This window comes from Phocoena phocoena, chromosome 16 (genome assembly GCF_963924675.1).
Source record: "Phocoena phocoena chromosome 16, mPhoPho1.1, whole genome shotgun sequence".
NCBI classification, from domain to species: Eukaryota; Metazoa; Chordata; class Mammalia; order Artiodactyla; family Phocoenidae; genus Phocoena; species Phocoena phocoena.
In genome coordinates, this window is record NC_089234.1 from 52,980,236 (window position 1) to 53,052,324 (window position 72,089).

Sequence of the window (72,089 nt, forward strand, 5' to 3'; positions counted from 1 at the left end):
GATTTACAAAATAAGTTCCATAAATAATAAGATATTAATTACACGTACATTAAATTTTAATTAACTTAAGAATATATGTATAACATTGAATTTTCCTATCTATCAGTATAGTTATTTTCAAATTTTCCCCATAGAGGTCATTTTATAGATATTAAAAGGTCTTTTGTTGGGTCCTATAATAACAGACACCCTAAGGGATCAAATTTTCCATTATATTGAATTGGTTATCACATACCTATGCATATATGAATTAACAATGAAATGTAGTTGGAACTACATAGGTACTCATATCATTCAGTTTATCTTTCCAGAATACTTTTACTATGTCATTTATTCATATAAAATTTAGATATCACCATATCATAAGGAAATAATATATTCAGGAATGAAATTTCAGTTTTTTTCTGCAGGAGACAAATAGTTTAAGCAAGAATATTCTTCAGAAACTCTCCAAACACTGTTTTGATGGACCTAAACAGAGATGATACAAATAACACCTCTATCAAAAACTCATGTTAATATTTTTTAGATCTAGAAATGTAATCTAGTTGCCATGTATCTTGCCTAGTTTGGGTTATTCAGCAGGAGAGAGAAAAAGTCTCCCCATGGGTAATAAGGTATTAAATTTGTAGGGAGCTTTGTTGTCTAATGAAAAACATCTGTCTATTTAGAAACAGGCAGAACGCTCAAATAAATTTTTCATTTTTCATAAAAAGTGTCTGTTACCTGGCTGCAATATTAGTATGAATTCCTGGAAAATAAAAAGCTTTCATTCATTCATATATTTAAATCATATGGGTGACTAAAGATTAGCAGAATCACAGAAGCCACTCCATTACTATGTTATATTGCAATTATAATTAACAAATTATCCTTGTTTCTTATCTGCATGTATTTTGTTAAAGTATGTATCGCTTCTTTGTTCTATTAGAAGATTTTAATTACCAGAGAAAACCCAAAAGTCCTCATTTATTTCTCAAACACAGGAAACTAAAACAAAGAATTTTCTTAAAAATGTGGCATATATATTTTCCCTCAAATATTCTTTAAACTTATAGAAGGAAGGTAGTGTTCAGAAACGCCTTATGCAAAATGGCCAGCATGCCATAGATTTAAATCTATGTATATGATGAAATAGATAATGGGATGAACATGATGATGAATTGAAATTATAGAGAATGATAGACCATAAAGTTCTAGATTACAGAACTAAGACTTTAAGTGTCCATTGGTTCATTTGAAAATACTTCATTTTTAGATGAATTAACTATACCATTTTAACTCCATTTGGAGGTTCAGTATAGTATAGGCATTCAAAATTAGGAACCACTATGGAAATTAAATATTTTACAGTTCTGTACACTATCTATAAAGAATTATTTGCTTTTTTGAAAAAAATACTTTTATCATGGATAATTCCAAATACACAGAAATAAAAAATAATACAGTGAGAGCACATGTACTTACCACTGTGCCTCATATATGATCAATTTATGGTCAATTTGTTTAATTTATGGCCCTCCAGAATCAAAACACTAGCTCATATTATCCTCTTGTTTTGGCATGGGGATATAATTCACAAATCATAAACTTTACCCTTTTAAAATGAACAGTTAAGTCATTTTTAGTATACTCATTAGATTGATACAACTGTCACCCCAGAAAGAAATCCTAAAGTCATTAGTGGCAACTCCCAATTCCTCCCTCCCAGTAACCCCTGCAGCCACAAATCTATTTTTGCTTCTATGAATTTACCTATTCTGAATGTTATAAAAATAGAATCATGTGACATATGACCCTTTGTGTCTGACTATATCACTTAGTACATTGTTTTCAAAGTTCATCCACATTAAACCATGTATCAGTACTTCATTCTTTCTCATAGTTGAATAATATTCAATTGTGTGGATATTTCACATTTTGTTTAACCATTCAACTGATGGACATTTGGATTGTTTCCTTTTGTTGGTTATGTGAATAATGCTGCTATGAACATTTGTATATAGGGTTTTGGATGAATGTTTTCAGTTCTCTTGAGTATATTCCTAGAAGTGGAATTGTTAGATCTTGTGATAGCTCTATGTTTACATTTTTAAGGAACAATTTTTCCATTTAATGGTTTTATACTGTTGGCAAAAACTAATTTGCTATAGACGTATGGCTCTTTTTCTGGACTGTCAATTCTGTTGCTTTGATCTATATGTCTGTATGGGTTTTGCTCTTTATTCTATTAATATAGTATATTGCATTGCTTGATTTTCATTTGTAGGACCAACCTTGCCTTTCTGGGTTAAGCCTCGTTCTGTCATGGTATGATTTTTATTATATGTTGTTGGATTCAGTTTGCTAGTATTTTGTTGAGGATATTTTAGTCTCTATTCATAAGAGATATTGGTCTATAGTTTTCTTTCCTCATAATGTCTTTGTCTGCTTTTTTATTACCAAAAGGCTGGCCTCATAGAATGAGTTGGAAAGTGTTTCCTCCTCTTCTCTTCTTTGAAAAAATTTGTGAGAGATTGGTGTTATTTTGTAAAATAGTCCTGGGCTTTTCTTTCTGTGATTTTTAAAAATTACTAATTCAACTTCTTTACTTGTTATTAGTCTATTCAGTTTTTTTTTCTTTTAATTTGTGGGTTTTTTGTTTGTGTCTTTTTAGGAATTTTTCTGGTTATCTAATTTGTTAGCATACATGTTTTCATAGTATTCCTTCATAATCCTTTTTTATTTCTGTAAGTTTGGTAGTAATAGCCTCTTTTTCATTCTTGGCTTTAGTAATTTGACTCTTCCTTCCTTTTTCTTGGTCAGTTTAGCTAAAGGTTTGTTTATTTTATTGATTGTTTTTGAATAATCAACTTTTTTGTTGTTGATATTCTCTATTTTTCTATTTTCTAATTTACTGCTGCTCTAATATATTTTATTTCCATCATTTATCTTTGGGTTTTGTTTGCTCTTCTTTTCCTAGGATTTTAGGTTATTTTGAGCCTTTTCTTCTTTTGTTTTTAAAAAAAGAGTTCACTGTTGTAAATTTCCCTCTAAGAATGACTTTAGGTTGTGTTTAGTTTTTTTTGGTTGGTTTTCTTTTTTCATTAGTCATCTCATCTAATTTGCCTAGTGATTTATTCTTTGATTCATTGTTTATTTAGGAGTATGTTCTTTAATGTCTACATAGTTGTGAATTTTCCAAATTTCCTTCTGTTGTTGATTTCTAATGTCATTCTACTATGGTTGGAAAACATACTTTGCATAATTTTACGCCTTTAAAATTTACTGAGGCTTGTTTTATGGCCTAGCATATGGTCCATCCTGGAGAACATTCCTTGCAGTGTGGTTGGATGGTGGGCTCTATAGGTCAGGTTGGCTTACAGTGTTGTTCAAGTCATCTGTTTCCTTTTGGATCTTCTGCCTAGTTGTTCTAAATACTATGGAATTTTGAATATTGGAATCTCCAACACATATTGTAGAAAAATTGAATTCTCCCTTCAATTCTGTCACTGTTTGCTTCATGTATTTGAGGGTTCTGTTTTTCTGGATCATCATGAAGCAAATTCTAAACAGTATATAATTTTAGCTGTAAATTTCTTAGTAGTATACCTAAATGCTAAGAACCTTTTTAACTTAACAATAATACCATTATCTTGACTGTTGAAATTGACAATATTTTAAAAAAATAATTGTTTATTCAGAGTTCAAATTGTCTAATTTATTTTTATTTTCATTCTATATTTTCTTTTATTTCTCTACTCCCTTTTAAAGATGCATATATCTACCTAACCACCAAGGTATGGAACATTCCCACCACCCAGATGGGTTCCCTCATTCCCACTAATAAAATATTGGGTTAGCCAAAAGGTTTGTTCGGGTTTTTCCATAGCATTGTATGGAAAAACCCAAATGGACTTTTTGGCTAACCCAGTATCATATATTCATGTATAACTACTGTTCTGATCTCTATCACCACCTCATAAGCTTTGGCTATTTTTGAATATCAGATGACTGGAATCATATAGCTTTACTCTTTTGGGCTGGGTTTCCTTTGCTCAACATTTTTTCTTGGTGTTTTATCCATGCTATTGCATGCAGTAGTAGTTCACTCTTTATCATTGCTCTATTGATTTCCATTGCCTAACTATAAAACTATTTAATCTATTCTAATGTTTATAGACATTTAGATTGTTTCACATAGCACTCGGTAATAGGGTATACATAGAGGATAATCTCAAACATTTCCAAAGTGTCTACATTAATTTCTACTCTGGACATCAGTGTATAAGTGTTGCATTTAATAACCCACATTCTTGCCAATACTAGGTGTTGTTGCTATTTTAAGGACAGTAGGTCTTAAATTATGACTGCAGTGGTTTCTCTCTAATGCCTTTAAAGAGGTGTTGTGGTTTTTTTTTCCAGTTTTTGACAGGAACATTACTCCTACATAAGTATACACAATGCTTTTATACAGTTTATTTAAATTACAACCCAATAATCTCTATACATTGCAATTGATTGATTTGTCTCTTAAAGCTCTTTTAATCTACAGGTTTCCACTCTATGTTTCTTCTTCCCTAGCTATTATTTATTGAGAGAAAAAGTTCATTTGTCTTGCAGATTTTCTAACAGCCTGTATTTTACTGATTTATCCCCATGATGTCATTCATCATTTTTTCTTTCTGTTATTTGCAATAAATAGATGTATCAAGATTTACATAGCTCTGATTTGATTTTTTTTTGGCAAAAATACTTTATAGGTAGAGTTACAATTTTCCAAAAAGAACATATCATCAAGTTGTCACATTTTTTATGATGTTAGTGTCTGTTAGTGATTATTGCCCTGATCTTTTATTTCAGTAGGTATTGAAAATGGTGCTGTTCTTTTTCATTGTTCTGTCTTCATTTATTAACAGAATATTTCTTTAAGGATAAGTTTTTCTTCATCTTGCTAGTTACCATGAAGCACAATAAGGATAATAAGGAGATATAAGTTAAACACTTGATATTTTCCCTTTATTTACCAGTTTTCTGACTGATAAGTTGAATACCTAATATCCTCCAAATATGACTGTGGGTTTATTATTTTTGTACTTTTACGGTAACCTTACGGATTTTGGTACAAATGTTTCGATTTACAGCAGTCTTTGAGAACATTCTTGCTGTGTGGTAAGACAAAATATTTCAGGCTCATCTTGTACATTTCTTGTCTCAGACTTGGATAGGCTTTCTGTGCAAGAAGCTTTGGTTCCTTTTAGAAAAGAATGGTGTTTAGAGTTTTCAATATGGGCTCTAAGGTTGTTCTTTGCTACTGGAATAATCATTATGTATAGGTTCTTTCTGGAAACAGTGCTAGAAAACAGAACTTTTAAGGATTAAATTTAATGTGTTAACGATACTTCTAAGTTGAATTCAGATACAGAATTTTAGTGTAGCTTCACAAATATTATTTCTTCTCTCCCTTTTTAAATGCTGAAAATTCTGCTTCTCAAGGGCACCAACATAATTAGTCATTTATTTTGTGCCATAATACGCTCACAACAGTATCAGAATAACAATATTTTCGGTAACACCTTGAAAAGTATCCATATTGTAAATAGTTTCGAATATTTTGCATGTTTTTCTTTTTGATCTTTTATTTTAGAATACACTTCACTAAGGTTACGCAGCAAACTTCAGAGATATAATGTCCTTTAAAGTGCTTATGCTTTCAACTAGATCACTGGTTCATTTGTTTTGTCTTTATTTTGGATTTTAGGGGTTGCTTTATAAAAGTAATTGTGTTAAATAGTTATGAAAAATATTTATATGGTTCCAAAATGCAGTTCTTCTCTTTTACATGGTATATGTCAGTACAAGTTCTGCTTATCATTTTTGTCTAATTATAATCTTCCTCATTTTATTGGAAGAAAAATTCTAATAAGTCGTTTATTCATTAAGTATATATTGATATAAGAGTATTAGAATTAATAGGTGAAGATTAGAGCTTAAGGAGAAATGAGTGATTAGGTTCCTGATGTATGTAAGGAGATATATCAGGCTGTTTCCCCTACTTTCTCTCTTTTTATTCCCATAGAAACATTCTGATTATTTTATTTTAACATACTATTACTAAAGAATAAATTGAGGATAGAGTAGTTTAAGTAGTCCTAAAAATTCATGTAGTAGTGGGTATAAGATCCACATTTAAAGGCAGATATAATCTCAACCCTATCAAATTAAATAAATTAATATTTGTATAATTTCTTACAGAATTATGACTTTTATAATTATGAACTTTTCTCGTGTTTTACAACAGTGTTGACTCTAAATCCTAATCTTTCTGTGTTACTTATATTTTATGTTTGTTTTCTACCTCCTTACTGACTAGTAGCATATTGGGTTGGATCTAAATTCTTATATATACAATGGGACAAAAAGCTGAGCAGAATGAGGGATTGACTTATTTTTATATGTAAAGGCAGAGTGATATATTTTATTTAGTAGGTATTCAGAAAATATTTCAGTATTCGTTTTTTTGAATATTCTAAATTGTTAAAGTTGCCAAGGTACACATGCTTTCATATGTTCCACTCTAAATTCTCTTAGTTTCTCTTCTATACACTTTAAGTAACATCACAGTTTTTTTGATTTCCATTAACAAGCACATTTCATTACAGGTGCAGTTTTCCTTTAAAAATTAGTAATGTCCTAATGATATTGAGAGCAGAAACACACAACAGATAAGATGGTTCAGTAAGGTATGTGCATTTGTTCTATCTATTGAGATTGCAGAAAGAACGTGCATTGGAAGCTGCTAATGTCAATTAGCTAAATCTAAAGGATGGCTGATATCTGTTCTAACAGAGAATCATCCCAAGACCGTGATTTAACAGCATAGAAAGCATGTGGATTTTTACCAGCTCCAAAACATGGTGCAGCAATTTTACAGTCTTATCTTTGTTCTCACAGTGAGATTGTGTTGTTTAGCAATTGGTGGAAATACTCACGTTCTGGCAGTCCCACGGTCCCTTGTTTGGATAAAATGAATTCCACCTTAGCTAAAATGTTTTCTGAAATCATCACACAGAGTTAAGGATGGGTTTTTTTCACCTTTATCAATCCTGAGCACAAAACAGGTGGATACTGAACGGAAGATACTGAAAGAGATGAATGGTTTTTTAAAACCCCAATTTTCATATACAAAAAAGTATTCTCATTATTTTCAATATAAAACAACTAAAAAAGGAAAAGAATATCTTAACTTGAAACAATCAGACAGAATGGTTGAAAAGACATCCCAGGCTCTGCCTCTGATATGTGAGGCCAGGCCATCAAGACCAGGTCCAAATCAGCCCCTTGTGGCCCTTTGCTTTGTCTTTGCAGGAGACAGGTTCTCCTAACATCTGAAGCCATTGAAGTGAATCAGCAGCTTTGGACAAATTTTGCAAGATCTTTGGGACACAATTCAGGAAGATTAGCATCTCCCCAGCCCTCTCATTATAGTGGCCATAGTGGATAGCATACCCTAACACTCTATGAAAAGAGACCTCACCAGACCTCTCTCTGCAGGATGCACACAGGCCCTAGGGAATCTGCATAACTTAGTGAAGCGTGGATAGATATGTTTCAGTTATCGTCAAATATTTGGGGAGTTTAACTGAAACATAAATTGATGCTTAACTGAGGCACATTTGCTGTACACAGAACTTTATTGGGGGAGCAGTGGTTACTTCCATTACATTCAATAGAACCATCACAATTACTTTCTGAAATACGTATTCTTATTCTTTTTTTAAAAAACAAATGCATTAAATAACTTCCCCATGTTCTCATGGTTAGTTAAGTGGCAGGAACAGAACTTGAATAAAGTCTCTGTGTTTCTTGGCCCAAACTCTTTTCCATGTCATTTCATCACCTCCACTTACAGTGATTCTGTACTGAGGTATGTAATCTGAGTTGATAAACATGAGGAATCAAAAGGACAGTGACACTTTCACCTAAATAAAACAAAAAGCCACCGCTAAAAGGGGAAATTATAAAGGAAGAAGAGAAGAAGGGCCTTTGAATAAAAGCCTAAAAATGTGATTAGACCTCAGAAGTTAGTGAATAACTTCTATTATGTTGTCATTATACTCCTTGTTACACATAAATGTCAAAAAGAATTATGGTTCATTATAGTCATAATACCTTGTAAAATAATCAAAATGCTTCCGACACCCATTATCTCATGTTTACTTTTCAGTAATTCTGCAGAATAGTCACTATTATTATTATTATCTTGTCTTTATAAATGAAGAGACCAGTGCTCAGATAGGTGAAGTGATTTACTCATGTACGGTGAGCAAGTAGCAAAGTCAAGATTGCAGCTCAGGTCTTCTGAATCCAAATAAAGTTTACACTTTACTTTCCTAAGTCTCCTCCTATAATAAAAGAGATTCTCTCAAGAGTGGAGACTAATATTTCCCAGGTCATAGAATTCAGTACAAGACAATAGGCAAACACTCCCAGCCCATTTTGCAGAAGTACTAAAGAGCTCATGCTGTGGGAGAACCATTGGTTGCCCAAGTCCTGATAAGAATAAAGAATTTAGGATTGAAAACTAACTTTTAAACGTGCTGGCAGTAAATTACATTGGAAATGTTTAGGTTAACTTAACTTTATATTTTGAACCAGTTTTTTTTGTTTTAATTTTCTTTAGTGATAGAATAACCTATATGACAGCAAAGCTTTAAAATAATAAATCAAGTTATAAAGATTGTGATGTTTTCTAATCTGACTACAGTCCTTACAGTATAGAGTTTGACATGTTAAATCATTAAAAATATATAGGTGGCTCACTTTCCATATGCTTATACATCTTTTAAATTAAAAGTCTCTGCTTTTATAAAGGATACTATCAGGAGGAGTATAGAACTGGGCATCTTGATATTCAAATGAATCTAATAAGATTTAAACTTTGCGCTTTTTAAGATGCTGTATTGGGTTTAAAAGTGAGAAAAGATAGATAATACAAAACACACTTAAAGTTACAACTATCTTAAAAAAATTTGGTAACAGTCACTATGAGGATAATTCACTGTTTTTCCTTATCCGTTGTTTTAGTTTTTAACCTAAATCATAATTACATAAAAGAAAGAATTAAGAAATCTCTTGGAAAAAAAGCAGTGTATCCAAAACTTATATGGTACTATAAAAATATTCATTATTGATCTCTTAAAAACTGTTACAATGATGTGAAGCTAAGTGCAAGACCACTGCATGCTCAAAAGGCTCATTGTTTTCCTTGAGAGATGATGGTCAAGATGGTAATAACATGAACTTGGCCAAGACATTTTTGAATGAAACCTAATCATCTCAGATGGAAGTTCTTTTTTTAACTAAGCTTTTATAATAAAGCATTTTAAGTATATACATGAGGTTGCAAGGAAATGTAATAACAGCAATTAAAAGATTCCATTTAGAATGACAGAAGAAAAACTTTGTGAAATCTATTAATTATAAATTCTAGTCATGCTGTGAGGAAAAGCAGAAGGGAAGTCACAGTTCTTCTCAAATACGACTTTTTTCCTCCTGCAATAGTTGCTTTATTAAAAAAAATTTTTTTTTATTAAACCTAGACAAAAAACATATTGCTTGTTAAAATATTGGGTTGTAATTTATGATATTAGATCTAACAAATGACATGTGAAACTGCAGATGTGGACAGCAATTTCTGAAAAAGCAATTTAAATGGATGATTAAATGTCATTACTGGCAGTAGTTCAGAAATAATTCTACACTTCTGCTGCTGAGAGAGTGCACTGCTCTTGAGGAATTAAATATGAATGTTTGAATTATTTTGGTTAAACTAGAAATGTAAATTCTAACTTCACAAGCCAGTGTCTTTATTTAAGCCTGTATACATTTGTAGTTTTATGGATTTCCAAATGATCATCAAACAAACTTGTAACATTGATTTCTTGAGGAGCAATGATATAACCCACCATTGAAATTTTTAGTGCCAGTGACATTAGATATCAATAAAAGTGGTTCTTGATGCAAGTTTGCTGGCTTGTACACAACTTGACCATTTCTTAAGCATTAAGATGCTATTATTGAGAAATAAAAATTGGTAGTTTTAAAATTACCTCTGAGATATAGCTGACATCAGCCTAAGTTTATGGTGCTATCTCCCCAACAAGCATTTAGCTTAATTTTTACTGTCAGTGTTTTTCAGAAAATACAATGCATGTTTCAACAGACATATAATAAGTGTTTTTCCTACAAATGTATACTTTGGTCAGTATAACTCATTGGACATTGTATGGTTAAAAATCCAAAATGAAAGCCTTGTTAATGTCTCAGAAATTAACACACTTGTCTGTGCCTCAGAAATTTATTTCTTTATTTAAAACTTCAACTTCAAATATATCTCTAATAAGACAGGACATTGTTAATATATGTCTAATATAATTCTGTTGCCTTAATAATCCATTCTTCTACTTAAAAAAAAAGTTATTCTCAGATGTCTATCAAATAAACTCATATTGCCCTCACTAGAAATGTTAGAGTAGGAAACTCCAAATCTTCATCTCTCCACTAGAGCAGTGATTAAGTTGGCAAAAACTGTCAGGATCACCTTCTTTGGAGCTCTAGAATTTATATCTTACTCTAATATTGGCAGAGAAAAAAAGGATGGTTAGAACATAGGTAAAAAATTAATCAGAAATAAGTACATACTGATGGAATAAATGATTTTATTTTAATCAGTAATTTTCAAGTTCCTTTCCGCTGTTAAATGGTTTAAAACATCAGAAAAACAACTAAAGAAATTAGAAAATCAAGTGACAATTATATACTTGCTAGAGATATTAGCCAACATTTTTGTGGATAAAGGCAGAGAAAATATCATCTTCACATATTTGTGTCATAACATGCACATCCCTCAAAGGTAAAATTTAGAAAAACAAGATATCTTTTTGATATTCCAAAAAAAATAACTTTCTGAAAACTTAACGATGAAAATGGGGATTATTGTGGTTTGGGGTGAAAGAGCTAGGGTGCAAGACAATTTTTTAGATACGTAAATAAACATGAGACCAGTGAGAATGAACAGTTAATGCTATCCGAAGGATTAAAAGTATAGGAAGGAGCTATATAAATATCTTAGGAGTAAAATACATTGAAGACAAGGAGGCAAGAAATTAATAATTTTTTTTTTTTTTTTTTTTTTTTTTGCGGTATGCGGGCCTCTCACTGTTGTGGCCTCTCCCGTTGCGGAGCACAGGCTCCGGACGCGCAGGCCAAGCGGCCATTGCTCACGGGCCTAGCCACTCCGCGGCATGTGGGGTCTTCCCAGACCGGGGCACAAACCCGCGTCCCCTGCATCGGCAGGCGGACTCTCAACCACTGCGCCACCAGGGAAGCCCAATAATTATTTTTAAATGCTAACATATTGAATTCATTTAAAACCCTGACTTTAATAAGAAAAAAAGGCAAGAACATTTTGCACAATTAGGTAGTAATGGGAAATCTGTAAAATTTATAAAATGTAACAAAGTGAATATTTTTTTAAATGAGCATTAAAAACCATTAGGTTTAGATAAAGTTATTTTAATGTGTTGAGGAAATTATCTCACTAATTTGACAAAAAGAATTTATTTTGAAATGGCAAAGTAAGGTAGAACAAGGAATGCAATTAGGAAAAATACAGGCAGTTCAGTTCTTTCATCAGAAGTGCTAGGCTAGTCTAGTCTGCAAATTATTTCTATACACCCTATCAAAATAAATATTTTAAAATAAACTGAAATATTAAAGTGGCAAAAGATACTGATCATCATACAGTGACTAGAATTTATAAGTTAAAGTTGGAAGCGATCAATTGTCCTGTCTCACTAATCAGGTCCTCTTACTCCCGTCCTATCCTCTTTCTAGTATACTGTACAGAATTTCCATTTTCAATAGATAGTGCCCTCACATGTCATGGAGATGCCCCTAGGATCTTCTGTCTATAAATAAGAACATGCTGTATCTCCACAGCAGCCAGAGAAATTGTTTTATTTATTTTTTTAAAGTCCTCTGTTCAAAACTCTATGAAGATTTCTCTTAGAATAAAATTTAAAGTCCCGATTATGAATTATTTTAAGCTACCGTTTCAGCATCTTCTCTAACTATCCCTGTACATGGTTAGTAGGGCCATTCATCAGTACAGTAGAGGAACAATGTTTCCTGTGTTTTGGACTGTACTATTGCATCTGTGAAGGTGGAGTCACAGAGCTACTGTTGGAGAAACAATATGCTTACTATATAATTGCACAAATATTTTTGATGTCCATCCACGTTGTAACATGTAGAGGAATTTCATTCCTCTTTATTGCTGAATAATATTATATTACATTATTTTATTATCCATTCATCAGTTGATGGACATTAATGTTTCTACTTTGGGGCTATTATGAATAACGCTGCTGTGAACATTTGTGTACAAGTTTTTGGAGCACATTTTTTTCATTTCTTGTTAGTACATACCTAGGAGTGGAATTGATGGGTCATATAGTTAGTAACTCTATGTTTAACAAGTTTAGGAACTGCCAAACTATCTTCCAAAGTGGCTGCACAAGCTTACATTCCCACCAACAATGAATAAGAGTTCCAATTTATCCACATCCTCACCAATACTTATTTTTATCTCATTTTGATTGTAGCCATCCTACTAGATGTGAAGTGGTATGTCCTGCTTTTAATTTGTATTGCCTAATGACTAATGATGCTGAGTATCTTTTTATACACTTGCTGGCCATTTGTTTACCTTCTTTCGATATTTATATCCTTTCCCATTTTGCTTGGAATTTTGTTTGAGAGTTAAGGAGTCTTTATATTTTCTGGTTGCCAGACCCTTAACAGACATGATTTTCAAATATTTTTTCCCATTCTGCAGGTTGTCTTTTCACTTTCTTGAATGTATTGTTTGCATTACAGATTTTAAAATTTTGATGGAATCCAGTTTATCTATTTTCTCTTTTGTTGCTTATAGTTTTGGTGTTGTATCTAAGAAACCATTGCCTAACCCAAGGTCATGAAGATTTACTGCTGTTTTATTCTAAGTTTTATAGTTTTACTTCTTACATTTAAAGCCTATGATTCATTTTGAGTTAATTCTTTTTTTATATATAAATTTATTTATTTATTTTTATTTTTGTCTGTGTTGGGTCTTTGTTGCTGCTCGTGGGCTTTTCTCTAGTTGTGGTGAGTGGGGGCTACTCTTCATTGTGGTGTGCGGGCTTCTCATTGGGTGGCTTCTTTGTTGCAGAGCACGGGCTCTAAGCCCGTGGGCTTCAGTAGTTGTGCCAGGCTGGCTTCAGTAGTTGTGGCTCGTGGGCTTTAGAGTGCAGGCTCAGTAGTTGTGGTGCACGGGCTTAGTTGCTCCACAGCATGTGGGATCTTCCCAGACCAGGGCTCGAACTCATGTCCCCCGCATTGGCAGGCAGACTCTCAAGCACTGCACCACCAGGGAAGCCCTGAGTTAATTCTTCAATATGGTATAAGGAAAAGATCCAACATCATTCTTGTGCATGTGATTATCTAGTTGTCTCAATACCATTTGCTCAAAAGACTATTTATTCTTTCTCCATTGAATTGTCTTGGCACCTCTGTCAAAAACCAATTAACTAAGAATATATGGGTTTATTTCTCGATTTTAAATTCTGTGTCATTTGCTGTATGTCAGTTTTATTTCATTGGTCTATATGTCTATCCTTTTGAAAAAAAACTCATTGCTTTTTATCTTTGTTATTTTCTGTCATCTATTTCTAGAAAATCCATTCCATTTGCCTATTAAATCACAATTATTTAATTGTGCATATACATTATAATATCTGAAAGAATTATGCTCCCTACTTGCATTGTTTCCTAAAAATTTCAATGTTTTTATTTCATGTAGATACAAATCATTTCATTGAATTATAATTTTTTAATTGTTGAATTTCCAAAGAAATATTTCCCATAAATCAATTGAAAAAGAACTAAACATTCTGATGGCTCTCATGACATTCAGGCACACTATACACATATTCTCATTGTGACATTATTTATTCATCTATCACCAAAAGATATACTGTGCTATATATAAATAAATGTTTAACAATTATTTAATGTTCTGTCCTTTTATTGATTTCATTATGAGCTTTATATTTTTCATCCTCTTCATTTCTGTCTTATCTTTAACTTAGTGTCTTTCGTTCTCATACAATTTCAAATCTGTTGAGTTTGTCTGCAGCGTAGGCCTCTGAACTGCCATCACTCCCACTGTGTAACTGCTTCTGCTTTTTTTCTTTGTACCTAGCTAGTCCTATATGTCTCATCTTTTGTGTTCGGGACATTTGGGTAGTGCCCCAAAAGGCTGAAGAAGCTTGTTGCTCATACCATTCATCCTTTTCCAGTGATAAAAACTCTTTCTAGCTGGGAAGTTCCTTCTTGGTGCTGAACAGTGCCCTCTTGGAGAGCAAGATGATGCAGGCAAATGAAGCTGTCTTCCTTCTCTCCTTGTGCAGTGCTCTCAGGCTTTTCGTTCGTCTGTGTTGCTGAAACTTCCTAAGTGGCCTCTACAAGTCTTCCAGAGCTGTTTTTGTTTTTGAATAGCTGTCTCATTATTGATCTTTGTTGGGGGACATGGAGGCTGGATTTTCCTATGTCACCATTTTGGTCTTCTCGCATTCTCATATATTCTAATTCTCTCTTTGTCATACCCACTTGGTAAAGCTTCACACCTCGACCTACACTATGCCTGTGTTCTTGAAAATGAATGGTCCTAGAGTAAAACATATAACCATGCTGAGTGGACTCTAAATTTATGATGTGGGTCCTTAATGACGCTGGGGAATTAGATCACAACTTCTTAGCTGATTCAGTCTCCGCGCTCAACTCTTTTGCATTTTCCCCCTTCTCCTCAATCTTCATATCTCTTCTTCTGGTGTAGTCACTCATAGCTAAAGAAGGTACCTCTTCTGTTAGGAAAATGTAAACAATCAGAACATATTTCCACAGCTACCTAAGACCAGATCTGCCTATCAGCATATGTACCTATATAGTTACAATTTCTTCTTGTTTCTCATGCCCAGTGAAATACTTATCATCTTATCTTATTCTCTCTCCTCTCCAAGAATTTTTGTTTAATAAGTTTTTGAGAGCCTTTTCTACAAAGTCAGTTTTCCCACTCTATTGAATCACTAACCTTATTGGTCATTCACATCAGCTGACACATAATATTTTTTAAATGCACCCTCCTTACCCCTTAATAAGAAGTTTCTTTCCTAAATGTAAAGTTAACTAAATTTGGACATTATATTTTGAGCAATAGTTGGTGAGAAAGAAACGTTAAAGGTATTATTTAAAGGGATAGTAAAATTCCCACGAAGTGAAAGAAAGCTGAACTAGAGGGACACTATTTAAAGCTTTTGCTATGATCCTATTTTTAGCCCCCACTTCAATTATGCCTTAGAAACATGTATTACAGTAATAACAGTAAACAAATTGAAGTTTTATTATGGGTTTAAGTCCATACAAAAAAACATTGCTTCCCAAATGATAAGAAACTTACCCTCTTGACTAATATTTCCTGAAAGCTTATTATAAAATTCATCTTTTATTCTTTAATTACATTGATTTTCTTTTCTTCCATTGCCTAAGGATTTCCAATCTTGACAAAAGTTTGTGGCCGAAAGCTTTCCTTACAACATAGTATAACAGAAAGAGCAGAGAAATGCAAAACTACTAGGCTAGCAAATATTTCAAATATTTACAACTTTGCATGTGAGTAAATAAAAGAGGATTTTCTCTATGTTTAATACTTACATGAAACAAAGTCTCAATTGATTAGCTTTTTCAGAGCCAGTTCATTCCTTTGTGTATCATTTAATCTGTATCCAGTGTTAATTACTAACAGATACGTGGTAGTATCCGTAAAGAATCCCACTCTCTCCTATGAGCAGGCATTAGCATTCAGATATTTTTAGGAATTTTAAAAAATTGGTGTAACAAACCCTATTAAAAGGTCAGAATTAATCAGTCTCCTTCATAATTCCCTTATACAAAACATAAAGATATATTTTTCTTTCCAGCTCAATGGTTACTGACCATTAGAATTCCAAATATATGACACTTATTTAAATATAACTTATTGCTAGACAGGACATCTAGCAAACTCCTCAGTGGGAGATTGAATAGATAAAAAATAAAATCTAAGAGAAGAAGAAAATATCTGGCATCAAAAGCGGCTCAGTAGGATACAAATAAGTAAAACACGGGGATGAAATGAATTGGAAGTGAATCTATTTGCATTAGGGATTGAACATGTTGTGTGCTCAGTAGGAAAGTTTGAAACACTTCACTGAACAATAGAAAAATAAGTTGAATATTTTAGCAATGTCTCAGTATTCCCCAAATGAGCTTTTTATTGTACATCACGTTTCAGCCATTTTCCTTCCAAAAGTAATGGTCTTTTAATACATCTTTTAAAAAAAAAATCTATGTTTTGTCCTTAACTGCAGTCAAAATTTCCAGTATGAATGAATTTTTCTCTGAGCAACCACTTCCTTTTAATGGTTTCTAAGGTTTTTTTTTTTTAGTTGATGCGGTGTTGGTAGTTTTGACTTAACTTAATTTTACCTTCCCTGGCTCTAATACAATCTATTCCTTTCAAAGTGCCTTCAAATGGGAAATTTGTGATGTGGAACAAGTTCATGATCCTTGAAGAAGATCTAACTGTGTCCTGATCCTTATCAAAGTTAATTGCGTGATAAGAAAGCACCGCTTTTTGTATTTGTTTGCTTCTTTGTTTGTTTTGGCTAACAATCTTTATACATACCCATCTGTATTAATATGAAGGGCTGCCATAACAAAATACCACAGACTGGGAGGCTTAAACAACAGAAATTCGTTTCCTCACAGTACTGGAGACTAGACGTCCAAGATCAAGGTGTTGGCAGGGTCGGTTTCTCCTGAGTCCTTTCTCTTTGGCTTATAGATATTCTCCTTCTCACTGTGTCCTCACGTGGCCTTTTCTCTGTGGGTATGCATCCCTGATACCTCTTCTTGTGTGTCCTAATTCCTTTTCTTATATGTATACCAGTCAGATTGGATTACGGCCTGCTCACATATCCTCCTTTAACTTTAATTACCTCTCCGAATGTAGTTACATTCTTTTTTTTTCCCTTCCTCCCTTCCTCCCTCCCTCCCTTCCTTCTTTCCTTCCTCTGTGTTGGGTCTTTGTTGCTGCACGTGGGCTTTTCTTTAGTTGCAGCAAGCGGGGGCTACTCTTCGTTGCAGTGCGTGGGCTTCTCATTGTGGTGGCTTCTCTTGTTGCAGAACACAGGCTCTAGGCACGTGGGCTTCAGTAGTTGTGGCACGTGGGCTCAGCAGTTGTGGCTCGTGGGCTCTAGAGCGCAGGCTCAGTAGTTGTGTCACACGGGCTTAGTTGCTCTGCGGCATGTGGGATCTTCCCGGACCAGGGCTCGAACCCGTGTCCCCTACATTGGCAAGCGGATCCTTAACCACTGTGCCACCAGAGAAGTCCCTATAGTTACATTCTAAGGTGCTAGGGGTTAAGGTTTTAAGATGTGAATATGGGGAGGACACAATTTAGCCCATAACACCATCTAGAATGAATTTATTGCACCGTGTAAATATTCAAATGAGAGAAGTACAGAAATCGTCCTAGAAAATAATTTAGACCATTATTTAATATATTATTCTATAAGGTTCTGCATGAGATCCAGCAAGAGTGGATGCCAGTACCTTATGATTGTGGCTACATACTCAAAATTTGACATAAAAAATTTCAGAAATATTTCCTTGGCAAATTTAACCTTGAATGATTTTGTAGAGAGATGTGACAAAGAGGTTGGTTATCTGTTATAAGACATAATATATTATCAGTACAGATGTGTAAATAAAAAAGGGACTTTGCATAAGGAAAGAGATAAACATTAAACAGACTGTAGCATGAAAAAGCTTCTAGGATTTAGCATTCCATGTAAACCTCATCTCTTGCCATGATCCCCATTTTGCTATTTAGAAAATTCAGTATATTGCTGCAGGTAATATACTTTTTTCAACATCCAGGGTAAGTCTTATCCAATTAGATGCTCATTTGGCCTTTTCTATCTCAACTCAGCTCAAGCAACCACACTAGTTTGAAGCATTTCCATAGTTTAGACTACCGGGTAGAACTAACCATTCTCTTTTGCCTGTACTGTATTTGGTATATACGTTTGTATATAAGTATGAATATATACCATGAAATAAATATAGAGAATCTGTTGACATTTTACATACAGAAACATATGTAATTCTTATTCCATAGTCAGTCTCATCTAATTCTTTTATTTTTGATAAAGCACAGACACTAAAATCAAATTAAGAAAATACCGTAAACTATAATGAAATATATATAATCTGCAAAAATACTAAATCACTGTGCTGTACACCTAAAACTAACACAATAGTGTAAATCAACTATACTTCTGTAAAAAAAAGAAAATACGAAAATTTGCTGGATTTGTAGAACTTTACCAACAATTGTATACTCCATCCTAGTGTCAAAGAGGGCATAGTAAGTGCAGAGACCCTTTCAAAGATTGGGGCTTACTCAGCCCTTGTTTTTGTTTAATAGAGTGACTTGTATATAAGTCCATATAATGTTCTTCTTAAATAAAAAATAATGTGCTCATTATTTCTCCATTTCCCACATGCTCCCTTCCCATTGATATGCATATGCATTTACATCTTTATTTATGTTCATGCCAACATATAAACTCACAAATTTTCTTTTTGCACACCTAACCCATATTTCCACCCATCTTTTATCAGCAGTAAGACTGCTGTATTTATCTTCAACTACCTGATTTATTTGTTTCTCAAAAAGTTCAAAACTCAAATGGGAAAAACAGAGTATTCTTTATTGTGCCACTGAAAAGTAAGGGCTAACTTACTCATATTTATTGGTAACAACAAGTCTTAGGGTCACCCCAGTGATTCCCACTGATTCCTTACAAGCTGGCCTCTGAAAAACTCTGTAGAAACCAGGTACAGCTGAGAGTTTAAGACAGACCAACTTATGGTAGAAATCTGAAGTGGCTGTTCAGCTGAACTGGTGCTCCTTCAACCAAGAATATTGAGGTAGCAGACCTGGGCTGCATACTGGGGTTCTGCCATATTATACAACTGCAGCTGTATAATCTCAGGTTTGATGTCAGTTTCTTGATTTAGCCAGATGTTTGCTGACATGATGACACAACGCTGGAGCCAAGGCCCAGCTACACCTTTTCGATGGACCCACAAAGTTTTGACCCTAGACCTTGGTCACACCATGGGAGAGGCTTGTACTCTCTCAATCACTCCTAGTATGCCTTTTGTCTCTGTGAATCCCACCCGCCCACCCTTCACATTTACCAGAAGGCCTAGTGTGTGTGTGCGCCTTGTTTGGTCATTCATTTTTTTTCTTTTTACCTTTTGACCCCCACAAATTAATTTTTCATTAGATCATAGCATAACCATTACACAACAACTTACATTTCTCGTGTCCCTCTCTCCAGGTCAATTGATATAAACAGTGGGAACCATTGGGGTTTTTCACAAATATTCCAGCTGTCTCCTTTAGCTTATGGTATTATTCAACTTTTTCACCTGCTGCAAGATAATCATGACCGTAAGACTTGCTGTTACCAATAGAATATGAGCAAAGCAAATTTGCATGTCACCTCTCCAAAGATGATTTAAGAGACAGTGGCTAAGAGAGTGAAGTTCACTTCATTCTCTCTTTCCTTTTGCACAGAAAGAGTCTATATTCTGGATGGTCACTGATACTCTTCTGCTGACATAGATGGACGTACATGGGAGCATTGTTATTTTTAAAACAATGAGATTTGGGGCATGTTACTGCAGTATAGCCAGACTATTCTGAGCCAATACAAATGAAAATGCAAAATAAAAGAAATGCAGAAATCTTTTATTTTAAAAAGTGCAGAATATGAATTTATAAAAATATATGTATTCACTTTTCAATTGATGAACGTTGGATTATTTTTTTTTAAATCCCCGTATACATATGTAGTAAAAATGAGTGGTTTTATTTGTATAGAATAGTATCCTTAAGTAAAATTTCTGAGTCAAATGGAATGGTTGAAGTATTCACTTTGCTGGAGCAATTCTCAATAGGAATGTAAATAGATCATGGGCAAGGTAGAAAGACTGGAGTAATAACAATCACAAAACAATATGCTAACATATGAACAATTATTAAGGATAATTTATTGTTCTAAGTACTTTATATGTTTGATAATTTAATCTTATTAGGTAGGTGCCATTGCAGTTCCATTTTACAGGTGACTTAACTAAAGAACAAATTAATTTGTATGCCAAGGGTCACATGGCTAGTAAAGAGTAGAGCTAGTAATTGGAGACAGCTAGTAATCTAAATGAAGTAAGCAAAATGAAAAAATAAATTACGACTGCATGGAAAATATCATAAATTATTGCTGATAATATGGCCATGAAAATTAATATGGTTGCCAAATTAAGAATTTATAAAATGAATGGGCATGCTAGTAAAGAAGAAAATACTTGAAATTGTGACTGGCGCACTAACAATAAAAGTTATGGAGTAAATATTTAACCTTTTGAAGTGTATGTGGCTAATGTCTCTCTGCAAACAAGAAGAAAAACAGTGCTTCTTCATTTCTAACTTCAAGATTACTGCAAAGCCTAGCAACATAGAACATTTTTCCTCTACCTAAATGTACAGAAGGAAACGTGTATATCAAATCAGTTTATTAGCTGAGTATCTGCAAGCCGCTTTTGCAGAGTGAGAAAAATAATTGATTTGAACCAAATTTGTTGTCATAAAAGTTCCAGAGATGTATAAAATGCATCCCACTTTTATGACATTTAAAAATCAATCAATTCAAAACATTTTATCATAAATGACTTAAGAATAAATTTTAAACAGTTTCATAAGAAAAATATACTGTTTTGTTAATGTAAGTGGTGTGTATAGTATACTGAAATCCAGAGAGAAAATACATAATCTATTTCAACCTAAAAAAAATCTATAGTAGCTAGACCAAGAATAAACAAAATGATGGCCATGAATACTTCTAGCATATAGAAGACTCACAATTTATTGGTAGGTTCTCAAATATATATTGTATTGCAGAAGCAAATCCTGTTAGTGTCTCTCAGTAAGTTCTATTAGCTAATGAATAAATTGCAAAGCAAAATAATTTTAAATATGTTTTGATACAGTTCTAGGCTAAAAAATTGGGGGGAAAGAGCAAAATACTGAATTGAATGAATATCTGCATAGGAAACCACACACATAAACAAATATTCCATTAAAAATGAATTCAGGGCTTCCCTGGTGGCGCAGTGGTTGAGAGTCTGCCTGCCGATGCAGGGGACACGGGTTCGTGCCCCGGTCCGGGAAGATCCCACATGCGTGGCCGCTGAGCCTGCGCGTCTGGAGCCTGTGCTCCGCAATGGGAGAGGCCACAACAGTGAGAGGCCTGCGTACCGTAAAAAAAAAATAAAAATGAATTCAACAAGGCATAAAAATAGAGTTCTGAATAAAATATGTAAATTAGGAAAACAGAAGTTTCTAATTTCCAATTTCAATGTGTGTGTGGGGGGCGCTTCCTAGCTTACTTCCCAGGGATTTAGGTTTGCATTTAGAGACTGTAGCAGCTCCTTAGAGCAGTGCAGTTAGCCCCCTTGTCCAAAGTAGCAGTTCCTTTTTCATTGCCTCCTTAAGCAAAATTTTTAGAATGGCTTGTATGTCTGGGTGGTTAAATTTCTAGTTTCCATTTCAGTCTCCTGTTTCTCCCTGACCATTTTACCCTTTGGGTGTATACTGGATTAAGTCCTCGTGGTCTTCCTGCTACTGTTCATAAGTGGCACTTTGATTCAAGGGCATCCGATGCAAAAAATATTTTTTTCCCTTTTCCCATGTCATAAGATTTTGAGCCACTTGTCTCCACATGTGTGTGCTCTGATAGTCCATCATGCCTAGGGATGGAGAGTGACAGGGACAAGGTAAGCAACAGCATAGAAACTACCAGCCCCAATAACACTTTTTTTGAGGTACCAAATCAAATCCCATATCAAATCGCCCAGCCTGGCTCCATGTACCACTCAGGGCTTTCAGTCAATCTGTGGGCAGTCTTCTGCTGCTACACTAAGTCAGGCAACAAGAAATTAGAATTTCAGGTTACAGGAGACAGTGATGTCTTCTCCCCAGGCTGCCTCCACCTTTTGGAAAATCTAATCAGTAATCCAAGAGCCGTCTAATGGCCAAAAAAAGGAAAGGCACTGCTCTGACATCAGTTTGTAAACCTGAAAATTAAAGGAGAAAGAAAATAAATTACCCAGCATTATATATCTGGAGACTACAGTATGCTTAAAATGCAGGCATGTCAGCTGTGCAGTGTATTCTTGGTTACCTAACCACCTTTATAGTTTGATCCTTATATTACTGCCTCATACCAGTCAGTTCTACAGTGGACGTTATAAATAATATTTAAATGCAAGCAGTACACAAGCCCATATACACTAAAAATTAAGTCTGCTACAAAAATTGCCAATGAACTGAAAGTTAATTCAGTAATGGGTGTTACTCCCTGTTGAAGGCATTTAAGACCAGAATATTTAAACAAAGAAGGAGATATAGACTTGCTCCTGAGAAACCATACAAAAATGAAAGGTTCCTACTGTTAAGTCTTAAATTTGTTTCATCATTTTGTTCAACAGTTCTCTCCCCTGGAAAATGATTTCTAGAGCTTCTTAATCTTTTTTCTTTTATAATAATTTATTATTCAACTAGTAGAAGTTTACCTTCATAAAGTAGAAGGAAATTTGGATAGTATGAAGTGTAATATCTAGCAATGACCACTGTTAACATTTTAGAATGCATGCCTTTAGTCTCTTTCTTATGGAAATATGTATAGATACGTGTACATATCCAGATGTTTACAGGTGTTCATTTCATATAAACAGTGTCATAATTTTCTAGTTAAAAATATACTATAAAAGTATTTCCATGTCAAAAACAGACTTACAGATTCATTTTTAGGAGCTGAACATTCCATGATAGTATTTAGACTGTGTTCCATTAAAACAAATGTTAAAATATTCATAAACGTGTTCCCTTTTTTCAACATCAGTGTTATATCCCATATGGTATGCTGGTCTAAATTCTTAGAAGTGTAAATTATTGACTCAAAGGAAATATGCCTTTAAAATTGCCATCAACAATGTGCCAACATTAACTGTACCAGTAGTATAAAGAGAAACACCCAGAAATGCTGTGCATGTTACAGACGCACTAGCCATTTATGAGAGAAGTCTGGATTTATTTGTATGCTACATAAATTACATAATCTTTCCTTTTAATGTTGAGAAATTGTTTTTGGACTTCTTGTTTTTGATCTTTTAATGAAAGGATTTTGTGGGAGGAGTGCTAATTGCCAAGAGTATCCCTGGGTTCAGGAAAGTTCTGAGTCAGAGAAGAAATTGCATTCCCCAAGTAAGTGGTACTGTGTAGATATACACTCCAGGTGTCCACAAGAGGAAGAGACTTTAAAGGGACTGTAATAGTTCACTTCTCCCATTTGTCTTAAAAACCAGTGTAATCAGTCTTCATGAAGAATGTTGATTTTTATGGTAACACACTAGAAAAGAATACGGAAAATGTTGTTCATTTAAAACAGATCGGGGCTAAATAAAATCTCTCAAGTACTTGCGCCTCTGATTTGAGCTTAGCCTGTCCCTTAACTATTGCCGTGTTACTGATATATATCAAACTTCTTCACATCTAAAAGATAGATAGATTTGTATCTTCTCTAATTTAGCTAGCAAATTTATGGATATCCTGACTTATTGATATGAAATGGGATTGGGATTAGAGTATTCCATCTGGTAGGACTCTCAGTAAAACTGCATTTGGAACCAGACGTCTGTCATATATAGCAATGGAAATTTATATGCTGCATCATTACAGATGAGATTCCACAAATATCCTTTCCTGTATTACAGAGAAGGTATGCTCTGACTATGGAGAATTTTGACTTTTGTTACTGACTTTTAAATGGGCATATGCATGTGATAGGGATTATTGTATGAATCTCCAAGCAAAGCACAGCACCAGTTGTCACTCTAAGTGCAGTAAGTCAGTGTATTCTATTGTTTTTTCAGGCAAAACATCAGGTAAAAACTAATTCTACATAGATCACCGTTACATACAAACTTGCAGATGTCAAAGTACTGCATATTTTCATAAATTCTATAAAATAGAGAAGAAACGAAAGGCTCTTTGAAAGTCTCTCAGCTGGGTTGGGGTTTCTGGAACCACTTAAAATACATTTTATAGTGTATTTATCACATTTCAATAAGTTGTGCTCAAATCTGTAATTTCCGTTTTACAGCCATCACATTACCCAACTCAAAGGAGTGTTCATGTAGTAGTGTGATTGAATGGCAAGGGTTAGCCATTGGCCTGAGGTGAACGTGTCCTCTGCATTGTGCTCAAATGACTGATTACCTTATAGTTTTCTATATTCTCTTAATCAAACTATTCACATTGGTCGAATAAAAATATCCCATGACCCATGATTTTGTTTATTGCCTTTATACCTAGTGGAGTTTGGGCTTTAAATTCAAACAAAACAGAGATTGAAATAAGAATCTCAGACTTAAATCATAATAATCATCTTCAGTTCACGAAAAAAGATATTGCTGGCTCCCCAGTAGCCATTCTTAGACACCTTCTTAGTCATTAGCTTCCTCTTTTCCCAAATGTTATCCATTTTCGTGACTTTTATGATGTCATTCTTTGGCGTTTTACCACAAACGCTTGTATCCCTAAATATTGGAGGGTTTTTTTTTCCTGTTATTTTTTAACTCTACATAAATGAAATATTAAAGTTTGTGGTAGTTGGTGACTGCTTCATGTAACAGTATGACTGTTGCATGTAGCCATATTAATTTGTATTAATTAATTTCATTACTGTATAGAATTCCATTGTATAAATACACCACTGTATGTTTATACAGTATATTGATAATTATTCTTTGGGGTTGCTTGGTTCTTATCTGTTACAAATAATGATACTGTAAACATTCTTGCACATTTCTCTTGGTATTCGTGTATATACATTTCAGGGATACATACTAGTGAGTGGAATTGTTCCTCATAGGATAGACCATTATCTACTTAGCTTTAAGTAGTTAACAAAGTTTCAGACTGCTTCACCATCGTACATTCTCCAAGCAGTGAATGTGAGCTGTAGGGGATCCACATCAGGTGATCATAAGCAGTTGGTACTAGTGACCATTCAATTTTAGTCCTTCTGATAGGTGAGCAGTGGTGTATCATTAAATTATGAATTTGTACTTCCCTAATTACTAATGAAGTAAACACTTCTCACATGTTCCATATCTTCTTTTGTGGAGAGCATGTTCAATTCTCTTGCACATTTGTCTATTGTTTATTTCTCTATTATTTGAATAAGTTCTTCATGTATTTCTGACACGAGGCTCTTTACAGTTATGTGTATTGCAATGATGGTATTCCAACTCCTGCCTTTACTCCACATCTACCAGTTTGCACTAAGTATCTTATAAGCAAGAGTCCTCTCTTATCCCTTATTTGTTTATTTCTTGCTTACTGGGTGACTCACTTAAGTATTTATCAATTATTGTTTCTCATGGCTATTTTCCCCCAAAGGTCTATAATATATTACTCTTATTAATTATTTTGGCTGTAAGATTGCTTCATATATGGCTAATGGTAGCCCCTGTGTTCTTGTGACATGCTCAATAGCTTCCTCTCTCCCTGTTTCTTCCCCCCACCCCACCCCCACACACTCACATTTACAAACACTTCCTTACCTTCTGGGTTGACAAGATCATCAGGCTAATCTTATCCCTACACTGTCACATGTAAGATGTTTTATAATGATAATTATAATTTCATTCATTATTGAATAACTATTATGATATTCTACTTCTTGCCTCAATTTTGGTAAGTTCTACCTTTTGGCGTTAACACTAATTATATTAGCACATAGAATTTTAGTAGTAGTATATCTTTCTTATGAATTTACATTTCAAAGCTATAAAGTGACCTGCTTTATCTATAGGAATATTTTTCACCTTAAGTTTATTTTTCTGATTTTAATACATCTAAACTATTTTCTTTTGCTCCATGTTTGTATGGCATATTTTTCCATATTATTTGTTTTAACTTTCTGGTTTTTGTGTTTTATATATTCTTTTTAAAGAAGAAGATGTTATATTTCATTGGCTCTGGCTTTTTAATTCAGCCTGACTCCAGTGGTTGTAAACACTCGGCTTCTGACTTAGAACATATCACAGAAAGAATAATAGAGAACAGAACACCATTCATATTGTTAGTTTATGAGGTACATGCCCTCCTTGTTCACGTAATACTTTAAAAACTAAATTTATAGTCTATTTATTCTAAGCAAATACCGTAAGTAACCAGAAGAGTTCAGGCTATGGTTATGGAGGGTTCTTTTTCATTCTGCCCTAATTTTTGTTCGTCTCAAGGTTGAAAACCTTGACTATAAAACTCTTTGACTTGGAATCAAGAGCAAAACATTTTGAGGAAGGTAACACACCCTCTTCTTTGCCCATGGAATCTAAAATAAATAGACATTTACATTAAGAGCTCTGGTGTTAGGACTGCATAATTTTATTTTAACATGGTTGATATAAAATAATTTATATCAATTTTCCCCTTTTTAATTTTTTACTCTATTAAACTTTGGAAACTTCTAGGAAAAAATAATTAACTTATTGGGAGTACCTTCTAGAGAACCAGCAAGGATGTTTATTCCTGTAGGATGAAAGCAACAACTTAAGAGTGAGCAGAAACGTAGTGGTGGAAAAAAAGTAAAGGATAAAGTAAGCCAAAGTATTTTTAATTGCATGAGCTATTTGAAGTCATTAAAATGATGTTCTCTCTCTTACTAATCTACTGATTTGGTGTTTTACTACAGGACGGAACTCAATTTTATGCATAGAGGCTAGATGAGATCATATTTAAAATTCTTCAGCCTTAACAAAGAAGTGCTTTGTTTGCTAAATGGCTGGAATGGCATTAAACAACTACCTTTAAATGAAAGGAGGCCATTCCACAGTCACAGATGAGTATTTTAACAAAGAACAAAGAATGTTCTAAAATGAATTAGGCATTGAACCAGGTAAAAGTAATACAATCAGTTTAAAGAAATGCATACTTATTTATTCAAGGGCCATAAACCAGTCAATGTCTATGAAAGCTGTTTAAGTAGAAGCAGAGTAATGCTGCAACTCTGATTGGTTGTCCAGTCTTAACTATAGGCAACATTCTAAAGGCATCTCAACATGAGCCAATGTGGTGTTATTTCATTAGTGGATAGCATTTCTTTTGCATGAAAGACATGACATGGGAATCTATTACTATGCTGTGTAAATACTATGAAGTTAATACTAATTTATAAAATATGAATGCATGATTGATTTTAAGTACAGTAACTTATTACAGTGAAAGTGGCAATTACATAGGGAGAGTATATTAGCAGGAAAAGACAGAAGCTCTAAGTATGCTGGAGAATGTAGAAAACTACCATAAGGAAAGCTGATGGAAAAAAAAAACAAATTACAGTTTATTTGAGGACATTCTCCCAAAGACTGATTGCTAAAAATTTCCTATCAGAAGCCCTGAAAGTAACAAAATATTTATAATGCAAAGGAGAGTAGATATTCTATACCAGCACCTATACCAAAATTGAGGCACAATGTGCCTGGAGAAATGGAATACAAAATAAAATAGCATGTATCAATTATACACCATCTGTTAAGTAGTTTGATAAGTATTTTAATTATATCATCCAATCTCACAAAGATTAAATATATAAGAAAGTAGTTCATATTCTATAGAATTATTGTACAGTTTTTATTCTAAAAATTATATTTTGTTGTTAAACATATATAACTGCTGAAAAGAGTCTATTCCATATATATGTGCAGCTATAATTACACATGCATTGTGATTAAATGATTGTGATCTTAAAGATGATGATGATAATAGGTATATAGATAGATTTAGTTTCTGTTTTTCCTTAACATAAAGTGGTATCTGACTTGATGTTCCCCACTCTTCCTATTCAACTATTTCACTAAAACAGATATTAAATGCAAAATAATGGGGATAAAAGCAAGAAAAGAAAAACTCAGCGACGTCAAAACCAAGAGAATATCTAATATAAGAAAATGCAAGTCATCTCCTCTAATTTTTAGTCTAATTAACTGGATTGAATAAAAGCTACTAAAAAGGCATCTCATGAGACAAACATCATGTAAGGGACTATGGAAAGATAGTAAATACTCCATCCCTTATATTAGAATTACTAATCTTCTGTCAACTAGAAATATAAGCAGAGAGTCTATCGGAAGTCAGGATTTATCTAGATGGGAAAAGATGAGAAGGTAGAGAAACACACAGCAACAGGTTTAAAGGAAATAATAGACTGTACTACAGTAAGGCATTGATAAAATAAGAATATGAAGACTGGAATATTATTGTACACAATATGGAGAAACTGGACTACAATGAGGAGCACTGTAAAAATAAAAATTTCATATTTAAGTTGATAGATACAAGAAACAATAAATTTGGCATAGATAAATCTAGTTTTTTTTTAAAATTTTACTGATGGGTGATTGACATATAAAAATTGTATATATTTAATGTATATAACTTGATGAGTTTAGAGTTATATACATTATAACTCTAACTCACACCCATGAAACCATCACCACAGTCAATGCTATAAACATATCCATACTTCCAAAAGTTTCCTCTCACCCTCCTTGGCTTTATGTGTGTGTGTGTATAAGTTAAGGACACTTAACCTAAGATCTAACTTCTTAGCTAATTTTAAAGAATACAGAGTAGTACTGTGAACTGTAGGCACTATGCTGTACAGTAGATCTCTAGGACTTATTTATCTTGCATAACTGAAACATTGTACCCTTTGACCAACACCACACCATTGCCCTCTAACCTCAGCCCTTGGTAGCTACCACTCTGCTCTGTGCATCTATGGGTTTGACTATGTTTAGATTACTTATATAAGTGGGACTATGTAGTGTTTGTTCTTCTGTGTCTGGCTTATTTAAATTAGCATGTCCTCAAGGTCCATCCATGTTGTCACAAATGTCAGGATTTCCTTTTTAAGGGCTGAATAATATTCCATTATATATAAATAATATATATGTTTTATATATATATACAGGTTATATACACACAGATATATATATATATGTAAAAAATGCCATTGGGTTTTTGATAGGTATTGCATTGAATCTGTGTATAATTTAGGTAGTATGGACATGAACTCTTCCCATTCATGGACATGGGAACAAATATGCGTTGTGGGAGTCCCAGAAGGAGCAGAAAAAGAAAAGGGGGCAGGAAACTTATTTAAGGAAATAATGGCTGAAAGCTTCCCAAATCTGGGGAGGGAAATAGACATTTAGATTCATGAAACCCAAAGGACCTCAAATAATTAGAATCTAAATTGGTCTACTCTGAGACACATTATAATTGTCACAAGTCAAACACAAAGAGAATTTTGAAAACAGCAAGAGAAAAAGGATTCACCACATACAAGAGTACACCTATAAGACCATCAGTAGGTTTCTCAGCAGAAATCTTATAGGACAGGTGAAAGTTGAATGATATGTTAAAAGTACTGAAAGAAAAATAAAATTGTTAAACAAGAACCATATACCTGGCCAAGCTGTCCTATCAAATGAAGGAGCCATAAAGACTTTCCCAGACAAACAAAAGCTCAGGGAGTTAGTTATCAGTAGGGCCTTCCTTTTTAGAAGTGGTACAGGGAGTTCTTCAAGTTGAAATTAAAGTATACTACACAGCAAAATGAATGCATATGAAAGAATCAGTCTCATTCTGATTCTTTCTAAGTAAATATATAGACAAAAACAGAAAAATGGAATACTGTAATGGTGGTGTGTTAATCGTTTTAACCCTAGTATAATAATTGAGAAACAAAGTATTAAGATAACTATAACTTTAAAAAAATCTGTTAATGAATACCCAATACAAAGGATGTAAATTGTGACATCAAGAAGATAAGTGTGGAAGAGAGAAGTAAAACTGTAGACTTTTTGTATGCGATCAAATGAATTTCATTCATTTTTATGGCCGAGTAACATTCCGTTATATATGTGTTACATATATATCACTTCCTCTTTATGCATTCATTTGTGGATGGACACAGGTTGCTTCCATATCTTGGCTATTGTAAATAGTGCTGCTATGAACATTGGGGTGCAGATATCTTTTTGAATCAGTGTTTTTGTTTTCTTTAGACATATATCCAGGAGTGAAATTGCTGGATCATCTGGTAGTTCTGTTTTTAATTTCTTGATGAACCTCCATACTGTTTTCCGTACTAGCTGCACCAATTTACATTCCCACCCACAGTGTATGAGGGTTTCTGTTTCTCCACATCCTCACTAACATTTGTTATTTGTCATCATTTTGATGATTGCCACTCTGACAGGTGTGAGGTGATAGCTCATTGTGATTTTGACTTGCATTTCTACGATGATTAGTGACGTTGAGCATCTTCTCATGTGCCTGTTGGCCATCTGTATGTCTTGTTTGAAAAATATCTATTCAGGTCTTCTGCTTATTTTCTTTTACAGGTTGTTTGTTTTTCCGATATTGAATTGTATGAACTGTTAATATATTTTGGATATTAACCCCTTATTGGTCATATCATTTGCAAATATTTTCTCCCATTCAGTAGGTTATCTTTTCATTTTGTCAGTGGTTTCCTGTCCTCTGCAAAATCTTTTAAGTTTAATTAGGTCCCATGTGTTTTTTGTTTGTTTTTTTTTGTTGGTTTTGCTTTCATTTCTTTTGCCTCAGGAGAGTAATCCAAAAAAATATTACTACAGTGTATGTCAAAGAGTGTTCTAACCATATTTTCTTCTAGCAGTTTTATGGTTTGAGGTCTTACATTTAAGTCTTTAATCCATTTTTAGTTTATTTATTTAATTTTTGAATTTTATTTTACTTATTTTTCTATACAGCAGGTTCTTATTAGTTATCCATTTTATACATATTAGTGTATATATGTCAATTCCAATCTCCCAATTCATCACACCACCACCATCCCTGCCATGTTCCCCCTTTGGCGTCCATACATTTGTTCTCTACATCTGTGTCTCTATTTCTGCTCTTCAGACTGGTTCATCTGTACCATTTTTCTAGTTTCCACATATATGCATTAATATACGATATTTGTTTTTCTCTTTCTGACTTACTTCACTCTGTATGACAGTCTCTAGATCCATCCACGTCTCTACAAATGACCCAATTTCATTCCTTTTTATGGCTGAGTAATATTCCATTGCATATATGTACCACATCTTCTTTATCCATTCATCAGTCGATGGGGATTTAGGTTGCTTCCATGACGTGGCTATTGTAAATAGTGCTGCAATGAACATTGGGGTGCATGTGTCTTTTTGAATTATGGTTTTCTCTGGGTATATGCCCAGGAGTGGGGTTGCTTGGTCATATGGTAGTTCTATTTTTAGTTTTTTAAGGAACCTCCATACGGTTCTCCATAGTGTCTGCATCAGTTTACATTCCCACCACCAGTACAAGAGGGTTGCCTTTTCTCCACACTCTCTTCAGCATCTATTGTTTGCAGATTTTTTGATGATGGCTGTTCTGACTGGTGTGAGGTGATACCTCATTGTAGTTTTTATTTGCATTTCTCTAGTGATTAGTTCTCCTGGCATCTTTTGATGAACTTCTTCTAGGCTTCTGGCCTGGTCCGTACCCCACAAATATATACCTCCACCAGAAATCAATTTTCAATTTTCTGCTTATAAAAGTCTATACACTCTTCCTATGAGATTGCAGGCATCTATTAATTTTTAAATTTTAATTGGGTCCCATGTGTTTTTGGTTTTTTTTGTTTGTTGTTTTTTGCTTTCATTTCTTTTGCCTTAGGAAGCTAATCCAAAAAAATAGTACTACAATGTATGTCAAAGAATGTTCTAACTATATTTTATTCTAGGAGTCTTATGGTTTGAGGTCTTACATTTAAGTCTTTAATCCATTTTGAGTTTATTTTTGTATATGGTGTGTGGAAATGTTCTAATCTCATTCTTTTACAAGTAGCCATCCAGTTTTCCTAGCACCCCTTATTGAAGAGACTGTCTTTTCTCCATTGTATATTCTTGCCTCCTTTGTCATAGATTAATTGACCAGAAGTGTGGGTTTATTTCTGAGCTCTCCATTCTGTTGCATTGATCTGTGTGTGTTTGTGCCAGTGCCATACTGTTTTGATGACTGTAGCTTTGTAATATAGTCTGAAGTCAGGGAGCATGGTACCTTCAGCTTCATTCTTTTTTCTCAAGATTAATTTGGCAATTCAGAGTCTTGTGGATCCATATAATTTTTTGGATTATTTGTTATAATTCTGTGAAAAATGTCATGGTTATTTTGATACAGCTTGCATTAAATCTGTAGACTGCTTTGGTTAGTGTGGACATTTTCAAAATGCTAATTCTTCTAATCCAAGATAATAGAACAACTTTCCATTTCTTTGTATCATTTTCAAATTCCTTCATCAATAGTTTTCAGAGTATAAGTCTTTCACCTCTTTGGTTAAGTTTATTCCTAGTTATTCTTTCTGTTGCAGTTTTAGATAAATGAATTATTTATTTATTTTAAAAATTTACAGAAAAATAAAGGTATTTAAGAGGACTTTAGCCTCCATTTATTTCTCTAGTTTTTTTTTTATTTTTTCCTTCCCTTTTCTTCCCCCAATTTTACTCTATTTCTTTAGTTTCAAGAACTCTATTCCTAGAGAACTCATCACCAGAATGAGAAGGGGCCAAAGATTAGTCTCATAGAAAAAATGAGGATCAAGGCAAAATTTTCATCATTTCAAAGAACCTAGTAAAACCTAACAAGAACTTATTTAATTAGTACCCTAATATATAAATATACATTCTCTGGAAGGACAAATATTTTAAAAATGAGATTGATAGAAGCACAAACATAAAAAGACAGCTGAGAAGTGAAAATAATCTAGTTTAACCATATGATTTTTACAAATGAGGAGTGCCCTAAGAAAGAGATTTTTTTTGTTCATTAATAGATTATTTATAAAGCCTGATTTAGAGCTCAAATCTTCTAACTTCAAATCCAGTTTGCTTGTTTATTTTTTTCCATATGTCATGTGGTGTCTTTTCACTTGTACTTCCCTACTAAGGTATTCTACTCCAGTAAAAATATAATTAAATATTTCAGAAATTTTCTATGTCATTATTTTTATTATACTTCCAGTCACAAAGTAGATGCATTATTCAGACCAGTTTTCTAGGATTGAAATTAATGTAACTTATATCTCTTTAGATGGGATCATATATCTTTCATAAAGGGGCCAGCCAACCATAGACTGTTACAGGACGAATTATTGGGAAAAATCATGTTTGTTGATCTACGGACCACAGTACACAAGACTCTTTGTTTTAATGAGGGAGGAGTGATCTACATGCGTTGTTGGGTGCTCTGCAGTGAGCTGAACCAATACGTCCGTCTCAAAGGAAAAGGAAGAAAAATAATCTATCAAAACTGCTTGACAGCCACCTGATCAATGTGCCATATTTGTTTAATGAAGGCGCTCTAGCTAGTCCAGTCATACTCATCTATTTTCCACACACACAAAAATTTCCCAACTTTCCCTTTGACTTTAGTGGGGGCTGGGGCAATTAATGTGCAGCCTAGGAGAGTACTAATGCTGAGCAGAACTAATCAGGGAACTCCTTTCTGAAGATGCAAAATTCTGAGCTTGCCATGTCTGATTAAGGTTAATGGCAATCACGCATATCAGTGTCATATTATTTGTTCTTCTGAACAGCCTGATATTATTCGTATAAATAGCACTATCTAAAGGTTATAATCCACAGTTTGCATTTAAATTGAGGTGCATTTTTTTCAACAAGTTAAGAAAATAGACTTGGTAATATCTACCTCAATGAAAAGCTTTTTATTCGTGCTTATTATTTTTATCCAAACAGGCTGTTGTAGCAAAACTACATCCATTTTGAACAATGACATGGTTTTATTTTCTATTTTCTTGGGTCCTGTGGCAAGGAGACAGGGAAAGAGAGGAATGAAAGGTAGAATTTATTAAAAGCAACTTGTGATAGGTGCCATAGTAAGTGTCTTAAAATAGCAGTTCACTTATTCTTCATAACTGTGTAACAATGCATCGTTTCCTTCCCCGTACAGAAATGGAAATAAGGTCTTAGAGAACTTAATTTATTGACAACATTCTCATAACTCTGAAATATTAGAGCCAAGAGGAAAACAAAGTTCTGTTTAATCCACATCTCCCAGTGTTTGGATCCTGAATTAGACTATTTATATCAGGACAGCATGCTGGGGAGATGTTTCATTAGTTGTGGGGTTTACGTTTAATGTAGCTATACTAAATCATCTATTTTCTAATCTATATGTCATTAAACCAATCCAAAGAAATCTCTGAGCCTTTTTTTTTCTTCTGTAAAATGGGAATAATTATAATTTCTACCTCATAAAACCCTATGAGCTGGCATATGTAAAACATTTAAAGAATTGGCTGGCATATTGCAAGTCTGTATAGATGTGGCAAGATTAAAGTTTATATAAGTAATTGGCAAGATTAATGGCAATATAAGTCTGGTGTATAGCACAGCAAAAAGAATATATAGGCATTGATAATTTGGAGTAAACTGTGGCAGTGGCAACAGTAATAGCAGCAGTAACAGTTGAGTACCATATTACTATTATGTTAAAACTGATAGGCTAGTCTTGATAAATTAGGGGGTCCAATTTAATAAGCATGGGAAGAACTGATCAATAGCTGGTGGCAGGATTTGAATAGTGAATAACTTTTATAGTATATAAGTAACAATCCAGAATCTCTGGGTATACACTGATTGTTTAATAAATTCTTCCATTAGGTTTGAGACTATGAGTGTATCACAGTGCCTTAGTTTTACCTTTCTCCCAATTTTTTTTTTTCACTTTGCTCTCAGGCTGATCTTTCACATACACAATTTTTATCATACTCTTCACATATTTCTGTGTCTTATGATGATGTCTCCACTGAATCTTTAAGACAGTTTCTGTTCTTCTTAAAACCTGCTTTTTTCCCTTTGTTTCTGGAAACTATCCCATAGAATAGATAGAATTTCTTTTAAAAAAACCTTAAATGATATATTGTATTTAAAATATAGGCATGTATAGTATGTCTACTGCATTTGACTTTTAAATTTTGTTAGGCAAAAAGAAAAATATTCATGAACTCTCATACTGATTTAATAATGACTGTAATTGCGTATGCCATGCAGTGGGCTTCTTTCGAACTTCTGTATAATCACTCTGAGTCTTAAAATCTGGAAAGTAGTCTCCACGAATGGATTTAATTTTCTAACTTACTTTCTGCTTCTACTAGTGTAACTTTACAAATAGCTGTGTCAGATTTGGTTTTCCACTTGTCTTGTGGAGCTGCTCTATAATAGTGCATTGGTAAAGAAATAAGATGCTAAGATAAACATTCGTATCCTAGTACTGATTGACCTCAGCAGGAAAATTTGTCCACACATTTAAAAAATAAAAAGCAGGTAGAAGATGTGTAAACTAAGTGGTTTCGTGTGAGATTGAAATAAGAATGAAGTTAAATACTCCTGCAGAACCATGGATAGTCTGAACATTTTAGTGTCTATTACAAGAGGAAGTGAAGTGAAGAATAGAGTTTAAAGTTGGCGAGTGGATGGAGAGAATACACAAGTAACACATATTGCTGAAAATAAAAATCAATCCTTACATCAACCCTATTAACTAGGTAACATCATCATTCCTCTTTTATAGATAAGGAAACTGCAGATAAATTTGTTAAATAACTTGTTCAGAATTAAATACCTAATAAGTGGTGGTACTGGGTTTCCTGGCTCCTAGCACCGTGCTCTTTACTACTACACCCCACTGCAATAAACAGTGCACACACACACACAACAACTTATCTAGCAATACAAAAAGCATACAATACATTGTTTTAAAATATAGAAGGAAATAGAAAAAAAATGTACAGTTGAAATCGTTGCCTCAGGATGTCATGCCTACAGTGTCAGGAGATGTGAAGGAGGGTTCTATTGTTTTAAAATACTAGTCTTTTGGTAGTATTTTATTTTTTATTTTTAAATTAAGACTTTATTTTTAAAATAAGTTTTACGTTTACAGTAAAATTGAGAGTAAGGTACTGAGATTTCCTATATAGCCCCTTCCCCAAAACAGGCAGAGCCTTCCCCATTATACAAATGCCACAATGGGATGGCACACTGTTTACAATTGATGAGCATACATTGACACATCACAGTCACCTAAAGTCCATAATTTGCATTACAGTTCCCTCGTGGTATTGTACATTGTATGAGTTTTGACCAACGTATAATGACACGTATCCACCATTGTAGTATCATACAGTTCAGTTTCACTGCCCCCAAATTCCTCTGTGCTCTGCCCATTCACCCATTCACCCCATTCACTCCTTCCCCGTCTGCCCACAGAAGGCAGAGCACTGAAGGTGGGCGGTGCTCTGCGTTCTGTGGGCAGACGGGAGGAGTCCCCTCTCCTCACCCACCCTGAAACCATGGTCTCTTGCCCTTTAGGCAGGTCCAGAGTTTTTCCCGGACTCCCTCCCACTAGTTGTGGTGCACTAGCCCCCTTCAGGCTGTGTGTTTGCACCCAACCCCAGTCCTGTCCCTGGGATCTGACCTACAAAGCCTAAGCCTCAGCTCTCAACCCACACCCGCCCTGGCGGGTGAGCAGAGAAGCCTCTCGGGCTGGTGAGTGCTGGTCGGCACCAGTCCTCTGTTCTGGAATCTCTCAGCTTTACCCTCTGCACCCCTCCCTGTTGCTGCGCTCTCCTCCGTGACTCCAAACCTTCCCGCCCCCCCCCCCCCACTCCCCATCTCCGCCAGTGAAGGGGCTTCCTAGTGTGTGGAAACTTTTCCTCCTTCACAGCTCCCTCCCACTGGTACAGGTCCCATCCCTATTCTTTTGTCTCTGTTTTTTCTTTTTCTTTTGCCCTACCCAAGTGCGTGGGTATTTTCTTGCGTTTTGGGAAGTCTGAGGTCTTCTGCCAGCATTCAGTAGGTGTTCTGTAGGAGTTGTTCCACATGTAGATGTATTTTTGATGTATTTGTGGGGAGGAAGATGATCTCCACATCTAACTCCTCTGCCATCTTGAAGGTCCCCCCTAAAACGTAAGTTTTTAATTTGATGTGTACATATTTTCTACATGAGTTTTAAAGACTGGAAATCTTACATATACATTTATATATATATATATATATATATATATATATATATATATATATATATATATATATATACAAGCATCCATATATATTATAGTGTATAAACATATCTTATACATATCCATATGTTTTTTTCGGTGTCCAAAATTCCCCATTTAAAAGAAGCACTGTCGGAACTTCTGCTAGGAACATAACTGAGTGAGTCAGTATTACTCATTCGCTGCCTAAAAATCATCTAAAAGCAAATATCATTTTTTGTGAAACTGGGAGACAGAAAGAATCCACAGATTCCAACATCCACATAAGGGCTGCCAAAAGTGTCTACGCTGGAGGAGTCCTCTTAGGAATAAGTAAGGACAAGAAATACAGAGGGTGGTGAGGGGATGAAAATGAAAAGAGATATAATGCCAGCCTTCATGTACTCCTGCATTGGTGGGAAGCAAGGGTATTTCTTTTGGGTAACAGTGCTATGAAGACTGTGGTGATCAGGTTGGTGTAAAAAGTCCTCCTGTACCTAGTTTTTAATTGATGGAAGCAGAGAGGCAAGAGGAAAAAGAGTGCATAGTGCTAGGGTGTAAACATTTGCTCTTCTTGAAGATCCACCTGGGTGTTATTACCTCTCCTACACCACCATTTATATAAAAGACATGCCTGAGAAATTCAGGTTCTTCCGTGGTCAGTGTTAAAGTAGGAATTGGCACAGCATTGATACAAAGACAAGGTATGGGAAGAAAAGGAAAAGTATTTTTTAAAAGGTAAATAGCATTAGAGTTTCTACTGGAAAAGTTTGGCAAAGAGAAGGTAATAATTCTGTCAAAATATATCATCAATAATACAAGAAAATTTCATGACACATTGCCTTTAAGAAGGAAAGTTTAAAAAGCTAGATCTCAGGGCAGAGGTGATGGGAGAATAAAATGAGATGAAACATGAATTGGCAAAATTTAAGGAAGATGTAGAAATAAAATTATCCCAGAAATGGGGGAAGGGGGGAGTCACAAGTAATACAAGGGAAAATACACACTGTGGAAAATATAGCACAAAGCATATGGGATAGAAATGAAAAAAAAAACTGCCAAATGGGAGGAGATCAAGTTGGCAGAGTAGGAGGATCCTGAGCTCACTTTCTCCCATGGGGACACCAAAACTACAGCTACCTACAGAGCAGGTATCTCTGAGAACAACCTGAAGATTAGCAGAAAAGATTTTCCACAACTAAAGATGTAAAGAAGGAGCCATAATGAGACTGATAGGAGGGATGGAGATACGGTCCAGTCAGAGCACACAGACTCAGTTGCTGAGCCATGAGCAGGAGGGATATCACAACAGCGAGGTCCTCCCCTTACTGTGAGGTTACAAGTCTCACCTTGGGCTCCCCAGCCCAGTGTTTCTGCACTTGGAAGATGAGCCCTCAATACATCTGGCTTTGAAATCCAGTGAGGCTTACATTCAAGAGAGCCAGAAGGCTGGGGAGAATGTGGAGAAACATTCATGTGCTGTTGGTGGGATTGTAAATTGGTGCAGCCCCTATTGGAAAACAGTATGGAGAGTCCTCAAAACATTAAAACTACCATACAAGTCAGCAATTCCACTCCTGCATATTTACCCAAAGAAAACGAAAACACTAATTCAAAAAGATTTATGCACCACTATGTTTATTGCAACATTATTTACTATCAACAAAATATGGAAGCAACCTAAGTGTCCATTTATAAATGAATGGATAAAGATGATGTGGTCTCTGCAGGTATTCTCGGAGATATTTCAGGTTTGGTTCCAGACCCACAATAAAGCAAGTCACAGAATTTTTTGGTTTCCCAGTGCATATAGCGGTTACATTTATACTATACTCTGGTCTATTAACTGTGCAATAACATCATGTCTAAAAGAACAGTGTACATACCTTAATTAAAAAATGCTTTATTCTTAAAAAGTGCTAGCCATCTTCTGAGCCTTCAGAGTAACATCAAAGATCATTGATCACAGATCACCATAAAAAAATAATAATGAAAAAGTTTGAAATATTGTGAGAATTATCAAAAGGTGACATAGAGACACAAAGTGAGTAAATGCTGTTGGAAAAATTGCTCCAATAGTTTCAGGATTGCCACAAACCTATTTGTTAAAAAAAAAAAAAAGCAATATTGGTGAAACACAATAAATGAGGTTTGCATATCTGTATATACAATAGACTATTAGTCATAAAAATGAATGAAATTTTGCCATTTGTGACACCATGGATTGATCTAGACTAATGCTAAGTGAAATAAGTCAGACAGAGAAAGACATATACCATATGATTTTACTTATATGTGGAATCTAAAAAACAAAACAAAACAAAAAGAAAACAGAGTCATAGATATGGGGAATAAATTGCTGCTTGCCAGGTGGGAGGGGGATGGGAGTGGGGAGAAATAGATGAAGGTGATTAAGAGGTACAGACTTTCAGTTATAAATAAATAAGTCATGGTGATGTAATACACAGCATTAAGAATATGGTCATTAATACTGTAATAACTTTGCCTGGGCACATAATGGTTACTAGACTTACCGTGGTGATCATTTCATGATGTATTTAAATGTTGAATCACTATGTTGTCTACTCGATACTAACATAATATTATAGGTCAGCTATATAGCAATTTTAAAAAATATGCACAATTGTATGGAAAAGAGTTGGAAAGTGTTAGGGAGCTAATGATAGATACAGTGGACAGGTACAGGAGAACCAGCACACAGGAGAGTATTCTTCCCTAAAAAAAACCTGGAAAATAGAAGGTAACTAAAATGTAAAGTTATGTTAAAAGAACATTTAGATCTGTGAACTGTAAAGAGTTCACCATGTGCTAGGCAAAACTGATTCAGAACAATCTGTCCTGGATATATCCTAGTAAATATACAAACCTTCAGAAATGAAGAAATAATAATTTGGGCACCTAGGAGAAAAGATCATGCAACCTCTGATTCTTTTTTCATTAAATACTAAGAGACAGTGGTGGAATACCTTCAAGATCCTCATGGAAGTAAAGTTGATGTAATTATTTTATAGACAGTTTTCCAAGTACAGAGGCTGTGTACTTTTTGAACAAACAGGAACACAATGCTTACATTTAGTGTGATCCCACCTTGAAGCAACTACTAAAGCTTAAACTTAACCCAACAATGAAGTGCCTGCGGAAGATATGGCAAAAGGACTAGCAGTGACACTTCATTAATAGTACCAATGGGGTAATGCTACAACTAGGAAAAGTACTGTAATAAGCATCATACACAGATGGACTTTTTATATTTTTCATGAGTGTCATAGGTGTTTTCCCATTAAAAAATAAAGTTTTATCCATGTTATATATGGATATTTGTGTTATAAAAATGCTATGGAAATTTAACTAATGATTTTTTAAATATTCAAAAGTAATAAAGTTAGAGAATATAATAATGTAGTTAGTGTTTTGAACAAATGGTTTGAATGAAATATTAATGTCTCTAGTCAGTTTTAGGTAAAATTTATGAAACATTCAAACTGATAAATATGATAAAATTTATGGGTTCGAAAGCCTTGGTAGTAACTTCTTTATGACCTGAATCAATATTTTATTTTTACTAGATCTTCAAGAACAGTAATTTATCAAGGCAAAAAAATAGGGGGCAGAAAATAAAATTCACCCACTTCTGTTTTAATGTTGCAGAGACAGAAAGAAAAAAGGGCTTTCTCCCCCACTAGTTAAGAATCCCAAAGAAGAATGCTTTTAAAATATTTATTGATGTTCCCATGCTACCACTACCCACCAAGGGACATTATCAGATTTTAGGAGGAAAGGATAAATGCAGTCTTTTTAGCATTTTCTGTTGAGAATAAGCTTACTGAGTCTCAGGAGAATAGATGGAAGTGGAGTTGCATATTTAAGGCATAAGAGCCTGGGGAGCCAGAGAGAAAATAGAGATCTGGAGGAGTAGCAAATTTTCCCTGTTGCAATACGAATATTTACTAGAGGAACAAATACAGCAAGTTTCAGTTTGAAACATTGAATGATTGGGTCTGCAGCTATTTCTACTTACTCTGTCTTCCTGGCGCCCGTCCAGTTGCATTCCAGCAAATAAACCATGAAGTAACGAATGTTTATGGAAGGGAATTAAGAGTAGCAAAGAAATAGATTGTGATTTTCAAAACCTTAAGCCCTAAGAGGACTCATGACAAAGGAAACCTGATGAATCAAAGGTAGGATTCCTACATCTGTTTGGATAGAATGCCCTCAGAATTATGTGAGGAGGAGAAAAGATAAAGGAGAATCAAGATTGAGTCGATACCATAGGCCCTTTGTCCTCTGGGCTTTTCCAGAAATCTCACAGGGATTATAAGTCATTTCCCATTGTGGTTTTGGGAGAATGCAAGGCCCCAGGAGTTAAATATCTCACTTCGTGGTCTGTCATAAAGGGGTTGAAGTAAATTGCGAAGTTTTCTACTCCATAGTCTGGTGTAGGAGAGGTAGAACTCGCTCTGTGTACCTCAGTTCCCCGAAGGGCCTTAGATGGCCCCATGATTTTTCCTGAGGTTACTAGAACATAAAAACAAAGCTTTGAGCAGTGCATTGGAGTATGCAGAGAGGAACCCAAAACAAATGACCTCACAATAAAGATCAAGAGTCACTCAGTCATGTCCCAGGTGGATAGACTGCAAGCACAAGATCTGTCCAGGGAAACTGCCTGTCAGGGAGGTCAGCATGGGAAGAAGGTGGGCAAAGGAAAGCTTCCTTCCCTTATGCCTTAGCTTACGTGAGCTCGTACAGTTTAAATACTGTAATAAGCAAAGGAAGACAAGCTCCAAATTTACCTCTGTCAGATTCCTTCCATTGTCCAAACAGGGACTCATAATAACATTATGTGATGAATATGAAATTGCCATTTCTTTAGGCTAATAACAATTAAATATTGGCAATTTCACAGGGTTTAACCTAATACTTAAGATCTGTTATAGAAAAATTAAGTTGCATGTATTTTTAGGGAAAGCATTCTTAACTTTTATTTTGAAATAATTATAGATTCACAGAAAGCTGCCAAAAGATTACATAGATTCTCATGATCCCTTCACTCATTTAGATTTGCATTTGAAAAAATAATTGCATTTCCACTGTTTACAGAACACTTGTGTATTTGTGAACAATTTCTGCATAATTTTCTAATACAATAATCCTTTCTGGCAGGTTTTCTATCATTTCTTTACATGTGAAAAATAAAAATTAAGTTATATAGCTACTAAGTGGTAAACTTGAAAACAGAATTTATATCTAACTTTTATTGGATTCTACAAGCACCAAATTAATCTAGAATAATTCTTTCTGCCCCCTTTTTAAAAAAATTTTTTATTTATTTATTTTTGCTGTGTTGGGTCTTCGTTTCTGTGCGAGGGCTTTCTCTAGTTGGGGCAAGCGGGGACCACTCTTCATCGCGGTGCGCAGGCCTCTCACCATCGCGGCCTCTCTTGTTGCAGAGCACAGGCTCCAGACGCGCAGGCTCAGTGGTTGTGGCTCACGGGCCTAGTTGCTCCACGGCATGTGGGATCTTCCCAGACCAGGGCTCGAACCCGTGTCCCCTGCCTTGGCAGGCAGATTCTTAACCACTGTGCCACCAGGGAAGCCCTGCCCACTTAACTTCTAACTATAAGAGTGGCTGAACAGATGCAGATCTAAATCTAAATTTTTTCCCATAGTATTTTCATTTTCTCTTACCTTTTTTTTTTTTTTTTTTTTTGCTGTAAGCGGGCCTCTCACTGTTGTGGCCTTTCCCGTTGTGGAGCACAGACTCCTGACGTGCAGGCTCAGCGGCCATGGCTCACGGGCCCAGCCGCTCCGCGGCACGTGGGATATTCCCAGACCGGGCATGAACCTGTGTCCCCTAGCATCGGCAGGCGGACTCTCAACCACTGCGCCACCGGGGAAGCCCCATTTTCTCTTTCTGATTTGTAAGAAGGATTTTTATAATAAAGATTTTAGTCTCTTGAGTAATATGTCTCTTTTCTCAGTTTTTTTCAATGTGTTTTTATGTTTGTTTATAATCATTTGGAATGAATTGATTTATTATTGTTGAGTGTATTGATGAATTCTTCACATTTTTCCTACCTTGAATTTTCTGTCTTGAGTCAACCATATTTGTTTCTATTTTATATCATGTTTAATTTTGAAATTTAGTATCTTTGGAATATATATAGCTATTGGTTGTGAATGTTGTGTGGCAGGATTCACTGTTACTATTTTTTTATAGTTGATGAGAATCCCACCATCATTTATTAATTTGTTTGCCTACTAATTTGAATGCCTTTTTTCTATAAATTAAGCTGTTCTGTATAACATAGAAGAATTTTCCCTGGATTTTTCTTTTGTTCCCATAATCTTTCTGTATTTATATTCTGTATAAGAGCCATCACAGTAAATGGATTTTTTCAACTCTAAAATGCTATAATGTTAGGAAATGCAAACGCCTTTTATTCTGTTTATTTTTTGTAAGAAAAAAGTTTTATTAATCTAACCCTAAATATACCTCCCGATGAATTTGACAATCATATTATTGAGATCAATAAAAACTAATTTGGGATTTTATTGGATTAATATTAAATATTTACATTGATAGGAATATAAAATTTGTGCCATTATAATGCTTGCCATCTAGGAGAACAGCGTCGGTTTTTTTGTTGTCGTTCCTTGATAAATGCTTTCCATTATCTATTAACTCTCTTTATGGCTTCACTTGTTTGTTTTCTTGTTTAGAGATATTTTAAGCTTTTGCTTTGAAAGCATAGTTCCACATTCCCAAAAGCATATTCTCTGAGATATTAACCATGACTCTGACAAAAAATGTTTTCTGGTATTAGATCTAGGACATGCTGATATAACTTTAACAGCTTTCTTTTCCATTTACTTGTCAGATCTTTTCGTATACTGATTTTATTGCAAATTTTAAAGGAGTTTGGCTTTCCTCAAATTTATTTGACCACAAAACTCATTTCTCAAGGGTCATATTAGGGATCTCTCATTAATGAGAATCCACTAGCACTGTTACCTTGGTTACATCTAGGATCACTTTCTTTCTACAAAAAAATATATCTCTTGGAATTTCTTTTGATAAGGATTTACTGGTGTCAAACTCTGTTTTGTTTTTCAAAAATTATTTCACTTCCGTTCTTGAAAGATATATTAGTTTGGAATATAAATGTTTTGTGTGGTATACAAGAAATTATTTTCTCTCAGCATGTTACAGATATTTTTTATTAGCTTTCATTGTTGGTGGTGAAAAATCATCAATCTTTTTTTCCATTTGTACAAGTAGATAATCTGATTAGTCTCTGCTGGTTCCTTTGCACATATGTTTTATCTTTTATATTATGCACTTTAATTATGTATTTAGGTGGAGATATTTCTTAGTCTGATCTGGTATTTTTTGGACTTTCTCAATCTGAGAACTGATATCTTTCATTGCTCATGGTAAATTCTTTGCCAGTGTTTCTTCATGTATTTCACCTCTCCTATATTTTTTTCTTTTCATTCTAAAATTTGGTAAAAATTCTACCAGTTGAGTGTATGTTGGAACTTAGCAGTCTATTCTCTACTGCATTTAGCTTCTTTTCATTACTTTCCATATTTCTGTCTCTTTATATTGTTCTAGATAAATTCTTAGTTTCTATCTTTTAGTTTTTGAATTTTCAACTATGTGTATCTGCTCTTAAATATATCCAATGAATTTTAAATATCAATTATTTTTCTAGAAGTACTATTTTTTCTTCAAGCACTTATTGTTTCAATTAATCTATTGCCCTTTGCTCATATATTTTAATCTTAATACATGATTAAGGTTTATATGGATATATAAATTTTATACATTTATAACTTACATATAATATATAGTAATTATATAAATATATAACATATATATGCAAACTAATTTTATATGTTGTCTCTGATGTTTTTAGCACTTGATGTCTGGTACAGTTGCCTGTGGTCTGTCAGGATTTATTCACTGCAATCTCATTTCCTTGTGTGATTTGTAAGTTTTGGCTTGGAGCTCAAATTCCTTGGAAGTTTGTTTGTGGTAATTCTTTATTACTTGTATTGAAGATGGTTCCAGGGAACATTTTTATTTTCATCTTCCAGACACTTGAGGACATGACAAAAAGGGATTTTCTTAAAGCTATATTTGGCCTAAGGTATTTTGGACTACTCAGGCAATATTAATTTGAGTGTAAACTCATATGAGGACCATTTATGGTTACCAAATCTTATGAAACATAGATTTCCCCTTTTTTTTCCTTCCACCTAAAATTATGTTTCCAGCCAAGCAATTTTTCTTAACTTTCCCTGTGAGATAAATTTACAGTCAGTTCAATTTTCTATGGTTCTATCTCTGTGATGAGTACTTCCTGTTAGGTATTCCAACTTGGTTGTGTCATGGTATCTTTTCCCTGTTTCCTGTGCCTTTCCAAGCAGTGGAAAGTAAAGCTGAAAATTAGTCAGATATGGAAAATTTTTTCAGGGCACAAACTTACTTTAATAATGCTTTTCTCTTTAAGTTCAGTCTAAGACATGCGATGTCACTTCAGCTGAAACCACATAAAACCAATAATTCAGGTTTCATTTCTTGAATGACAAGCCTAACCCCAGCCCCTGGCTTCAAACAATAAGGCTGGCTCCCATGGAAATTTTGGGGTATAATTATCCATTAGACTCTTCTGCCCACTTCTTCCTTAGAATCTGAATCCTGGAAGGTCTCTAAATTCTGCAGTTTCAAAAATGACTTTCTGTTTTATTTCCTGCCTATGGCCTATCGATATACTTATTTTCGATGTATGGAGGCTACACACACACACTCATAGTGTATATGTGTATATATATACACATATGTACATTTTATATTGATATAAAAGTTTATTTTCTTATAGTTCACCTCTGATTTCTAGTTAGTTTGGTTAAAATGTTACTTCATATCATGAACTTTCAGAGCCATGTTGACAAGAAATCCCTATTCTCAGTGTCTTTTATTTTTAAAACAGATCATAAAAAAACTCATAAATGCCAGCTAAATCCTGATAATAAAAAACCAGAACAGTCCACTACATATTTCAAGTAGTATTTATATAACTTAGTGGCCTGGCTGAAAGGCTAAAATATATGGCCTATTTTTTTTTTTTTTAAATCCTGATGGGTAGAAGCTAGGAATAAAAGATTAAAAAGAAAAAAAAATAGAAATTCAGTAACCACTAAAATAATAAAACCTTGTACTAATGGTGTTATTTCAAAGTTATATCAGGTTATGTTTTCATTAGTTTGAATAATAAAATTCTCATTTGAGTAGTTATAGGGAAACATAAGGACAACACCAAGGCTGAATAATAATGCAAACTTTCTTCAAGTACACAAGAGGCTTCCCCTTGTGGTCACTCAGAAATAAATTTAGGGCACATGTGCTGATAAGAGATTTAAGTCTTCTCTACAGGACTTGAAGTAAAAAATAGGGTAGTATAGGAAGTAAGATATCAGTATCGGGTTGACATACTGTAAATATTGACTATTTCAGAAAGAGTATACCTTACTAATTTGTTATACTACAATAAACTGAATCAGAAGTAGTTCCTACATCCTCTGTACCTAGTAGGAACCTCTCTTCCCCACCTGTCATTCCAATCCCAAGTCCCCACATATGCATTTTTAAAAGCACATCATAAATGTATTGATTTGCTCTCCCATAAAGAAGAAAGGAGATGGGTAACTCAGTATGAAACAAAGGTCATGATGCAGGCAGATTTGCTAGGCTAGGGTATGCAAGGGAATTACAAAAGTTTCTCTATGGATATAGAGTGTTCAATATTCTGTACCTTTGGTAAAACACGGGTTTTATTCTGATTGCCTGAACGACATGTATCCCACTGATTCCAATCAATGGTTTGCAGGTCCTGAAAATATGCAAAAGGGGAAATAAAAAGCCTCTCTGAATAATTTATTGTCTTAGATTCCTTAAATTATCATCCATAATTCTGACATCATGATTAATAGTAAAATATGAAAAATTATTTCTTAATATATGAAAGGCTTGTTATAAAGAGTTCATTATTATAATTGAAGATAAACAACTCATAGAAGACAAGTTGGAAAAAATTGAGTTAATTAATTTGTCAAAATTTAATCAGTTTTTATTAGCAAGCCGTATGTAAGGGTAAATCTTTTTTTTTTTTTTGCGGTACGCGGGCCTCTCACTGTTGTGGCCTCTCCTGTTGCGGAGCACAGGCTCCTGACGCGCAGGCCCAGCGGCCATGGCTCACGGGCCCAGCCGCTCCGTGGCATGTGGGATCTTCCCAGACCGGGGCACGAACCCGTGTCCTCTGCATCGGCAGGCGGACTCTCAACCACTGCGCCACCAGGGAAGCCCAAGGATAAATCTTATATGAAGCTGTTTTCTAAATAATTTTTTAGGGATAAGATGTAAAGGGTGGGCAACAGTAGGATGACAAATGGCTGGAAGACCCAGAAATATTATTTTTAAAAGACCTTATCAAACATGGAGTTGCTACCAAGATTACATGCTATATATTGAGTTAAAATAATACAAATATAATTTAAAACCATATTTTTCTATGCTTATTAAGAAAGATAACTTTTTATTCAAATTAAAACCACTCGTATGTTCCTTTCTGACCTGATTCCTTCGTCACTCCTGGAGATAAAGCTTCTTTTCTTACTTCACTCTGTATGTTTGTACTGCTAAACAATATATTGTTTACTTTACCTCTGAACTTTATTAAAATGGATTCATAGTTTGAAGAGCTTTTGCTCAAATAGTATGTCTTGAGATTTCTCTAGGAAATCTCAAGTTTATTTACTTTACTCTCTGTTGTTCCATTTTATGAATATGATATCATTTATTCATCCTCTTATCACTTCTAAGCATTTTCTTGCTTCTAAATTTGTCCTGTTAGAGAGTTCTCCTATTTTTTATGATTGTTTATGCCTCTATTTAAAATAAGCAAGTTTCTATAATGTATATACCTTGAAGACAAAATGATGGGTCATAAGTTATTAACATCTTCATCTTTATTAGTTAATGGCAAATGGTTTTTCAACATAGTTGTGCCAACCTGAACTAACTAATCTTATATACAGTTTCACTAATATTTTACTACTAAAAATACATCTTATCCTTTATTTTTCAACTTTTCAAACGATAACACACAGCAGAGTGCATATATGAAAATATATAACTTAAGGTAATACGCAAACAACTGCCAGTGCAACCCAACCCATGACAACATATAAAACATTGCAAAGAAAAGTCCCCCTTGTGACTCCTCCCAAAACGATACCTTCCCTACCTCCCTCTAAAAAGTTATTAGCATATTGTCATTTATAATAATGATTTCTTTGCTTTTACTTAATTTTACCACCTAAGTACTCATCACTAATTGCTATTATTTTCTTTAGTTAGATTATTTATTTTAAATTTTGTATAGCAGGCATCATATAATATGTTTAATATTGCACCTAGCTTCTCTTGCTCAACTTATATTTGTAAGGTATGTTTATATTATTACAAGTAACTGTAGTTGTTCAGTTTCATTGCTGAATAAACCATACTGTGTATGTGTATAGTGCAATGTGTTTATCCATTCTATTATTATAGCTCTTTATTTGGGTTGTTTCTACATTTTTACCGTTATGAGCTGTCCTACTATGAGCGTTCTTTAAATATGTCTTTGTGTACAAACTTCTATTGGGTATATTCCTTCTATATGAATTGCTGGTCATAGGGTATGCAAATGTATAGTCAGCATAAATTGTTGCCAGACATTTTTTTCAAAATGATTCTACCTGGTTCCACGTGTTCCACTTTTTCATGAACACTTGGTTCAGCCAGTCTTTGTAATCCTAGTCACATTTGTGTGTGATTAATGGTATCACAATGTGATTTTAATTTGCCCTACTCTTAAACTATTTAGCGTTATCTGATTTACTGGCCATGGATATCTGCTTATGTAAACTATATTTTTAAAACTCTACGATATTTGTGATTTTCATCTTGATTTATATGAGTTCTTTGTGTTTTATGTTTGTTTTATGTCTAGAAATATCTTTTTCCTCACTATGTCAGTTTTCTTTTTACCATTCTAATTATGTCTTTTAATCTTAACCTAGCTCAGTTTATTAATCTTTACATTTCTGTTAGGTGTGATTTGTTTCCTTTTTAATAAAAGTTTTAACTCCTAGAGATCATGAGCGTCATCTCCAGTATTCTCTTCTAGAATTATTATTACATTTTGCTTTGAAACAGAATCAGATCTGTACTCCATATGGTGTAAATTTTTATGTATGACATACGGTAAAAGTCACATTTTAATTTTTACATATGAATAGCCAGTTGCTCCAGCACTACTTTTAAAAATGCTATCTTTTCTCCACTTTCTACAGTACACTAAATGTAATAAATAAATAGGCCCTATATATATATATATATATATATATATATATATATATATGGCAATTTTTTGACACCCTATTCTTCTCATTTTTATATTTAGCTATCCTTTCATCAATAGCTCTTGATAAACTTCCACATTGTTTTTATCATTGTTACATTGCAATTCCATATACATTATAGAAACAGTTTACAAAGGTTCATACCAAAAAGCATTGAATATGAATTGGGATTAAATTAAATTAATTTTGGACTGCTTTACTGACATATTCAAAATATTAGTCGTGAAATCTATAAAAATTTCCTATCTTCCTTTCCTGAACAATCTGGATAGATGATTTTTAAGTAAATGGATTAATTCAAAGAACTGGCTTTTAGTGTCACTATTTTTTTTTTATTCATTCCTACTTTTTAAAACATCTTATTGATTCTGATCTTAACCATTATTATTTCCTTACTTCAGCATACTTTGGGTTTAATTTGGTTTTTTTTTTTTTGCTAGTTTTTTTGTTTTGTTTTGTTTGTTTTGTACGCGGGCCTCTCACTGTTGTGGCCTCTCCCGTTGTGGAGCACAGGCTCCGGACGCGCATGCTAAGCGGCCATAGCTCACGGGCCCAGCCGCTCCGCGCCATGTGGGACCTTCCCGGACCGGGGCACGAACCCGCGTCCCCTACGTCAGCAGGCGGACTCTCAACCACCGCGCCACCAGGGAAGCCCTTTTGCTAGTTTTTTAAGGTGGAAACTTAGCTCTTTATTTCAGACTTTTTTCCTTACTAATGTAAGTCCTTAAAGATACAAATTTGCTCCTAAGCCCTGCTTTAGCTGCATTCCACAAATTTCAATATGTTGCATTTTCATTACCTTCAGTTCACTATGTTTTATAAATTTCTTTTTGATTTCTTCACTGACCAATGGGTTATTTGTAAATGTTTTGTTTAATTTTAAATTATGTGGAAAATTTTCAGGTATCTTTATTGATTTTAATTTAATTCTGTTGTAGTCTGAGAACATACTTTGTATCATTTCATTCTTTATAAAATTTATTTTGTGCCTGAACATAGTCTATCTTGGTAAATGTTCTGTTTGCACTTGAAAAGAATGTTTATTCTGCTGTTGTGTAGTGAGTTTTCTGCAAATGACAATTAGGTCAAGTTGGTTAACAGTGTTGTCCAAGTCTTCTGTATTTTTAATGATTTTGTATCTACCTATCTTATCAATTAATGAAGGAGCATTGTTAAAAATCTCCAATGAAATTAGAGAGTGGCATTGACATATATGCATTGCCAAATGTAAAATAGATAGCTAGTGGGAAACAGCCACATGGCACAGGGAGATAGCTCCGTGCTTTGTGACTACCTAGAGGGGTGGGAGAGAAATGCAAGAGGGAGGGGATATGGGGATATATGTATACGTATAGCTGATTCACTTTGTTATACCGCAGAAACTAACACACCATTGTAAAGCAATTATACTCCTATAAAGATGTTAAAAAAAAATCTCCACAGATGGGTATGGCTTTTTCTATTTTTCATTTCACTTTTACTAGTTTTTATTTCATGAATTCTGACGTTCTATCCCATTATTGTATTGACCACTTTATTATTATAAATGTCTCTCTTCATTTTTAATAATATGTCTTACGGCAAAATTTCCTTTGATATTTATTGAGCTATTCCACCTTTATTTTTAACAGTATTTGCATAGTGTACATGTTGATATTTCTGTCTTTTCACTGATTTATGTTGTTTCATTTAATGAGTTTTCTTTCTTCTTGTTGGCAGTATAGAGGAGGCTTGTTTTCTTATTTTACTAAGTATTTCTTCCTGTTAATTGGAATGCTTAGGCCATTTACCTTGAATATGTTAAGTAATTTGGATGGTTTAATCTAACATCTTCCTATTTGTTTTCTTGTTTGTCTCATCTGTTCTTTGTTCCTTTTTCCTCTTTTCATGTCTACTTTGTTGTTTGTGTTTTTAATAGTGTTTTTTCCAATAATACACATGTTTATTTTTTCCATCTTAATTTTGTTAAAGAAAAATTTAGAATAATTGACAAATGTAATTATATATATATATATTTAAAGTATACAATATAGTGATTTGATATATATATACATTGTGGAATGATTGTCAACATCAATATAATTAGCACGTCCATCACCTCACATAGTTAACTGCTTTTTCTTTTTTTTTTTGTAAAGGTACACTTAAGAGCTACTCTTAGCGACTTTCAAGTACAATGGCATATTATTAACTATAGTTACCATGCTGTACATTAGATCCTCACAACGTATTCTTCTTATAACTGTAAATTTGTATCCTTTGACCTACATGATGCCATTTTTCCCACCCCATAGCCACTGGCAACTACCATTCTATTCTCTGTTTCCATGAAATTGGCTTTTTTGTTTGTTTTTAGATTCCACATATAAGTGATACTGTATAGTATTTGTCTTTCTCTGGTTTATTTCACTTAGCATAATGACCTCCAGATTAATCCATATTGTTGCAAATAGGATTTCCTTCTATTTTATGACTGAATAATACTCCATTATATATATAAATATATACCAATTTTCTTTATCCATTCATACATCAAAGGACATTTAGGTTGTTTCCTTATCTTGGTTATTGTGAATAATGCTGTAATGAACATGGGGGTGCATATATCTCTTAGAGATTCTAATTTCAACTCCTTCAGATATATACCCAGGAATGGGATTGATGAATCATTTAGTAGTTCGGTTTTTAACTTTAGAGGGAAGTGCCATATTGTTTTCCACAATAGTATTTTGTTGAGGATTTTTGTATCTATGTTCATCAGGGATGTTGGCCTATAATTTTCTTTTCTTGTAGTGTCCTTGTCTGACTTTGGTATCGGGGTATTATTGGCCTTGTAAAATGAGATTGGAAATATTCCTTCCTCTTAAATTTCTTGGAAGAATGTGAGAGGGATTAGTATTAATTTTTTTTTAAATATTTGATAGACTATACCTGAGAAACCATTGGGTCCCAGGCTTTTATTTGCTGGGAGATTTTTGATTATTGATTCAATATCCTTAGTCATTATTAGTCATTCAGTTTTTCTGTTACTCCATGATTCAGTCTTAGTAAGTGTGTTTCTAGTAATTTATCCATTTCTTCTAAGTTAGCATATTTTTTGGCATATAATTTTTATAGTATTCTCTTATGATCCTTTGTATTTCTGTGGTATCGCTTTTCATGTGTCCTCTTTTACTTATAAAAGTATTAATTTGAGTAATCTCTTTTTTCTTAGTTAGCCTAGCTAAAAATCTTTAGTCCAGTCCCTGAACTGCCAGGGAAGACCCCTTACTTGGTCTTATTTTAGGACATCACTCCTAAAATACATATGTTTAAATTATCATGTCCTACTTTCAAGGAATACTTCATGCATATTGTAAAAACCTTATAACTGTATCCTTCCATTTCTCCCAGCCTTCATATATCATTTACTTGATTTCTACTTTGTTATAGCCCCAATATATTATTTTTTGCTTTAAACAATTGTCTTTTTAAGAGGTTAAAAATGAGTATCCTTGTATCACATATTTACCTTTTCTGATGTCCTTTATTCTTTGTATAATCACAATTTCCATCTGATATTGTTTTCCTTATACAGTTGACCCTTGAACAACACAGGTCTGAACTGCTCACGTCCACTTATCTGTGGATATTTTCCAGTAGTAAACACTACAGTACTACATGGTCTGTGGTTGGTTGAATCTGCAGATGTGGAGGAACCATGGGTATGGAGAACTGACTACAAATTATACACGATTAAGCCCCCCCTTTTTTAAGGGTCAGCTGTACTTGAAGAACTTCCTTTAACATTTATTTAAGTGCTTGTCTGTCAATGATGAATTCTTTCAACTTCAGTTTGTCTGAAAAAAATATATTTTTCTTCTTCATTCCAAAAGTTAATTTTGCTGGATGATGTATTCTGGATCAGCAGATTTTATTCTTTCATTACTGAAAAGACTTCAGTGTCTTCTGACTTGCATCTTATCTAATGAGAAGGCTAGTGTAATTTTAGCTTTGTTCTTCTAAACTTTTCTTCTTTCTTTTGACTTCTTTGAAGATTTTCTCTTTATTTTTAGTTTTCAGCAATCTACTTATATATAGTAGTGTGGTTTCTTTTATACTGATCGGAATTTTTTCTTGTAATTTTTTTTGGCCATTAATTCTTGAATATTCTTTTTCTTCACATTGCTTTTTCTCCTTCTAGAACTCCAGTTGCATGCATGTTTGACTCCTTGATATTGTCCTGAAGCTCAGATATTCTGTTCAATTTCTTTATTCTTTTACATTCTGTTTCATTTTGGATCATTTCTGTTGCCACTTCTTCATTCATTAGTCATTTTTTTATTAACCTCAGTCATTAATCTTTTCTTAATTGCCATGTAATGGTGTATGTGTATGTGTGAGTATACTCATTGATATTTACATAATATTTCACATAATGAAATTACATTATGTAATTACATTACATAATGCTATTTCACATAATGAAAGTTAAATTATATGTGGGTCTTTTTATATCTTACTTTTATTTTTTTGCTCTTCATGTTCACATATTTCCCTCCACTTTCTTGTATATATACAGAATATTTAAAATAGCTTTTTAAAATTTGTCTGCTAATTTTATTAAATATATAATTTCTCATTTGTTTCTATTGATTGATTTCTCTCATAATGACTGTATTTTCTTGCTTTTTGAGTTCTTGGCATTTTTATTGGATGCTTTATATTATGTGCTGAATATTTGTTCTGGGACACATTTAAATTATTGTAATCAGTTTTCTTTTGTTTGTTTGTTTTTATTTTCAAAGGTTGCATTTAAGCATTATTAGGGTGGTACAGCCTTTGGTCTAGGGTCAGTTGGACTCACTACTAAGACAGTGCTTTCTGAGAGCTTTATCTGAGTACTCTACCTTCATATATTTGGAAATCTTTGCACTTTGAACAGTGGAAAAACAAACTATTCCCAGGTCAATGTGAGGTTAAGATATGGTTCTGCTTCCTTCTTTCTGATTGTTCTTTTTCTGACCTTCAGTGTTTTCATCACATCCATACTCAGGTCAATACCCAGCCAAAAAAGCTAAGGAATTATTTGCATATCTCTGGATTTCTATATCTCTGCAACTCCCTCCTCTTCTCTATGTTACTTTATACTTTTAGTTCCTTTGGCATCCTTGAAGTCTGAAATCTTGTCTCCTTAACTCAGTGAAAACACGTTGTTCTGTTTAATTTCCCCTTTCCTATTGAAATTCCAGGCAGCAAGGTCATAAGCGCTTCTCATTTATTTCCCTGAGATTGTTGCTCTATTGTCCTTATTGCACAATGATTGAAAACTGATGTTTCCTGGTGCATAAGACAGGAAGGTCATTCTGTTCAGTTTTCTAGTATATAAGACAAGAAGGTCAGCCTGTTTCCTGGGATATCATGGCAGAAGGAGAGATTCCAATTGGTTTTTGAATATTGTTTGTATCCAGCATACTTGCAAAACTTGTAATTTTAACTGTAGTTTGGGGGAATTTTCTTTATATTTATATAAATATATAATTTATATATATTTATATAAATATATATATTATATTTCCTGGAATAATCTAAGTTTCATCTTTCCAATTAAACATTTATTTTTCTTATTTAGGTGAAGTGTTTAGGATCTCCTTACAATGTAGAATAAAAGTAGTGCTATAAAGCATACTTCTTTTTATCATGAATGGAATAATTTTAATGTTTCAACTGTTTTTTCAATATTATTTAAAGATACCCTATATTAGTTCAAGGAAGTTCCCTCTGTTTCTAATTTTAATGAACATTTTTTCCTGAAAGAATGTTAGATTTAATTGTGTGCTTCCTTCTATTAAATCGTAATTTTTATTTTCCTTTATGGGCATGATATTTTTTTATTATGTCCTTGTTTCAAATAGTCATTTAGGAAATACTCCTCAGTTTTAAAAAGTTTGGAAGTTAGGGCATATTTCTTTCAATAATTATAGAATCCTTGTACATATAATAGTGAATATTTGTATATTTTTTTTCTGTTTTCTAGTATAGTTTTTTTGTTTTTTTAGAAGGTGTTGGGGGTAGGAGTTTATTAATTAATTAATCTATTTTTGCTGTGTTGGGTCTTTGTTTCTGTGCGAGGGCTTTCTCTAGTTGTGGCAAGTGGGGGCCACTCTTCATCACGGTGCGCAGGCCTCTCATCATTGCAGCCTCTCTTGTTGCAGAGCACAAGCTCCAGACGTGCAGGCTCAGTAGTTGTGGCTCACGGGCCTAGTTGCTCCGCGGCATGTGGGATCCTCCCAGACCAGGGCTTGAACCCGCGCCCCCTGCATTAGCAGGCAGATTCTCAACCACTGTGCCAGGGAAGCCCTAGAATAGATTTTTTTTAATCAAATTTAAATTTGTTCTTCCTTGGTATTTCTTAAAACTTGTTAACTAAACTGTCTAGGACTGCTGCTTGCTTTCTCAACAGACTTTAACTTGCTACTCTTTTTTATTAATTGATCAATGCAACAAATATATTTTGAATGCCTATCCTATACCTGGCATTGTTCTAAATACTGGTTATACGCTAGCATAAAACAAAACAAAACAAAATCCCTGCCTTATGGAGGTTACATTTCAGTGAAAACGTTCAGATATGAAAATAAATAAATATATACAAAAATAAATTTACCTACTACAACTATTAATTTGTCAGTTTCTCTTGGTAGTTCCAATAATATCTACTTTACATATCTCATCATATGTCATGATTTGCATATAAGTTTGGAATTTTTTGCTTCTGAACCCATTGACCTCTTCAGCAATAATAATTATTTATGGTAATATATTTATTTATTTTTTCTCATGTTTATATTTTAAATATTCCTCATGAAAAACATATACCTGACTTATGGATTTTCAACCTGCCTCATATTTTTTTGTTGCTGTTAAGTAGAAGCATTTAGTTCATTATCATCTGTGATGTTGGGAGTTGTCTTTTTTTAAACCTCCTATCTTGTTTTATCTTCCTATCTTATATCTAGGTTTTATCTTCAGTTCCTCAGGCCCTAAGTGTTTGTGAATGAAGTTCAGCACCATCAAGGCTGAAAACCACAATGAATGTCTAGTTAAGCTCTCATTTTTGCTTTCTCTTAATTTTATCCCATAAAGTTAACTAATTTCTTGCCAGAAACTTATAAATATACTTAAATATTCATTCTTTTCCTTTTTCCTCAGCTTTTAGGACTTCAGAGCAGATGCTTAAATGACCCACTAGAAAAAAGAAAAAAAAAACAGGAATAATGTCAACTTTTACTAAAGCATCACTTAAATAGAAATTACTGTGTTCCAGTAACTTTCAAAGTATTTTATAAATATTAAATAACTTAGTTTAGTTTAGTTAATTTAATTAACAATTTAAGTCTCATAACAAACTTATGGGAAAAGTACTCTAGTTAGTTCATTTTGAGATGAGCAAACTGATACCTGGAAAGATTAACTTGCCCCATATTAGAGAGTTAGTGTGATATGAGGTTGGTATTCAAATGCAGGAAGTATGTGCTTTAAACTCTGTGTAACTCCATTCCTCCCATGATATCCCTTGAAGGTTCACACAACACACACACACACACACACAAACACACACACACAGATGATTACCTGTCTTTTGTGCCTTATGTTAGGAATTGTAGTGAAATTCTGCTACTATATTTTATTGAGAAATAAGAAGAACCAAGGAATGACTAAAATATGACTTGGCCAATCTAACTATGAAGAAACATCAAAATTTATTTTAAGATTGAACTAGAGAATAATGTACGAAATAAATGATAATCACTGATAAGATTTGATTGTGCAGTCCTTCATCCCTAAACTTTGTCACCTCTATCCATTAACATATGAAATAGGAATTCTATATATATAGATATATATATGTGTGTGAATGCAAGAAATAGAAAAAGTCAGCTTTCATAGAGAAGAAAGAATGAAATAAAAAAGAATGTTGTCGAGGGCTTCCCTGGTGGCGCAGTGGTTGAGAGTCCGCCTGCCGATGCAGGGGACGCGGGTTCGTGCCCCGGTCCGGGAGGATCCCACGTGCCGCGGAGCGGCTGGGCCCGTGAGCCATGGCCGCTGAGCCTGCGCGTCCGGAGCCTGTGCTCCGCAACGGGAGAGGCCACAACAGTGAGAGGCCTACATACCGCAAAAAAAAAAAAAAAAAAAAAAAAAGAATGTTGTCGAATAAAGAAATATAAAATATTTCAGATCACAGTTATTTCACTCTAAGCTTCCCATGTAGAAATCAACCACATACTCTCCCATCATATCCATTTATTGCTGGAATTCTAGTGAATAGAAAGATCTCTTTTTTATTAATTTTTACTATTGCCTCATTCTAACCAATCTTTCTTTCTCTGGTTTTGCTCCATCAGTCTGTTTATTAATCCATATTTCAGGTTTAATAAAATTTTTAAAAATCTATTCAATTAAATTTCTTCATTAGACCTGCATTTCCCATCAGATATATCAGTTCATATAAAGTGTTTAGCACAGCAAGACAGAAGCTTCCTGATCTTGTCCATTACAGTCTTCCTGTCATCGTCACTCACTCATCTCTCCTTGTTGTCCTTATGTGTGAATGATTAACTAAATAAGCAGATACTGCTACAACTCCGTAGTTTTTCTGACAGCAAATAGAGTTAATGATTAGATGATCATATGAGCAGTATATGGTATTCCTGAGTCTGTTTTGCATGAACCATGTTAAGTGCTTATGACAATAGTATGGTTTAATATTCCCTGATTATAAAGGTTATGGAGATGTGGAGGATCTGATAAAATTATCAATTTAAGGCAGAGAATATTTGAATGGTTTACCTGTCACCTAGACCAGAGACAAACCTTTATAAAGGGAAAAATCTTTTTGATGACCCTTCTCTTGTCACAACCCTTCACCCTGAGAAAATGTTCCTGCCAAAATTAAATCAGGACTCACTTTTTTATCAAATGCCAGACATTCACTTAATGGGCAGTAAAGATTGTGTGACCCAAAAGATGTCAACTTGTCAGTATGACCATGTTTATTGGCTTTATTATTCTCTCATTCTCTCTCTTTCTCTCCACACACACACACACACACACACGGAATTTTGCTTACTAATTACTTATTGATCAATTAGGTAATACTGATAGTGAAATCAACTTTATAAGATCATTAGGACAGATAACTGTAATAATAATTTAGTTGAAAGAAAACCTGGTTTGAAGCAGCTTAAGAGTGTCGCTCAAAACAATAATATTTAATAAACAGAGTGCATACTTAGGTCTACTGAATTCAGATTTGGAGCTATTGTTCTACCTATATACTACTACATATATATAATGCATGTGACTAAGGAAAATTGAAAATAAATTCAGTATCGATATTCTCAGACAATTGTTGTAAGGTCAGAAAGCAAAACATGTAGGTAATCTGACATTTTCTTAATTATCAGCTGCAGATGGAATAGTATACTTTTATAACTTTGATATTCTCTGGAAATAAAATAGGTATGGTAAAATTTTTATCTAGAATTTCTTTCTTTTTATGTACCCTTTCCAGTAATTTCATATTTATTTTGGATTTCTGGCTGCTTCTCTCTTTTTAAGGTCTACTTTTTTGGTATAAAAATGTGGATTTTGGATGATCACTTTTTGTTTCCTGTTAATTTTCAATATGGCTTTAAGATTGTGATCCTATAGAACAAACTAAGCAGAAGATTAACAGCTAAATTGAAGAATTGAACAACACTATAAAATAATCAGACTTAGGCATATGACAAGACTCTACTCAACAAAAGTAGATTACACATTCTTCTCCAGTGCCCAAATTAGATCAACTGCAAAAATAATATATCACATTAATAATAAAATTTTAAAAATGTAGATTTCTATAACCCTCTCAGAAAACAACTCTTCATATTCTTATTTCAGTTTCTTTACAGAATCTTCAAAATGTTCACTATTAAGTCATGCATAATATGCCATCAGGTTATTGCCCCATAGTTTACTTAACAACTTCTTTTGCTGGGTATTAGGGTAGCTTATAATTTTTAACAGTCATGAATAATACCGCACTGATTTCAGTGCAACCTATATGAATAAAATATAATTTCAAGTCTTTATCAATATGCTTCTATTGGGATAAAAAGCACACATTTTTTTCCTTTATTATTATTCTTATAATATTAAATTATGATGTGCTAGAAGTGATGGGTGGACAATTTTACTGTACCTCAGAAAATCTCTTTGAATACTGAGGACAGTGTAGCTAAAATATAAACTATTAATTTATGCTTCATTCTTTGTCAAAGATTGTTGGTTTTTATGCATCTGAAATGCACCTTAACACATATATGCATCTCCAACACATCTCATATTTAATTAGTGATCTCTTCATCCCTGGAAAATGAGCCTAAGCATTGTTGTGGAAAATTGTGAACAATGCAGTTTGGTAAAAATAACCCAGATTCCCTTCAAGGTACATTCAAAGACTCTTACTACCTGACCAGGTGTGTGGGCTTAAGCAAACCCCTTTCCTTTTCCCTTTATTAGCTGTGATTTCACTTCCTGCATAATAAAGTTACACAGGCCATCCTCCACACAATTCTGTATTTTTTTGAGAAAACCAGAGTCAGACGAACCTCCAAGAACATGGATAACCATATATTTATGAGAACTAGAATTTGGAAACTTTTTTAGGTTTTAAGTATTTATTGATTAAATTATGTTATAACTGAACATTGCATTAAAAAATCCAGCGGTAGGATTGCGGGGAGCTGAGTCAGGCTCTAGGAGAAACAGTATTGGTGACTGTTGATAGTATTGAATCTGGGGAATGAGTACATGCATGACTATTATTTTATATCTTTAAAAGTCTGTAATTTAAGAATGGATTATTTCTTGGACCATTTTCATCTAATTTCACCCACCTTTGTTTCTTATAACAAGATTAGCCTCTTTCTAAATTGACTAATAACATATATACTGCTTTTAGTGGAGACACCATTATCCACGGAGAGTAACCTTGCTCTGTGGTCCCAACAATCCAATCAAATTTTTAAAAATAATCTGCATCGTGTATGTGAGCACAGGTTCTGGAATCAGACTGCCTAGTTTTGAATCTTTTTTTCACCACTGTACAGCTATGAGAATCTTTCTTCCACCACTGTTCAGCTTCCTTTAAATGTTCCCACATTTAAAAGGAAGATACTAAAAATAATCCTATTTTGTTTGTTGTCACGATTAAGTCAATTAATCCACGTGAAGTGCTTTGCATAATATCTGTAACGTAGTAAACTCCAAAAAATGTTAAAAATCAAACTTACCGAAAAAGAAAGTCAAACATTAAAATGTTCGTCAATTCCAAGTCATTCCATCTTAGATAACATATGTGATGCATGAGCGGTACAGGAAAATCTCTCTAAATCCAGCTCATTTTCTGGTTTGTTTTGTTTTGTTTTGTTTTTGTTTTTTTGCGGTACGCTGGCCTCTCACTGTTGCGGCCTCTCCCGTTGCGGAACACAGGCTCCTGATGCGCAGGCTCAGCGGCCATGGCTCACGGGCCCAGCCGCTCTGCGGCATGTGGGATCTTCCTGGACTGGGGCACGAACCCGTGTTCCCTGCATCGGCAGGCAGCCTCTCAACCACTGCGCCACCAGGGAAGCCCCCAGCTCATTTTCTTTCAATGATTGATCCTCTAGTAGGATATGAGTCATTCCTGCTCATCCTTCCTGCAAACTTCAGGTTTCTCAGTCCTTGATTTCTTGTGAGTCACTTTCTGAACCAGAACATACACATACATCCACATAGATAAGAAATAGATGCAGGTCAGGCACAGATTAAATGGTGCTTACAAGAGAAACATTTCTCCAAATAAAGGATAGTGACAAGCGATTCAAGACTGTCTACAACGTGTATTACTGCTTCTCATATATTTTCAGTAAGGTGATAGATTTTTGTCTCGTTTTCACATAAGTAAGTGAGCTGTTCAGGTAGTTTTATAAGAGCAATTAAATAGCCTGCATAATAAGTGTATTCTATTTGAAGTACACTAAAGAGTATGAAGTAGCAATTTATGTTTTCTACAATTCTTATTCCACTTTCAGGTTCTTAACATCAGTTTAGTCAAGGTTCTGACTCTACCTCTTTCGCTTCCTCAGTGACACACAAGAAGGTTCTTATAAAGGATATCAGTAGGGCTTCCCTGGTGCCGCAGTGGTTGAGAGTCCACCTGGTGATGCAGGGGACACAGGTTCATGCCCTGGTCCGGGAGGATCCCACATGCCGTGGGGCGGCTGAGCCCGTGAGCCATGGCCGCTGGGCCTGCGCATCCGGAACCTGTGCTCTGCAACGGGAGAGGCCACAACAGTGAGAGGCCCACGTACAGCAAAAAAAAAAAAAAAGGTTATAAATTAAGTTTGAGGATCATGGCATAGGGGATTTATTTTCCCTGGACCTTCCCTTGTCTACCTTTCCAGATTCTCCAAGAATCTGCTGTTTCCTAGACACTATTTTTCATAAATACCTATGCAGTCATGAGCTGTAAGTATGGGTATAAGAGGTAAAATTAAGTTGAAAGGCATAAGCAATGAAGGATGTTTATATTCAGAACTAAAAGAAAAATTAATTATTAAGCATACCTCACCTCTTTATGAGTTGTAACATTACACTTTATCAGTGATCATTCACTAAATCATTAACACTGCAATGCATAACCATCTTAAATATTTAAAAATATGTAAATCTCATTGTTTTTCATTTTCATTGAATACCTGTGGATTCAATGTCTTAATTTTTAAAAGCTGTTATCTAACTAAAGAATGCAATATACATGATAGAGAAGAAATTATTTCATGCCACAGCAATGAGTTAAAATGGGACGTTATTAAGTTACTTCAGATCTAATTTTTTTTCTATAAAAGTATTGTTGCAATTCTCAGGAAGTAGTCTGTAACTTGTGAGAAAATATATCCTATGTCTTTAAGGAAAACACATGTCAGTTATTTGTAGCCCTGGCACATACTTCATATCAAATCATCTGTGGAGCTTTTAGTTCATTGTTTCTTTTTCAATTCTGTTTTTTTTTTTTTTTTTTTTTTTGCGGTACGCGGGCCTCTCACCATTGTGGCCTCTCCCGTTGCGGAGCGCAGGCTCAGTGGCCATGGCTCATGGGCCTAGCCACTCCGCGGCATGTGGGATCTTCCCAGACCGGGGCACGAACCCGTGTCCCCTGCATCGGCAGGCGGATTTTCAACCACTGTGCCACCAGGGAAGCCCAATTCTGTTATTTTTTAAAAGTGATTAATGGGGAAAAATTTTAGGGTATAATGCAGAAAATTTGAAATTTCAGAAAAAGTCTCAGAGATACAGCTCAGTTTTTGCATGTATACATACATAAATGTATGTATATATACACTTACTGACATTCAAAGCTCTACTAAAATGCATTAAAGACTTGAGTAATTTATAAGGCAATTGCAACTGTTTTGAAAGAATAACAGTCCTCAAAAAGCTAATACAATTGGAAAAGCAAGAGCAAAGAAGGAGGATTTGTCCCATCAAGTGATACAACATATTACAGAACCATAACTTCACTCATCCTCAAAAATGTGACACGGTCACTCAAAGGTGCATAAAATAAATCAATGGAACAAGTAGGTGACCTCCAAAACAGACCAATGTACACTGAACACTAGATACATAATAGAAGTAGCATCATAAAACACTGGAAAAATGCTAGATACTTTTAATCATTTTAAAACTTGGATAAAAGTCTAGGACAAAGTTAGAGTTCTCATACCATATACGGAAAAGAAAAGATCTAAAACTACGAAGGTAATAAAAGAAAAACTGGGACTTCCCTGGTGGCGCAGTGGTTAAGAATCTGCCTGCCAATGCAAGAGACATGAGTTCAATCCCTGCTCCGGGAAGATCCCACGTGCCATGGGCCATGTGGCCCATGCGCCACAACTACTGAGCCTGCGCTCTAGAGCCCGTGAGCCACAACTACTGAGCCCACGCACCACAACTGCTGAGACCCACACACCTAGATCCCGTGCTCCGCAACAAAGAGAAGCCACCACAATGAGAAGCCCGCACGCTGCAACAAAGAGTAGCCCCCGGTTGCCGCAACTAGAGAAAACCCACACGTAGCAACGAAGACCCAATGCAGCAAAACATAAATTAATTAATTAATTTAAAAAAAAAGAAAAAAAAGTAGAAGAAAAACTAAGGAAACAGCATTATAATGAAAAGGAAAGGAATAATTTTTAAACAAGGGAGAAATGATAAATATGAATACCTAAAAGTTGAATTGTTTAATTCATCGGCAAACACCATACACATTTAAATATGAGATGACAAAATTTAGAGAAGATACCTCAGTGTTTAAGAGTAACATGAAATAAAAACTTTAAAATGTTCAATGACTTTTGATAAAGCAGCAAAGACAGTAAGTCATATGAAAGTAAGAGAAAGAATTAAAATAGACACTCAAGAGGAAATCTGAAGATTATTAATCATGAATAAATGTTCCTCTTTATTAATATTCTGAGATATGCAGATTTTTAAAAGAATGAGTGTCTACAACCTTGATAATGGCAAAAATTTTTTTTAAATTAAAATAACGGGCTTCCCTGGTGGCGCAGTGGTTGAGAGTCTGCCTGCCGAAGCAGGGGACACGGGTTCGTACCCCAGCCCAGGAAGATCCCACATTCCGCAGAGTGGCTAGGCCCGTGAGCCATGGCCACAGAGCCTGTGTGTCTGGAGCCTGTGCTCCGCAACAGGAGAGGCCACAACAGTGAGAGGCCTGCCTACCGCAAAAAAAAAAAATAAATAAATAAAATAAAATAAAATAAAATAACATGATGTAAAATTAAATAATGTAAAATTCAATTGTTAGCCAAAATGTGAGGAAACAACACCACATGCACTTCTGGTAGGAGTGTAAACTGGCACAGAAGAGGGCAATAAATACTTATTAATCACTTAGCTATCCCAGTCCCAGTCTTGGAATCTTTTTAACCTTGAGAAACTTTCCCAAGGATCTGTAAAGGGAAATTAATACACAAGGAGGTGAATTGCAACAAGGTGTTACCTAACATGTGGCATTCTCATTTTATTAAACCATACAATATCCAGAGTGGATTTGCATAGATCTTTAAAAAGACGAAGTTGAGCTTATCAAGTAAACAAACGAAAAATATATCTGTAGAACATTATCATTGAAAAATTTAGCACACACAGATACATTTAAAAAATATGAACAGAAAATGAACAAAAACCCAAAACAAATAGGAAGTAATAAACATTAGAACTGAAACCAAAAAAATAAAAAATAGAGTAAATCAGCAAAGGCAAAAGATGGTTCATCAGAAAAAGCAACAAAATTGACAAACATTTAGTTAGACTAACTAAAAAAGAGAGAAGACTCAAATTACTAAAATCAGGAGTAAAAAAGGAGATATTACAACCAACCTTACAGAAATGAAAGAATTGTAAAGGAATACTGTGAAAAATGTTATGTCAACTCATTAGGTAACCTAAATGAAATGGACAGATGCCTAGAAAAATACAAAACACCAAAATGAGTTCAGGAAGAAACAGAAAATCTGAATATATCTATTACATGTAAAAATATCAAAATAATAAATTTTTTAAAAAATCTTCCTACAAAGAAAAGCCCAGGACTGGATGTCTTTACAGGTGAATTCTATCAGATGTTAAAAGAAGAATTAATATGATTACTTCACCATATCTTGTGAAAAATAGGAGAGAAAGAAACACTTCTCAACTCATTCTATAAAGTCATTATTACCTAGATACCAAGACCAGACAAAGAACTTATAAGAAAAGAAAATTGCAGACCAATATCCCTTATGAATATAAATACAAAAATCCTCATTAAAATACTAACAAATGGAATCTGGCAACATATCAAAAGGATTATACACCATGACCACGCAGGATATAACCCAAGAATGTCAGGATGACTGAGCATATGAAAATCAGTCAAGGTAATATCGATAGAATAAAAGACAGATACCTTCATATGACCATCTAAATAGATGTAGTAAAAACATTTGACAAATCACTTCATGATAAAAACACACAATAAATTAGGAATACAGGGAACTTCCTCAAACTGATAAAGGGTATGTATTAAAAAAAAAAAACATAGCTAACACAATAATTAATGGTGAAATTGAATACTATCATCAGGAACAAGACAGGGTACACATTCACCACTCTATTACATATTGTACTGAAGGTTCTAGCCAGGGAAATTCAGCAAGAGAGAAATAAATGCATCCAGATTAAGAAATAAAAAGTAAAACAATCTCCATTTGTGGAAGTCATGGTTTATATACAAAAATTATAAGAGAAAATCTTGTAGGCAATATGTCTGTATCTCAAACTAAGCTTATTAAAATAAAGTTTTTCTTATCACTTAAATTTCACCTGGTACAATCAATATTAACAATTTCTGTTAAGGCAAAATTTTAACTAATTATATTTTAGAGAAGTTTCATAAAAGGCATAATTATAAGTGATTGTCTAAAATGCAGATTCATTTAGGAAAATAATGTATAAGAATACGCATTTCCTAAAACGTTCTACCTTTATTTTTAGATCTATTTATTAAAATTCTGTTAAGTCTTTATGAATAGTAATTATCTTTCATATGAACTAATTATCTTCTGGAAAAGCTAAAGGGGCAAAAAAAATCAGTAACATTATAATAAAATAGAATTTTAGTACTCTTCCTGTCAAATAGGTATGCAAAAATTTTGCAAAATATTTGCTGAAAAAGGGTCATGTATAATAAAATATAAATGCACAATATTTTATGGGATATTGGCTTGATTAGGTGAAAGTTAAAATGTAGAGTATGAATCAGCATGTTCCAGTAAGACTCCATTGTTGGAGGGCAAACTCATGCAGAGTCATTTGAGAGAACTGTGTCCAACCAAGGAAGAGAGCATTGATAACAAAAAGACAATTCCAAGAATGAATACCACCATAGACAGACGGGAGTGAGAACTAGAAAGTCATTATACAAAATGGAGCAGATCTGAAAGACAGGAGTCCTGTAGGTAGGAGGAGGGTTAGGGGAGGAGATGGCAATTAGAAAACTAGAGGTGATAATAGATACTAAAAAGTTCAATGACTTGATTCTAAATCAGTACATTTTACTCTGATGACACAAATGTTCATAATCTTCGCTGTCCAATAGTGTAGCCACTAACTCCATGTGGCTAATGAACACTGAAAATGTGACTAGTGAGACTAAGTAACTAAGTTTTGAATTTTCTTAAATATTAATTATAATTTAAATGGGCACATGTGAAGATTTAAACAGGCTACCATATAGGGAAACACAGATGTAGTATGTCCAGGGTCAGGAAGTAGTCTCTCCTAGGAGAAAAGAATTGTTTATTATTAGCTTTTTTTTAATGTACATTCTCAAGTCTGTGAGGTTCTCTACACTGCAGTTTTGTAAGAAAACATTAGTACTTTCAGACAATGTAGAAGCTAAAAAGAACATGCAGGTGGAGTGTATATGTAACCCAGGCATTAACATAATTTGTATCAGCTCCGTATAATGTTCATCATACTCATAGGTGACCTTCATCTTTATCTTGTACTTGTAGGTGTTTAGAAACATTGGAGGTCTTTAGGCAGGATGTTATGATCATATTTTTATGTAAGATATCATTCTGCTTGCAGTGTAGAGAGGCAGCAAATTCTTTGGGTAAAAAGTCTAGCTTTCTACAGGTCACTATTAATCTCTATCCAATCCATAAAGCAGAGGCATCTCTCTCTGATGTTATATCAGACAATTGACTGTCTCCTCAACATTTGCTCTGATTTGCCTATGTGGTTATGGCCTGTGACACTGCAGAATCACCACTGAGGGATTCGCTCCTCAAAGGAATCCAAAATTCTCAGACTACTTTCATACTGAAAGACCCAGGTATATTTTATTAAATTTTTTTTGTAGCAAGAACTATTTAGATAGCCCTAAAAAACAAGGTGCTATAATTAAATAAATGTCAGGATGAAATCATAGTAGGCCTGAAAGAAAACTCAGTTGGCAAAATAATTTTTAAAACTTTGTTTTCCACCATGAGAAGCTGAATTTGTCATGTAGAATTTAATACACCTTAAATAATTTGGTATCCTAAGCAAAAGAAGGTGTGTATTGACTTACAGATTACAAAAGTACTGTAGATATAAGTTCACATATGGCTAGTGATCCTAATGAAGCCTCTTTGAACTTTCCACTAATTATGTCACAGAAGAATTTTAAAACACAGATTATTAGTGAATACAAAAGCTAAAAAGTTAACTAATCTGTAATTGTGGAATCTCCACTGAATCATATTGACAAATACTTGTATAGATGCACCTTATGCATCTAAAGTAAAACTAGATTTTACTTTAGAAAACAAACAAGTGTCAGGAAAAGTAATATGGCACTTTGCCATTTTATTGTATCTCCATATGTCTGTCTTTCATTCACAGACATAGGGACCATAGCTATTAGAACTTATGAAGCTCTCCTCTGACTCCCCTGGGGCACCTTTTAGGGTGGTTCTGTCCACCATAACCTGCTTTGCTCTGAATTTAAGAACTGCGGTATCCAGAACACAACTCTTCAGAAATTGAGAAGACTAAAGAAAATATACTTTATTTTCAAGAAATGCTGGACGATTTTTTTCTTATCTTAAAGGAAGAATGAAATAGATGAATCTTTGCCAATAGTAATCTTAACTTTGAAAAGACCACACTACAGTTTAGGATTCTTTTTTTCAATTAATCAGCTAATACTTTCTTTATTCTACTATTTTATTTCTGGGTTAAAATTAAATCCCATCTACATTTACTCTTAGTAACTTATTCTCTTGTTCTTAAGTTTGTTTTTTTTTTTAAATCAATTACATTTCCTAATTCTTGAGTTTAAACTTTAGGCCATTTATATTTATGTATTTTAGTTTATTAATGACAGGCTTTTATACTATTAATTTACCTCAGAGCATACTTGAGCTTCATTTAATAATCATCAGCGGTGTGTGTTCTCCTAATCATCTAAATATTCTTAAATTCAGTTTGTTATAGTCTCCTTGACATAAGTATTATTTTATAGTTTTGTTGTAATCAGTGTAATTTTTATCATATTTTTACCCTAATCTCTTTTTTAGCACTGTAGTCAGATACTATGGCCTATAAATTAGGATTATTTTTCTGCATTTTCTTTTATGGCTAAGTTTTTAGAAATCTCTAAAAACTCATCCATCATTTCTTGAAAATAAAATATATTTTCTGTTAGTAGAATAAAACTCAATATTTGTCCATTAAATTAATCTTACTGTGCGGTTCAGATACCCTTTCATTTCTAATTTATGTTCTTGTGTTTGGTCTGTCAAACCCTGATTCTCATATGATTATATTTAAATCAATTTTTCTCTGTTTTTATTTCTTTCCAAAATTTTTTTCCCTATTACCAAAAAGATAATAAATTATTTACTTGTCAACAGACAGAATGTGAACCTATCACCTCACTTTGTTCATTTGTGTAATGGATAAATGGTCCTTTCATATCTGGGTCAGAAGTCCAGCTCCCATTCAAGTCTTTGTTTCCAGCAGATTTTGCCAAGTATTGCTCTGCTACTCAATCTGGCATTGTTTTTTGACCCATTGTGTGGGCCTCTTCTATACTCAGCTGTTCATACTCAAATACACAATTCAAGCATAGTCAATAATTTCATTACTCTTTTTACTTAAAAAATTGGGACAAAAAATGATTTTGTTAATTATCTCTAAGTGTCTTTTTCTAGATGTGATGGCTCCGTGTAAAACCTGACTTGTCACACCTCTTCCACTACACCCTGATGTGAACAATAGTTATTTAATTAACAAACATAAGTGCAATTACAAAAATAATGAAATGGAAACACAATTCCAGCATTGTTTTTTTAATGAGTTGGAATATATTAATACTTGTATGTATTTACAGTACCAAAATTGAAAGTGCCATAAATGGGGAAAACAAAAATGAAGATGGGGGAAATATACTAGCATGATACACAGCAGTGTATCACTTTTTTTCTCCCTGAATAAAATCTAGCTAGCATTTTCCTTTTCATTTGAGCCTCTGTCACAAATTAACCCTGCCTCATTAAAATGATGTATAGCCAAAGCAGATTTTTTTTTAAACAGCTTTATTGGAGTATAATTGCTTTACAATGGTGTGTTAGTTTCCAAAGCAGATTTTAAGATGATGAGAGAGGCTGTAGCATGACAGTTACTGAACCAATGAGCTTGCTGACAGCTTACAATAAAATGAATGCTTTCAAATAGAACATGTAAATGGAAGTACCTAAATTTTAGAGACCCACTCAGATACATGTGAGTATGCCTATTCAGGCACATTAGACTAAGTGTAGAGACCTGACAAATTGGTAAGCTCACATTAATTCTATTTTACTCTATATTTAAGCAAGGGCAAATGACTAGTGCAATCTTCACCAAGCTTATTCCAGACTTCACACTGTTCGCTTTTAATTTTGAGGAAAGTAATTAAACCAAAAAAAATTCTCCATTGGGAAAACAAACACTGTGAGGAGAATGAAAGAAAGATTTTTTAAATGGATGGTGTAATATAAGAACATTAGACACTACTCTTCTACATTTACTCAACTAGATAATGCTGTTTTCATAAATCTGCTACTGACCGTGCTACAAATGTCTCTCTTGCCCAGGACAATGAAATGAACCCTCTTATCAGAGTTAGCTCTGCTATTGGTTGTTAATTCCATCCCCATCTTCTTTTCTGGAATATCCCTTCATGAAGTAGCCCAACTTTTAAAAGTCTTCAAGACTACGGCTGTGTCTCTTTCTGATTAATGATATTATATATACTTTCTCTATTTTTCTTTACTACTTCACCAGAGATCCATCAAATTTGTTTATCTTCACAATGAACAAGTTTTTATTTTACTTATCCTGTTACTTAGCTTACTATTACATTAATTTCTAATATTATCTTATTTCCTTTCTTCTACTTCTTTCACTATTCTTTTTCTAATTTCCTAAGCAACATGCTTAGCTCATTTATCTGCAGTCTTTCTTCTTTCCTAATATGTATTTAAGGCTATAAATGTTCCACTAATCATGGTATTACTTGAATTTTATGTTCTTGTATGTATTATTTTTATAATAATTTAAGTATGCTAATTTTTATTACTTGTTTCTTAGATCCCTGAATAGAAGTATATTTCATAAATTCCAAACAAATGGGATTTTTCCAGCTAGCTTTTGTTGTTGTTGTCTAGAATACTAACTCTGCAGTCAAAGAACATAAAGTTGTATTATTTCACTTCTTTTAAATTTATGAAATTGCATTATCACCAGGCATATGGTCATTTGGTTTGGTATGTAACCCATATGTAATTCAACAGGTTTGTTTTGTTTTTTTAACCTGCAGTTTGGGGATGCAATGTTTTTTATAAGTCAATTAAATCAAGTTTGTTCACTGGAATAATCAAATCTCCTAGATGCTTACTAATTTTTTTGGTATGCATGTGCTATCTAAACATAGTTGTGTTAAATCGCTCGCAATGATTTTTTGATTTATCAAGTTCTCCTTTTATTTATTTTAAATTAGTTTTATAAATTATAAGAGTATCAGGTACACTAATTGTACATTTTTGTTGTCCCATCTCCATTCTCTTCACCTATCATTTTCCTCTAGTTGTTTCTATGTCAAATGTAGCCTGGAAGTACTTTGTTTAGTAATATAATGTATCTCTTAAAATTTGCTGCAAACTTTCTCTTTGTCCATAAAGTGTCTCACCTTTAGCAGCCCACAAAGCCATTTTGTTGCATACGCAAACTTGGAATCACAAAAAACTTAACATCTCCAGAGTTGTCTGTTGACAGAAATTCAGAAGATGCAATTTTAGCATACTGAAGTCTGTTACTAATTGGTATTTTACTTTTTTCTGGACAGAGCAATGATTTTAATATAGTATAATATCATTTACCCCATCACAGCTTAGATATAGTTTCTCATGAATTTTAATTGTTTGTATGTGTATTATATATGTCAGTTTCCTTCAAATTTATCTCTATCCATCTATATTTATATCTACATACACACAATATATAGAT